Source organism: Lupinus angustifolius, chromosome LG03 (genome assembly GCF_001865875.1).
Source record: "Lupinus angustifolius cultivar Tanjil chromosome LG03, LupAngTanjil_v1.0, whole genome shotgun sequence".
NCBI lineage: Eukaryota > Viridiplantae > Streptophyta > Magnoliopsida > Fabales > Fabaceae > Lupinus > Lupinus angustifolius.
Window position 1 is genome coordinate 15,158,314 of NC_032011.1, and position 72,089 is coordinate 15,230,402.

A 72,089-nucleotide genomic window follows, 5' to 3' on the forward strand; every position below is an offset into this window, starting at 1 on the left:
TCATTTCTCTATATTGTGTGTGTAACTAGTTTGGCATTAGAAACAGCCAAACACAACAAGACATATGCCTACGATAATGACTAATTGAACGGAAAAAGCATGGTTTTCACCATAACGTCATCAGACCTTCCTTCAGTCTTTCATTTTAAATTAAGCACATCATATTCTATATAAATATGAATAGAGGAGCTCATTTACATAGGAAATATCATCTTCTATCTACTTTACACTATCACTAACATATATTTGTCTTTTATAAATACTTATTTGAGTATTGAAGTTTCTTTTCAAGTACTCACAAAAATCAGTCAAGGCTAGTTCTCAACTTAATTCAACATGACTTAGACACGTGAAGGGCAACTCCAGCTTAGTTCAGCCCAAAATCCTTACTTTCACGTCCTCATATCTACTTATTGTTATATACAAAGGATAATAAAATATTGGCTATTACTTATTAGTTAATGGCATAATCTTAACAAAAAATAATTAAACTTCTGAGTTATATGAGTGCAATTATAATTCTTATTATTGATAGAGAAGGGACAAATATTGTTTTACTTGAAAGTATCTCTACCATGAAATAGAATATTTAAATGAAAATGTTATACATTTCTTTTAAAAAAAACTGAAAATTTCTTACATTTTCTACCCCTATGATTTGACATATCTTACTTGGGGGTGACAATAAGTCTAGATAGGTCTGAATAGTGGATTATCTGGATTCATCTTATTCTGTCATTATGGGACTTGGACGTACGCAAGTACTTAATGGATCAACTACTCACGGGTCCTTGGATACCTAGTGGATTGCAGATACCCATAAATTATATAAAAAGTTACATACAATTCATACATTTGTGATGTGTTTTCTATGATCTTATGTGTTATTTAGAAAATCAAAAGAAGAAGAAAAATGACAATTATAAAACATAATCAAAGTACAAATGCATAAATTTAAATTGTCACTTAAATAATACGAAATTTACTAAAAAATATAATTAAAATTAAGACAATAAATCATATCAAACGTCTAAGATCTCTTCATCAATATAATATTATATCACAGTTATGCATTAACAACCATGACATTACTGCTTAACAATATAACAATATCACAATTGTACGAAAAATGTGTTTAGTTACGTTACTGAATATATATAGATTTAAGAATTTTGGGTCTATGTATCTACAAATATGTGAACTTCATTATTCATGTTTGGACTCGTTCTTCAACAGTGTGATTTAAAATCTTCAGTCTTAACTACTAGTGGATTCAAAAAGATGGACACATATCTATTGCGATATTATCTGCGAGTCAAGGTATCTATTGCCATCTCTAATATTACTTTATGTGACACATATTATTTTCTATCATAATAAGAGTTTTTGGGCTTATTTATTGTAAAGATATTATAATATTAATTTAAAACTTATAACTTTTAAATTAATAAACATGTAAGGGTGATATTTGATATAATATATAAATGATTATATTTAAATTAGGATCATAATCTTATTTTGTAGAAATTTAAGGATGCCAATGATTGATGAAATTCAAATATTAATGAGTTCAAATAACTTATTATATAGGAATCGGTAGCAAATGATTCAATTTGAATGAATTTGGATTTTAAGGGATGAATAAAATGTCATTCATTAATTCATATAAATCAAGTTTTGAATTATTTAATTCATCCATATTCAAACTTAATGAATGAATTTAAATTCATCCAATCTATTCAGGAATCCATTTTAGTGAATTGGACAGATATATATTCAATTCATTTGATTTTTTTAATTGAAAATAAAAATAGTTTTGAAGAATATCATTCTTCTAAAAACCACTATTTCAATCAAACATTTTTTAAAAGCAATTTTTTTCTTTCTAAAATCACTTTTAAAAATCATTGTTTTTATGGAACGTTCATTCTTTCAATTTTCTTCTTTGTCACAAATACGAATTATAGGATACCATGTACCTAATGTGATTTTTTAAATGACTTTTACTGAAATTTAAGTAATACATTAACAATTTCTTTCAATAATTTTATCATTTATATTTTAAAATAAAATAACAACTCAAACACTTACTGAAAGACATGTCAGATGGACAATTTTTTTCAAAATGTTAAAATAAATTTGGCATTAAGGAGTCACATACTTAGTACATGATACGGCAGGTGCTGGCCCCCGATCTAGCAAAGTGAAGGAAGCCTCTAAGTCTGCATGATGGGATGAGAAGCGCATCGTGGAGCCATCACACACCATCTCCGGTTCCAAGGTACAAGGGCCTGTGTAGGTGTATCGGTTCCCGTCAATCCTCCATGCCCCCTCTTGGGACATCGAGAATCGGTAGCTCTGAGTCCTTATTGAATGGTCCATCTTAACAAGAACGTGATATATATATATATATATCACGTACACAAATGCAAATGATGAATGATGTTATAACTCAAACCATGAGGATCAATATCCACGAGCTCAATGTATGAATGTTATGTTTATTTCATCCATCCTTACATCAATATCCTCTCAATAAACTATTCGGAAATAACTGAGAGTACAAGTCCCATAACAAGCCGATTTGAACGCACCAAATTATTCCTCGGAATGATATATAATCGATCTGTTCCAAAAGAACTGTCCATTTCAAGAAGGTGTCGTATCAAACACTTTTTGGGCATCCCTCTCATTGTTCCTGATTGCAAAGAGGGATTGTCAGAGATCGTCTAGTTTGCACTATGAGAATTGTGATCTAACGGAATACCTCATCCAGGAATACAAGGGACTCGTCTCACCTAGACTCTCCCTCAAGACTTTGCTGAGGAATCACCACCATCGCTGCCCCTTTCAACATCGTGGGGTTCGTTCGTTTCCCGTGAATTTCCTCTCCACTACTTCATTATCCATAATGAGTATGCACACTAATCCAGGTTAACCGATTAAATCTTTTAATCATTATTTTTCATGATCGGCCTAACCTAAGACATCTCCCAAAGGAATGCTTCTTGTGGGACCCAATCTTACATCATCGCGTAATAGAGGAATAACCTCCTTACCACTACGAACCATCGTTGAATTACCCTTGACGCCCACATGGCCAAGTCCCTTACAGTCAGACGACCTCGCTGTGTGATATTATGTAATCCTTTTTGGGCATCACCCTAATCACGACATCACCGTCGGAAACCTTGCCCTAATAAGGCGCAAGAAACAAGGGTAAATGTACAAGTTTGTTGATTTTGGGCACCAGACTCTTCACTTAAGCCATGGTGTCTCCCAAGTATTAAAGACACTTCTCACCCAAGCAAGGGCTATTGCTTAAGCAATCAATCAATAAAAAACAATCAAAATTATTGTCTATCTCTCGCCCAAGCGAGAGACTATCGCTCAAGCGATAAATTCATCAAAACAGACTCAATTAACTATCTAGTTCTCGCTCAAGCGACAAATCCACAAAAAAACTGGCCGAAATCAGTGTCTCGTCCTCGCTTGGGCGAGGGACTGTCGCCCGGGGGCCAAAACCTCCCAGAACAATAAAAACCCACAACTTAGCCTTCGCCCAAGCGAGAACCACTTTCTCAAGCGAGAGTGGCCTCGCCCAAGCGAGGGTGGTCCAGTGGTCAGGACCACTCCCTCGGCCTTTTGGGCCACGGAATCGAATATCTCCTCTATTTTTGATCCCTACGCGTTTTAGTTTTTTGAGCGATGTTCCTTCCTGGTTAACTACCATATTACTTGATATTTTAATCTATCCTAAGGCATAAAACTTATGAAATTATCCATACTTAATCCAGGCACATAAATATTTGATTAAGTACGGGTTTCTTAATACACAAAAATAACTCCAAACTTTTGAGGTAGTTTAGGAGATCTGGGTGTCATATTCAGACACCATTATGTCATGATGTATTCTCCTTCACCTTAGGTTATTGAGCGATTGATTCCATTAAAGTGTGAATGGGTAGGTTGTCCAACTTCGAAAGCTTCGGAACTAAACACAAAAAGAAATTAGTGATTTGCGAGTTAAAGTTTTTACATGATAACTCTAAGGTAAATACATTGTTAACCTATTTAACTCAATCGCTTTCATTCATCCGGTCCAAGATTCATATTCTTGAACCATCTTTTATCCTCAAAAGTCTTGTTCACGATTTCCATCGTTTTCAAGGTAAAATTTTAATAAAGTTAATACTTTTATCACCGCATAAGTTTATATTTTCATGGAGACATTTGAGGTCATAATCACCATGTTGAGGTAAGTTTCTTAATCAAAGTCCATACTTTTAAATCAAAATCTCCTAAGTTGACCTTACCACTTTAAAGAAAGTCATCTTAAGTAGATTCCATATTTTGTATAATAGTTTTCCATGGTCATTTCAACACATTCATTTCTAATACAACTACAAGTGTTGATAGTGTTGATCTCATACTTAAAACAACATTTTAAATCAAGGTATCATTTGTTAGTCTTACCACTTTAAAGTAAGTTAACTAAAATAGATTCAACAAGTTCCATGATCATTTTAACACCTCCAAATTTTAGGATAAGCTCAAGGGTTAATAGGTGTTGGTTTCATAGTCATGAACACTTAATAAAAGTTAGCATTTTTAAACCAAAATATCATTTGTTAATCTTACCATTTTAAAGCAAGTTAACTAAGGTAGATTTAACAAGTTTCATTATCATTTCAACACATCCAAATATAACCACAAAGTTTAATATGTATTGGTTTCATAGTCATGAATAATACTGAACCATCTATTCAACAAAACTCATCCAACTTATAAACATCTAACTTAAAAACATGGCAAAATAAATACTTTCTATCTTGTCCAAGGCTATGGTTACTAAAGGGAAAAACAAGTGAAAAGATTCAAACTTTACATGGTTCAAAACTCCTTAAAGGTTCCTTTGATTTCATACTCATCCCCTTTCACTAAAATCAACAAAATGTATACTTTTAAACACTAAAAACAGCCTCATGAATAACAAAGAGTTCATGGTTTCAAAAACAACTTTCTAAGTTCAAGAAAGCGCATATTTAGAGTTTTGAGCATAGAAAGAGTTGGGAAGATTATTTGAAAATTTCAAACGGTTGAAAATTATTTTTAAGATACATATAAACATCATACTAAAATTTCATAAACATCTAATGGTTAGATCTTAAAGGATGAAGAATAAAAAATGAAGAACTACCTTGAAGTTCTTAGAAATTCAAAAGTGAAGAAAGAGTGTGAAAATGTAAAGTTTTTTCTCCAAATTAGGAGTTGGCTCTTAAAGAAAAGAAATCAGATTTGGAAATGGGATACCAAAGGATTTTCTAAAAGTGGATTGTGTAAGAGGTAGATGAGTGATTTAGGGATTTTGTGTAAGAGATTTGTATTTTTGCTTGTTTGACAAAAAAGCTTCACTCATGAAAGTGACTTGACCTCTTCGAAAAAACATTCACGATCAAATCATGCCTGAGTATTGTCGGCTAATACTCGGCCGGATATTAATAATCTTTAGATTATGGTTTATAGTTATAACTTCGATACATAGGATTCAGAACGAAACATAATTAAAAATGCGTTATGGACGAAATTGATATCTATCTTGACTCGAAATAATATTTTGAAGCCAATGGTTCAATCGGAATTCGATTTCGAATTACGGAACTCAAAAACACGTTTTTGGGCTGAATTTGAGCGAATTTGGACCCAAGAGCAACTCAAAAACTTTTCGTCATAAAAAATTACGAAAATTGACCACAAATAGGAATTTACAAAACATGACTAACACTCAACTATGGTTTAGTCTAAATCAATACTGATTAATTTCTAAAGTTAATTGTTGGTAAAATAAATAATTAATAAAACATACACCAAAAATTCACGGTATTACAATTGGTCTCAATTTGATATATTCACTTATGAGAATAAAATAATCAATGTGAGAGTGAGAAATACTACACGAAATTGAGAGTTACGATAGTGAATGAAACTGAAAAACAAAGAACATTTTTTATGAATTTAACAGTGACATTTCAAATTAATTTTATTTAAAGTTTTTATTAAATCATCAAACAAATCTAGATCTTATATTTTACGACTAGATTGTCCAATATTATAGAGGATTTTAATACTATAAAAGTATAAGAAAGAAAGATCAAGAACCTAGATCTAGGTATGTATCTTTTTCTTATTTAATTATATGTTGATCATGAAATTTAAGTCGTTAAAGAATTGATAATTCTTTAATCGGCCTTGTGACTGAAAGATCGTGATTTCAGATATTTGAAGCAGCCTCTTCGTATATGAAGATAATGTTGCATATATGAGTAAATCTTAGCACAAAAATAAAGTTACTTGTCTTATAAAAATAATATATTTAGAATAAGATTTACCCTCCTAAAACCATGAGATGAAAGTCTTGAGATCCTCCTTTTTATATAATTTAATAGGATCCCTAATTTACTTCCAATGGCATATAAAATCAAACTAGTATCGTGCTCATGAAATTTATTTAGATGTACTAGCTAGTAACTAGTGAGGAGCAGAAGAGATTCACTTTTAATTTTCACTTTCTAATAGAAAAGTGAAAATTTTGTGGAAAGGGGAATATTATATAAATAAAACGACTTGACACTTGAAACTCAGACATTTTTTAATAATAAAGTAATTCTGGCTTTCCCAGAAAGTTGAAATGTTAAGGTACTTATAACCCCTTGACGTTATGGAACTTTCATGATTTACCTTTTCTCCTCTGGATAAGTTCAAACTATACTTAATAATGAGTGATCATTAATGGGCCAATCTGCAGAGTAGCAAGCAGTCTCGGTAATTAGGGTAACTATGTCAGTCCTACTCTTGTCCATATAATGACTCCTAAATTACAGTGTATAAATTTTAACAATTCAACATAAATTTTATAACAAGAAAAACAGAATGAATCACATATATGACAATTTTTACAATGAATATAGGATGTAATATTATGACATTAATATTTCACCTAGATAAAGATTTAGTTATTGTTGCATGAGAAAAATAAAGTCCCACAAAGATGAGATTTTGTCATCAATTAATAAAAGAGAATAAAATATCTCCTCATAGAGATAATTTATCTCTTCCAAGTAGTAAAAGTATAATATATATTGTTTTGTTTAGTTTTAGAAAATAATTAAATATAATATATGTCATAATTTTAGTACATAGAGATACCAGTAAATACTTTATTCTCTTAATAAAAAACTACTAGATTTTGCTTAAGAACATTGTTGAAGGAGAATAAAATCTTAATGTGATTTTTTTTTTTAGACTTTTCAAGATTTTAACTCTATAATTTAACTCTATAATTTAACATGTTATAAATTTTCCTTCCATATAATTTTATTTAAGATCCTGCTCTCAATTGAATGTGCTAGAACCAAGTAGCAAATCCATTTTTTTTCCACATATCATAACAAGGTGTTAAGGGAGCAACGTTAAAACAATGTGCTATTGAAAGAAATAAAACTAATTAACATAAATTATTAGATCTTATTTAAATGGTCAAGATTAAAATATATAAATACATGACTATTATGTAATTAATAATTAATTTTTAATCTTAATAATTAATGATTAGTTATAAAACCCTCACAATTTTTAAATGAGAAATGTCTCTTCAATCAATCTTATCTACAAAATATCTCCATTAATAAAAGTTTGTTAGCTAGGCATTTTATATATTAACATTTTCCCATTCAGTGAAATCATGATAAAATTAAAAGTTGGATTCCTTTTTACTTATCCAATTATGACAGAAATAAGCTTATCTTCAGGTGTCATCCTACACCCGACAAATAAGACTATTCTCTGATGTACGTTCACCTATCCTTATAAAATTTCTAACTTGAGAAGTGAATGCCTTAATTTGTAGGTTTACTAGCCTCACTTTGCCAATTGATATTTAGATGAAATATTTAGATGAAACATTAACATAATACTAGAATTAGAGCCAACTTATTTTCAGTTGTCAAGAGCCAAAATATACACTTTAATCATAGGTCAAAGGTAATTATTTGATTGAGTCAGCAGACTTTTAAGGAGGGAGCATGTCGAAAATAAGTCTTAAATCATATGCCTAATTCTTCTAAACATAGTTTAAACACCTGTTAGGCGACTTCTCTTATTACCAATTGATTTGAGATGAAATCCTAACAAGGAACACATCTCAATCAATCATAGGTAGTCATATTTAGAACTTGATCCAGTTCAGATCTAATGCTTAATTAAAAAATATATAATGACAGCATCTAAAAAATCATCAAGACAATATAATATGTTAGGCCATTTCATGTTCATGCTACACATGCACATGATTGTACCTATCATAGATTTCTAATTTTCATTTCTTGTCTAAGTTGTGGGTGCATGCATTTGCAATGGTTGAAGAGAAGAAAGAAAGAAAATTATACATTGATATCTATTTTGGGTCGATAAGATAGGGAAACTTAACCCCCTATCATGTGCATTATATTTCATCTAGCTTGGTTCTTACCAGTATTTTCAATTGTGGTTGTAGTTACATTATATTTATTACAACTACATAAAAGAATGTGAAAATGTGGCCGATATGACCACACTTCCCATTGCATATACTCACAAAAATACAATATAAAAATAGTAATTACAATTGTGGAGTATAATTTGAAACAATAGTTCTACCACTTGTAACTTCCTACCAATCTAATGCTCAGGAAATTGAAGACCCATGTACCTTAGAAATATTGATCCTCTCCATTAATGGAGAGGCAAGTGCGTGTTGTTAGAAATTCGTAATTTCTAATTAAGGTGAGCATCATATATTTAATACAATTATATCGGTTATTTATTCTAGGTTACAAAACAAGTGATCTAATTACTAACAATTTATAAGACTTCTGAAACTGATAACAAATATGGGCTTAATGAGTGGATACCCAAACGGTTGGCCTATAGGGAATAATAGGAACCTCATAAGTTAACGCATAACGGTTATGGTCCCCAATACACCAAATCACAAATAGTTTTCACATCTCCCCATCAGAGAGAAAATTAAGGTCCCAAAAGGACTTAAGGATTTCGTTGAGGAAGACCATCATACCAAAATTCTCTCAAAATGTATATCAAAGGAGTAGATCAGAGAACATTGACTCAGGTATGACTTTGTATCCTTGTTTTATATAATGTGTGAGAATCATGAGATTCAAGATCCTAAGATTGATATTTCACTAATCGTGAAGAAATATCTAACAAGTGGTATCAGAACTTTAGGTTCTGAATTTTATGGTTCTCCATTAAAGATGTTTTCCCCCAATTTTTTATGAACCCTAATTTTTTAAACTTGGAGATTTTTATGCTTCCTCTATTGGTTATGAAAATTGGGTATTTATGAATAATGAGGATAACTTTTATCTGATTCTGCTTATTTGAATTATGAGTAATTTGTATTATAAATCATTGCAACATGTGTTGAAGTATATATTCAGACATGTGCATGAATATTGCATTAACTTTTATGACTTTGTTATGCAATATGTATATTATATGTGCACTAAGGTCTTACTGTTGGACATTGACTTTTATTAATTCACAGTTTTTTCAATTTGTTCGAGTATATATATACAATATGTGAGCAATATGTATTTCTTATACATTAGGGTATTATGCAATCTGAATATCTGCATATATGTTATATATATAATTATGGTTTGATCAAATATGTTCCTCTATATTTAGGATTTTTAAATACTATACTTATTGTTTTTAATTCTTTTTTAATATGGTTATTTCATAAAACATATACCTACCATCATCAACAATAAATATGTCATTCACCTTGTTTTAAGACACAATATATATATATATATATGAAATAATTGATCAAATATATATAAAAAATATGTTCTTCATATTTTAAAGTTGGGCATGATCATATTCAATTTGGAAATTTTTTTATAATGATTTGCATATATATTTTTATGCATTTAACTCTTGATCTATTATGTATTTGATTAAGATTGCATCCATTTTTATGTCCTGATATATATGTAATATATTTTTTTTATTTGGAATTATATTGTGGGATTAGATTTGTTAATCATAAAAAAATATCAAATCTGAAGGTTTTAATTCCAAGATTATATTTTTTTTATAATTGACCCATATTGTTTACTTTTTGTCTGGTAATTATTTTGAAATTAATTGATGCAATATGTTGCCAAAATAACCTCTATTGTGGAAATTGATTAAAATTACACATGAGTATGAGATTATTTATGTGAATTACGTTCGGCCCAAATGAAGACACAATTTGGCCAAATAATAACATACTTGTGATGATAAATATATAACAAATATAAATTTATTTTCATGTGAATAATAGTCGGTCCAAAAAAAGGCTATTGTTTGACAGAACTAATTGTTAATATTTGATCATTACATTGAGAGTACCACTTACAAATTAATTTCTCTATCCAAAGACTAGAAATTGATGTTGTACTAGGTATCTTGTGATAAGTCTATTATGTGAACATGTCTTGTTTTATGTATATTACATGACTTGTTTGTTTAAATGGTTGCAACATTTATGGTTTGTTACATTGTTTGGTGATTGATTGCATTATTAAGTGGTTTCTATTGTTGAAATATTGTTTCTGTTTGGATAGCTTGTCCTGCCATGTTTAATCATGTATAAAATGATAATATATTTTTTATGGAAAATTCAAAGGGACCATCAATGGAATTCGAAATGCAGTCCTTGTGATGAGAATGATGCAATGCTATCAATAGGCTATAATGAATATATGTATTTATACGTGGATATAAATAATATATGTTTTAGATTAAGGTTATGTTGAATCAAAGTAAACTAAATGGTTTTTCTTTTGGAAAATAAAATTGCTTGTCATTTTAAGTGAACCTATTAAATATGAAGTCGCGAAAGTGACATCTTTTCTGTGAATTCTTCATAATAAATGTCAAATGCTAGTGCGTTTATGTATCCATGCCAGTATTGATCGGTCCAAAGGAAGGTTATTATTTAGCCGGATTATATACACACATGTGATGGTAAACATGTGATTATTATAAAGTTTAATATGTAAATGACAAATCAGTCCAAAGAAGGATTTATTATTTGACATGCATTATGATCAATGTTTGAGCACAAACAAGAGTATTATTAGTGATGGGCCCAAAGGAAAATTACTATTTGGCACAAATTACAAACATACTTGTAGCAATAAATATGTAATAAGCATATAGTTTTCAATGTGAATAGTAAGTCGGTCCAAAGAAATGTTTATTGTTTGACAAGACTGGTTATCAATATTTGATTATTACATTAAGTGTATCACTTACAAGTGAATATTTTTGTCCAAAGACTGAATATTAATGTTGTGCTAGGTAACTCATGATGTGCCATATTATCATTTGAATTTAAGTATTAAAGTTGAATGTGAGTTTAATTGCAAGAATGATTGCAATTTGTTTTGTTCTTTTACTAGTGTTGCAAATATTTAAGCTCAAATTAAGAATATCCCATTTCTGAATGAGACAAACTTTAAGGTCTGGAAGGAAGTCGTAGAAATTATTATCGGTTGTATGGATTTAGATTTGACACTTCAGGTGGAGAAATTCATTTCTACTCTAGAAATCCTCGATGAGGTTAAAATTGAGAAATTGGAACACTCTAACTGAATGCGTCTAATGATCATGAAACACTCTATTCTAGAAGCGTTTCAGTGCTTTATTTCTAAGGGTCAGAGTGCAAGGAAGTTTCTTAAAGAAATAGAACCATACTTTTCTAAAAGTAAAAAGGCGGAGACGAGTAGCTTTTTGGCTAAACTCATCTCCATGAAGTATAAAGGCAAATGGAACATAAGAGAGTACATTATGGAGATGTCTAATCTCGCATCAAAACTCAAGTCACTTAAGTTAGAGCTTGGTGATAACTTGCTCGTGCACTTGGTTTTGATCTTGCTTCCTGCATACTTTGGGCAATTCAAAGTGAGTTATAACACTCAAAAGGACTATGTGCAAGAAGAAGAGAGATTGCATAGAGATAAGACTGAAAGTGCTCACTTCGCTATGACCTCTCAAAATAAGAAAAGATAGAACAATAAGGATGATGTGAAAGGGTTATTTGTGTTTTTCTCAGAGAATGTGGAATTGTTCCGAAATACACTATGCCAGGCAAACCTAGCATGAAGGGTGTTGTTGAGCGATTAAACTGAACTCTTAAGGATATGGTGAGAAGTATGACTAGTCATTCTTCCTTGCTAGAGTCTCTTTGGGGGAAAGCTTTAAAGACCGCAATTTACATCATTAATAGCATGCCAAGTAAAGCAATTAACAAAACCTCATATAAGCTTTGGAGTAATAAAAGACCAAGCTTAAAATAGTTGCACATTTGGGGTTTTCCAATTACAGCCCAACCTTATAGGCCGCATGAAATGAAAATAGACTCAAGAACTGTTAGCTGCTATTTTTTGGCTGTGTTGAACGCTCTCGGAGCTATAAATTTTATGATCCCACTTCAAGAATTTTTTTGAGACGGGAAATGCCAGATTTCTTGAGGAAGTTGATTTTGGGAGGAAGAGAACATAAATAATGTTGTCTTTGATGAAGAACCTATCACTAATGGTGAACAAGTTCTTGTGGCTATTTCCATTCAAGGGACAACTTCGGTAATAGGAGATAATGTTCAGAATATTGTTCCTGACAATATTCTAGAACAAGACAACAATGAGGTTCTCCCTCAATTACTTATACAACAAATTCAACAACCTCAAGAAGTAGAAGTGTCATTAAAGAGATCCACTAGAAGGAGGAGAAGTGCAATTCCTAATGATTATATTGTCTTTCTTCAAGAATATGAGGATGGCATCAGGTTAATAAAAGATTATCCATTGAACTTCTGTCAAGCCATGAAAAGTTCTAACTCTCAAAAGTGGATCGATGCCATGAAGGATGAGAAGAAGTCTATGCATGATAATGACGTTTGGGATCTTCTCGAATTACCTACAGGTGCGAAACCTATTGGTTGCAAATGGATATTTAAAACCAAGAGGGATTCGAAGGGTAATATTGACATATATAAAGCTCGTCTAGTAGCTAAAGGCTTCACTCAAAAAGAAGGCATTGATTATAAAGAAACCTTCTCTCCAGTATCTTCGAAGGATTCTTTTAGAATAATTTTGGCAGTAGTAGCTCATTTTGATTTAGAGCTACATTAGATGGTTGTTAAGATTGCGTTTCTAAATGGTGACATTAAAGAAACAATCTATATGGTGCAACTAGAAAACTTTGACATTAAAGTCAATGATATGCAAATTAAAGAAAGCCATCTACGGCCTTAAACAAGCTTCTCGTCAATGGAATCACAAGTTTCATCAAATTATTATATTTTATGGTTTTGAGGCAAATAAAGTTGATGATTGTTTGTACCACATATTTAGTGGGAGTAAATTTATATTCCTGGTATTATATGTCATACTGCTTGCAAGCAGTGATATGGGACTATTGCATGAGACCAAGAGATTTCTAACGAAGAATTTCGAAATGAAAGATCTTGGGGAAACTTCTTTTGTATTTGATATTCATATACTAAGAGATCACTCTTAAGGTATCCTAAGGTTGTCACAAGAAAGTTATGTAGATAAAGTCCTAGATATATTTGACATGAAAGACAGTAAACTATGGGATACCCCTATAGGTAAGGGAGACAAGTTTAGTCTCGAACAGTGTCCCAAAAATGACCTTGAAAGATATGAGATGTAAAGATTCCTTATGCATCTGCACTAGGAACTCTAATGTATGCTCAAGTTTGTACACGTCTCGACATAGCATTTGCCATGGGAGTTTTTGAAAAGATATTTGAGCAATCTTGTAATGCATCACTGAAATGTATTCAAACTAGTTATGTGTTACTTAAAGAGAACAAAGGAGTAAATGTTCACTTATTGGATGTCTGAAAATTAGGGATCATTTGGTATTTTGACTCTGATTTTTTGGGTGTCTAGACAACAGACACTATACCTCTGGATATATGTTTTTTTCTTGGCTGAAGGTGCTATCTCTTGGAAGTTAGCTAAACAGACGCTCATAGCTCCTTCAACCATGGTTGCAGAGTTCATGGTTTGTTTTGAAACATCAGACCATGGCATATGGTTGCGGAACTTTTGTCATTGGCTTACGTGTGGTTGATGGTACTAAAAGACCACCGAAAATTTATTGTGACACTAAGTCCATGGTTCTTAACTCCAACAATAATAGGAGTTCTACAAAGTCAAATTTTATTATCATCAAGTTTCTTGTTGTTAAAGAAAATGTTTAAAATAGACAAATTTCTATAGAACATATAAGGACAAATTTTATGCTAGTCGACCCACTGACTAAGGATTTGGTACCTAAAGTCTTTCATGAGCATATTGCTCATATGAGTATTGCTCCTTAGGATACCTTAGTTCAGTGGGAGTCTATATGTTTTATGATATACTTTGGACGTCATATATAATTTTATGCATAATAAAGTTGATGGTTTATTGTTCTATTTTGAACGTGTGTATTGTAACTATTATATTGTGATTAAAGACTTTGGATTGATCTCACTAAAGAATAAAGAAGAACCAGTTAGAAATAGACATGTTTTGAGATCACATTGCATGAAATTTCCATGTCACTCATCCATATTTGATCTATGTTATTAAGTATATTAATATGGTGATCATCGTGGTCGAGTCACGTTTGAATGTGATGAAGGCCGCGGTGGTTCCATTGTTGATATATGAGATGGACCAGATTGTATTAAGGAGAAGTCTAAATATAAATAACATACAAATGCACGCCTAAATAATATGTGATATAATTGTTTTGGGAAAATATGAAGCCCAAGTGGGATATTGTTAAAAATTCGTAATTTCTAATTAAGTGGGCATCATATATTTAATACAATTATATCGGCTATTTATTTTGGGTTACAAAATAAGTGATCTAATTACTAACAACCTATAAGACTTCTGAAACTGATAACGGATATGAGCTTAATGAGTGGATACCCAAACAGTTGGCCTATAGGGGATAATGGGAACCCTATAAGTTAACGCATAAGGAACACTTACAGTCCCCAATACCCCAAATCACAAATAGTTGTCACCTCTCCACATCAGAGAGAAAACGAAGGTCCCAAAAGGAATTAAAGATTTGGTTGAGGAAGATCATCTTACAAAAACTCTCTCAAAAGGTATATCAAAGGAGTAGATTAGAGAACATGGATTCATATATGACTTTGTATCCTTGTTTTATATAATGTGTGAGAATCATGAGATTCAAGATCCTAAGATTGATATTTCACCAATCATCAGGAAATATCTAACACGTGTTTCTTCCTTTACTTTTAATGGCAAAAATATAATTTTATTATAATCAATGAGATAAATATGTTATTGGAAATTGCATTTTCCTTTATTTTTTAACACATTTACATCCTAACTCGTACATTAGAGAGTTGATTTTAGGCTCCAAGCATGTAGATGCACATAAAAATAAAATACTAAAAGGCCATTTAATGGGGTGGGGTGCCATGTTTTTACTTTTAGCCATGCCCCAAAGTTGAAAAGAAACCCAAGGTTAGGCTCAATTGCTGCTTTGCTTCAGCAATCCCCACCACCTGTCTTTATGCATGTGATTTTCAAAATCTTTTGGGCCTCCAAGATTGCAAACCAAAGTTCACTTAGATTGTTTTCTTCTACTTTTAACAAGGATGCGTTTTCAAGGTTTATTTGGCTTACCTAAGGTTTAGAATGAGTAAACATTCTTAAATTGTATAAGCACTCCATTTAATTGCAAATACTGAAAAACATTTAGTTTGACCTACTCAACATAAGAATTTATGTGGCTTATCAAAAAAGAAAACGATATATCATTTTACTAAATTTTCATACCTACAATAAATTGACATATGTCATAAAATGATACTTTATTTATTAATGATTGATTTACAAGTGATATGTGACACTTTCTTGTGAGTAATAGGGTGAATAAGAGGATATGATAAGGGATATAGCATTACTCAATAAAAAACTTAAGAATTCATCTATATTGGACTAATTAAAACTTGAGAATACATTGTTCATTACTTCGGCTTTCTGTAAGTGTTCCTCTCATAAACTATAACCATACAAATGTCTTGTACCTACTTTCTTTATCATAGAATCTCTTTTTCATACTTAAACTAGCCTCAAATTTCTCTTGTGCAATGTCTTTGGATGCATCTTACTATATAGGAGTAGAACTCTTTAAGGATGATTGGTATAACTAAGATTTCAAATAGACTTTATGTGTTCAAGACACTCAAATATCTCAATAGAATCAAGTATCTCATCGTAAATTCTGTGAATGTTTGTGCTAGTTTGTGGCATTATAAATTGGCTCATGTATCACATGTTTGAATGGATGCTATTAAGGCAAAATTTCCTTTTGTTACTTGTAATAAAGACCATATATGTGATATATGTCATTTAGACAAACGAAAGAAACTTAGTTTTCCTCATATTCAAACATATTCTATGTAATGTTTTAACATGATACATGTAAATATTTGGAGTTCATTATCTATAGCCTCTGTTCAAGGACACAAATAATTCTTAGCAATAGTGAATGATCATTTTATATTCACATGTATATTCCTTATAAAAACGGGCAAAAACCTCTAAGGTGTTACAAGAGTTTATTGTTATGGTTGAAACTCATTTCACTATCAAAGTTAAGATAGTTAGATCTAATAATGGACATAGTTAGATCTAATAATGGACTGGAATTCTCTAAGTTATCAATTTATTTTCAAAGGGATTCTGCATCAAACTTCTTACATATATACCTTTCAAAAAAATGAAGTCGTGGAAAAGAAGCATCAACACCTATTGAATGTAATAAGAGCTATGCTCATTCAGAGTTAATTATCTAAATTGTATTGGTTCCATTAAGGCATCCAGTACATATTGTGAATCTATTACGTATACCAGTTCTAAAGCACAAATACCCTATGAAGTCTTACATCAAAAGAAATGTGGCCCACAATACTTGAGAGTTTTTGGTTCCCTATTTTATGCTAGCACTTTGGCTATTAACAAGAACCAAATTTGATTCAAGGGCTAGTAAGTGTCTATTTCTAGGATATAAGGAGGTAACAAAAGGTTATGTAGTTCTTAATCTACTCACTATAGCATCGGAAATTTGTATGTGATATTTTTATGAGCCTATATTGCCCTATAAAGGCTTGCATAGTTCTACTAAATCATATAATGATGTGCCAAATTCATCTGAGAATACCCTTGTTCTATATGACGATGTGTTTCCATCTCTTACTTCCTCTAATTATCCTAACTCACACTAATCCATAGCCTATCACACAGATCAAATGCCTTTATTTCTAGTTGTTATTTTTCTCCTCATATGGCATTCCAATCCAATGATTCAATGTTATCTCCTAGAGAGAATATTGCATCATTCCCATCTAAGCCTCAACCTACTTATGAAGAAGTAATACAGTATCGTCAGTGACGGATGTTGATTATAATTTTAGAGGGGGCATGACTATGATTTATACATAAATATATAGAATCGTTAGAATATATATAAAATTTAAATGTAAAAATGAGTTATTTTCTCATGTTTAAATTCTGAAAAAGATAATAGAAAATTTAACATAACAAATCGATGAAGAAATTCCAAAAATTCTTAAGCACACATAAGTTTATTATCTCTTATACACATTATATGTATTTTAAACTCACAAGAATAAAAATTTGAGCATAAAATTAGTTTTTCTATCCTCTCAAATAGAGATTAAAAAAATGTATGTTTGAGATTGATTACAATATTTTTTCAAAGAAAACTATAAATTATAAAGAGGAAAAAAAATAGAGATAACAAAATTAAGAGTAACACACATAGTGAATGGAATAACCTCACTAAAATTGATCAATCAGAAAATAATTCACTAATAAAGAATGACAAAACCAATGAATAAAATTTGATGCAAGAAATAAACAAATCATAAATAATCATGTCGTGACTTCATAGACATAAGATAATGTTCCTATGAAAAAGCAATTAAAGAAAACTCACTTATAAAGAGTAAATATGATATTTTTAAGGTGAAAAATAAATGGGATTTGAATTGAAGAATTGTCAAAAGCTATATCATATATAGAGGAGGGGAACATGTCATGACTCAAAAGAGTGAAGCTTCATAGAGGATGAGAGTTTTGAAGAGAATAATAAACTTTTTTTGTCTAATAGGTCATGTAGAAGTATCGTTCTTTCAAGAAAAAATTTATGCATGTATGCATGGTTGGTTTTGGTACAAAGTTAAATGGAAGAATTTGATATGTGGCTGAAGTGGAATATTATTAAGGGGAGATGAGCATTGCATGTTAAGAACTGAGGAGTTGAGGGTGATGTTATATTTCTCTGTCTAATGAACAGATTGAATATTTGGTGGCTTTTTCCTCTCAATGTAAAAGAGTTTTCTTCCCTTGTTACTTCTTTTTATATTTTTAAAGAAATAAATAAACTGTGTAGATTAAAAATTTGAAATGTCAGATTTTAACTGTTAAATAATTTAACAAAGACCGAATAAAGTACATATTTTATGAATAAGAGAGTTTTATGCAAAAAGTGTAAAATTAATGAGAAATATCTACATTTTTTCCTTACTTTTTTTAAAGAAATCGATGATAATTGAAAATTAATAATGGTGGAGGATGAATTAAAAGAGTATAAAACTCTTATCTTATCACTACATATATTCTTTTCACAAAAAACAAATGTAGCCCAATATCTAGGGAGTTTTATTTCCCTTGAATTCTAATAAATAATGTAAATGAAGCATTAATAATTGAATAGTTCATTTTAAATGTTAAATTTGTTAAACTACCAACTTATAATTCTTTAGTAATTTCTTTTGGAATATATATTTGTTCCTTCTAACAAATGTTTTTAGTAGGAGTAGGACAATTGATTTTTGGTCTTTGTAGAATTAATTGATTTCTCAAGTGAATTCCAAATTATCAATGGTGAAAAAAAAAGATTGAAATTTGATTAGATAATTACACGTTTCACAAAATCTCTTCCTAAAAATTGTAATTTATGAAACTTGGTTGAAGGTCATGCTAAACCACAATTTCTCATTTTAAAGTAAAAAAAACCAAATAATACGAAGAAATTACTAATTTTATGGAAGCATTACAAACATAATTAATTAACAAATGAATAAATCTATTTATTCAAATTCAACAATGTAATTCAAAAGAAGGTTCCATAGATCTCTAAGCATACAGGTTCCATAGATCTATAAGCATACGATTTTGCTAAACATATAAGGAAAAAAATAAAAAGACGGTGATGCATATTCAATGAAGAATCTCATAGGAGATATACCATGGAAACCACTCTTTACATTAGAATCCCTTCCCTAGAGCTTGTAAATGTATCTTTGTGGATCTCAACACCCTTTACTTGCCATTTTTGCTTCCTCTAGTTGTGTACTTTTAAAATGAAAAAATAACGTCATTTTATGTAGAATATGTGAAAACTGAAAAATGAGTGGTATTCCTTTATGTTAGGAACAAGCGAATAATCAAATAGTAAAGAGTATAGAGACAAGAGAATAACATAAGAAATTTGGTAACGATGTTCAGCTAATTGTGTCTACGTCCCCGGGAGCGTTAAGCGGCTACCACAATATATTATTAGAGAATAAGGATTAGTGTTTGACTATTCTTCTCTCTATTACATTAGGTTTACATAACATAAATATATAGTCCTCTACCCCAACCATTTTACATCAGTCCAAGCTCATAACTTGTATTGATGTTATCTGGAGATATGAGTCATTGCACAACAATCTTCACCTTGACGAATATCATCAATCTCCATCTTTCGCCATTGGGTTGGGGGCGCTCCATAGTCCACCATCAGTGAATGATCAGCAAGCTCAGGCAATGCCTGAACTTGTTCACGGTAACCGGTTTGGTTAGCATATCAGCTGCATTTTCTGAAGTGTCTGCAAAAGTATTTGCCCATAACTTGTATTGCTGTTATCTAGAGATATGAGTCATTGCACAACAATCTCTACCTTGACGAATATCATCAATCTTCATCTTTCGCCATTAGGTTGGGAGCGCTCCATAGTCCAGCATCAGTGAATGATCAGCAAATTCAGGCAATGCCTGAACTTGTTCACGATAACCGGTTTGGTTAGCATATCAGTTGCATTTTTTGAAGTGTGAACCTTCTGCAATAGTATCTGCCCATAAGCTACCAACTCTCTGATATTGTGAAATCTCACATCAATATGTTTGATCCTAGCATGATACACCTGGTTCTTTTCCAAGAAGATAGCACTTTGACTGTCACAATCCACCTTGCTCAATGCCTAACTCATTTACCAGCCCCATAAGCCATAGGGCTTCCTTAGAAGCTTCACCAGCTGCCATGTACTCTGCTTCAGTTGTGGACATAGCAACAACAGATTGAACTGATGATCTCCACATAATTGGTTCACCTGTAAGGGTGAAGACAAACCCTGTTGTGGACCTTCTATCATCCAAGTCTCCTGCATAGTCTGAATCAACATAACTAATAACTGAAGGCTTACTCTATTGGCTATCAAACATGATACCGAGACCTGTAGTCCCCTTCAAATATCTGAAAATCCATTTGACTGCTTCCCAATGTTGCTTCCCTGGTTTCGACATGTACTTGCATACTTGACTAACTGCTTATGCCAAGTCCGGTGTAGTACAAACCATAGCATACATCAAGATACCCACTGCACCACTTGTTGGGAGATCTTCATCCATGAGTTACAACATTCCTCCATGGGCTAAGTGAAAGAAGCATATAAGTGGGATTGACACCACATCTTGACCCAAAACCTTAAGGTATTAGGTCTATAGGTCCATCCACTTATATGTTCTTTAACTCATCCATTTTTGCCCAACGTGGGACTTCTTCATTCACACTTGGAATACCCAACATCTCCCCCTCAAGTGTGAATTCCCCTTCGAGTATTGAATACACCAGAGCTCAGCTCTCTATCTACTTGCACCGATGTTGGCTTATCCATTCATCAACGAACACGCCGCCTTGACCTATCGCCAGGAAGACTTTCGACACAAGGATCTCTCATGGATCTAGCGACCACTTGTCGCTTCAATACTCCGTTAAGCCGTCGAACCATTGGCTCTGATACCAATTGTTGGGAACAAGCGAAAAATCAAATAGTAAAGAGTATAGAGACAAGAGAATAACACAAGAAATTTAGTAACGAGGTTCGGCCAATTGTGCATATGTTTGACTATTCTTCTCTTTGTTACATTAGGTTTACATAACATAAATATATATCCTTATACCCTAATCCCTTTGCATCAGCCCAAGCTCATAATTTTTATTGTTGTTATCTAGAGATATGAGTCATTGCACAACACTTTCATTCATTTCTTTTATTTTTCATATTTAAGTTTATCGATATAGATTAATAAATCAATAAATAATGTAAAACTTTGATATATTTTTAAGTAAAATAACATCATATAATCTGCAATGAAAACTAAATTAGAAGGAAATGGAGAAATATATGATGAAATTATGAGTAATAAATATGAGTATAGTTAGAAAATAGAATATAAATGTGGATTGAGTTTTAAAAAAAAACAAATAGTTTAAAATAACATGGAATAAAAATAAATATATGTGACGAAGTTTGTAAAAAGCAATTTTTTTGTTGTCTGGCCATTATTTTCGACTTCTTGGGCGTCTAAGCTTCAGGTATGCTGCCAACAACTTGTTTTAAGCATTATGAAGGTCTTAGGGCACCTAGGTGTCGCGTTTAAGTGCCCAGGGACCCAGAATGTTAGTTGTGCACTTCAAATTCCTGCAAAAGTGTAAGGCATGATGCACTTGACTCAACTCCTTATTAAAATGAATTAAGACATCCTGAACATTGCCACAACCTTAAATTCAAAGTATATAAAGTAATAAGTAATATATATTAGAATAAAAGATGTATTTTTACTTAGTAAATCTATTTCAAAAGTTTCCTATCCACGATCTTCTTAGGATGTGGATGGATGAGGTAAATTCATATATTTCTTTATAACCTTTAGGCCAATACTTTGAAAGTCATCAATTTCATGAATTTGATACCAATGAGACCTTTATCTAATAGTGAAAGATCATATTGGATGCTCATGTATTATATTAGATTAGAGGTCAAAAGTTTAATTTTTGGGACACTTAGGAGGAGTAGTCCCACAATCTGAAATGAATTAGTACCTTACCCATAGGTAGGACTATAAACGAGTTGAACTAGAGTTCAACTCGGTTCAGCTTGATAATAAGGATTTGTTCGACTCAAATTCTAAATGAGCTATATTTCCACCTCAAATTCGACTCGATTGAAGTTCACAAACTGTTCAATTAAACTCACCAACTAGAATAATGATTATTTATTTAATATATATAATAAAATATTCACTACGGGTATATATACATATACAAAATGAATATATATATATAAGATTATAATTTATGTAGTAGAAAAATATGAAAATGAATTATGATATTATTAAAAACTTTTAATATTTTTGGAATATGAAACTTTCCTTATCATCAATTAATATTTATTTTATTGTGTGAAAAAATATTTTAATAGTAATTAATTAGAATGGCAAAACAGGCAAGAAGAAATTACATCATACAGTTAGTTATAAGATATTTTGGCTTTATATATAGTATATATGTTTAACATTAGGAGATGAGAGAGTTGGTTAATATGTGGGTGATGATTACATAAGATATATAGTTTTTTATATAAAATTAAAAGTGTTGAGAGAAAAATAGAAAAGTGAAATTACATATGGTAGTAGTTACAACATATTTTACATTTATATATAACATTTATAATATAAATATAGATATTATGGGATAAAATGATATATGTTACTTTGGAAGCTTATATTGTGACAACTTTAATTGTCATTAGATAGGCTTTTGAGATATATAGAGGTTCAACAATCAAACCTTAATTTTATTAAGTGAGATTGATTATATGAATTAAATGATGTTATAATGATATTTCATAAATAATTCCTATGAAAAAAATTAATCTTTAAATAATTACTAATTCTTTTAAATTTAATTTTTTGTCTCCATCTGCATGTAGAAATTATATTTACATCTCTTTTGTCTAGTCCCCTATTGATATGTTTTGAGAGATGTAGAAATTATATTTACACCCATTTAGAGATAAAAATACTCATTTTGTGATATTTATAACGAATACCCATAAATATAGTTTATAAATATGAACAAGTATTATAATATTCGTCTCGTGAATGCTCACATATTTATAAATTATTTTTAAAGTAAATATTTTATATATTATATATTATAATTATTATTATATAATTACATATTATCTACTTTATTATTATTTTACATTTATTTTTACTGATTGAAATATAATAATAAATTTAACATACATAAATTTTATTATTCATATAATAATTATTTTATATATATTAATTATTAAAAAATATATAATTATATTCATAAACTTAAGAATATGTATGGTACTCTTATATACCCATTACTTACACAAATATTTATAAGGGATACACTTCTAATGTCTCATAAGTATTGTCATTATATGTGTCATCAGTTATGATTATTTAGAAAATTAATAAATTATTAATTTTTTTAATTTAAAAATATTTTTTTAACCTATTGTAAATAAATGTATACTAAGAATGTAAAAGTAGTACTGCCATCTCCCAGCCATAATGCCATCTCCACACCGGTTTGACCTACTCACCTATTAATAAGTTTAAGATAGATAAAATATTTAAAAAGAAAGTAAAAGTAAGAAAATTTTCAAATTTCAAATGGTTATGTAACTTTACCGCACTAGTTACTATCTCACAAGTTTTTCTTTTACCCCGAGGTAGAACAATGAGCATGAGACATGTGATTGAAAGAGTTATGACTACGACTAATAAAAATTGTTGATAACCCATTGAATTCCCTTGTCACTATTTATGATTTTTGACTACAACGTTGTCAAAATCAAACGCTATTTCTCTTCCTCGTTCTGTTCTTGTCCCCATTTTTCGTAATCCTCTATACACTTTGCATTTCCGTCCAGTCTCAAGGTAAATGAACTCAACATTGATTGTCTCATCGAATTAGTTTTTGGATATGTTTCCTTATTGTTTGATCTATGTGTTTTTATTTTATTTTGATTTTCTAGGTTCATAATTGATTTCAATTTCTCTACTGCTTTATTGGTTGGTTTGAAATATTCACAAATTTTGGTTGGTGATTGGATTTTTGAGTTGATTCAATACTTCAAAATGTATATCCTTCTCTTGTAACAAATTAAAAACCTAAGTTTTATTTTATAATTATGTTAAGCATTATATGTTATATATATTAAGAGGATGAGCCCAAGTCTAACACTAATTGCCTTGTGACCATGAAGAATTCAAATCCCCGAAACAGTCCTTAGGCTTGCTTTGCGTATGTAAACCTTTCTCATACCTCAATTAATAGGAGTCTTGTACACTAGGTTGCCCTTTTTTTATTATATGTAAGGTGTTAAATAACATTTTCAGTAGTGGTTTTGAAATCTACAAAAACCTTGACCTTTTTTAGGCAATTGCTGATATTTGCTGCTGACTCCCTCCCAAAACCTTCATATTGGCTCCTGTAGTCACATACCCATATTTAAAACATTGATTAGATGTTATATTTCAATTTATAATATATTAGAAGATTCATCTTATCAGGCATATTGTAATCCCAGTATGCTATGTTGGCAACACATATAATAGCCTTATATTTGATTGATCTCTCCAACATCTACAATATTTTATACCTGTGCAAGATGTTGCATTTTTATCATTTCAGAGACTAAGATTTAGCTAAACCACAACCACTAGGGAAGACTCTTTAAATTTATAATGCTGTTTTTTAAGTATTTATTACTGATGAAAGTTAGGAGGGAGTGATTTTTTTTGTTTTTGCTTGAATTGATATACAACACTCTATGTTTATTAGATTTTGGTGCATATTCTCTTTGATTAGATACAGTGACAAAGCAATATAGGGTTAATGGAAGGGTCCTGTAGGTTGTAGGTATTTGAAAGAATTGGAGGAATCATTGGTGGATTAGTAACAAGCTGAAAGTATTTTTTTTCTAGTATTTATAAATGTTAAAATAGATACATTATGATGCTTTATTGGCATAACAGTCAGACTCGATTTTAAAGGGTTAAAATTTACCCTCTCCTTTACTAACCATACCAAACAAAGTTAATAGGAAGTTTAATCCACGAATTTCCACTTCATGAAATGTTGGCCCTTTAAATTTTAAGTATGTACCAACCAAACACTACCTCAGTGTTGCAGCTTACCAATGGTTTACACTTAACCCCAGAAAAATTGGTTTATCATGGTTTGGGTTTTCCTTGTAATGTAAATATTGTTCAGTTTGGTTTTTCAAACCATATTATCAGTTTTAGATTAGGTTTGCTTAACCATGCTCATTCCTATTAGGTGAGGCTGGATACATGCCTCATTAACATCATTGATATCTATCAGAAAGGCTAGTTTTCAGTAAAAACTATTTGGAGCATATTCTTTTCCAATAGTTTCTGAATTTTTTCTAATGTTTGTCTTTTGTACTTGTTTTAACCATTTTATTTTTTATTTGATTCACTCTCTAACTATGGTCTTGCTCATTTTCTGACCTAAGTAACCGCCTTAAGAGATTTTCCATGATCTCCTCATCAATAGTATAACTGTCAGATATGTTTGTTCGTAATATTGACCTTTCGTTGTATTCGTTGTTGGGTAAGACAACATACCTCTATCCTCCATGGACCCCATTATGGACCCCATTAGGTGGGAGCCTCAAGCACTGACTGCCTTTTTTTTTTTTATTGTCATTTTGTTGTATGTTCACCTATTTATCTCATCATTGTCATCTTTGAATTAAGATGGCTATATTTTGATTCTGATAAAAGGGGGAAATGTTTCTGCAGCTATGGAAGATATGAATTGGATTCAACGCAAGATCTACCTTTACAATGTGACTTTTGGGCTTTATATGTTGGATTGGTGGGAGCGGTTTACCTTCAGTATCCTTTATTTTACTCTTTTGTATCAACTTTAATTTTAAGTCATTTATATGTCTCGTTGTAATTTTCTTACAGTGCAAATTGTTTATCATTTCTGCATGTTTATGTGCAGATTTTTTACATTGAAACTGAGAATTTTGTGGAGGTTTTTGTCATATAATTCTTATGTCTCTTAGTATGAAAGACAAATGAAACTATCAGATTTTTGACGAAAAAGTTGAGGAATTTCTTGAATTTATATGCTATCATATCTATTATGGTACTGCATATTTGAGTTCCTAAACTATGATAGATACTATGGTGGTTATATTAATTTGGTTCATACTACGACATGTTACTGAGTTCTTCAAGAGGTAGCGCAATTAATTTCCCTCCTTTCATCCATCTTATTAATTAGTGGCATAAATGACACTCAATCATTTCTTAACATGCTTTTAGTTTACTATTATGATAACATATATGGTTTCTAAGTCCTATTGCTACTTTTGATGGCAATTTATTTTGGTTCAATCTGAGTATGTCTTGCTACATAGAATACTTAACATGCATGTAGCAAACATGACACTCTGACTTTCATTATTAACAATTCATTGAGAAACTTAAACTCTTAACAAATATTTTCTTTTTCTCCCTTAGTGTAGTTATACATCTGTCTCATAACTGTTTGTTTTATATTTTATATCTTTACAAACTTATGCAATAATATGATGATTGGTCAGAAACACAAAAAGTTGAGACTTTTGCATCAACTATCCCCTTTACTTTAATGGTTGTAAATTAGAGACCCAGTGCAAAATAAACACAGTAGCATACAAGGCTTCAGAGCCATCATATTCTTGGCATCAATTTAGCAACCATTGTCGATTTGCCGATTATGATTTTCCCTGTAAATGTCAATCCTTCATATACCATTCTGACCTATGAGCCCTCTTTTTATCTTAGCACGTCATTTAGCCCCTATTTCCAGTTCGAATATGCAAGCAAATGTAGATTCTTTGTAAACAAAAAATCCATAGTCGGTTAGTTAATTTATATTTAGAATACAAATGCTCAAGATCTTCAATATATTTCCTGTTGAAGGCACATAGATTGTTGGCAGTAAAATACAATCATAGCAGTAGCACTTAGTAGCCTTTTGCGAGATTCTGTCACGCCATCAGAAAACAAACATCAATTATGGATGTATATTATGTGATTCATGAGAAAGGTCATACAATGACCCTGAGCCTTTTGCTCCTCAGAGAATGTTTGTGTCTCAAAGCAATAGCTAAAACCATACCCTCTGTTCCAGGCACACCCCTTTATGGTACTTGACCCATGACATCCCCAAACTGACACCTACCAAACCTCTCTAACAACCTTCCAGTTCATCAAACTAACTCAGGCTCCACTCTTCTTTCTTTCTTTTCTTAACGCTCCCTGAATATACATGCTTAATCATGGTCATGTGGGACACTTTATCATTTGGGTTTGTGTTGGGGTATACTCAATGTTGTTAAATAGCCGCTATGGCGACGCTATGGCAGTGGCATTTTCTAGCCAATCGTCATTAGCTATTTCAAAAAATCCTCCATATGGCCTTGTCCACCATTTATACGGAAGTGGCGCCATGGTGGTGGAAGCGCCATGCCGGAAAAGGCGGAACTCAGGATAAATGGACTTTTCTAGGTAGGTTTGTTGAAATAAATAGCAGGTTAAACCCTAAATCCTTTCTATTTCTAAACAAACACTTCCCGTTTTTGTCGTCTCTATGATCTAAGACTAGCTTCTGCCTCTGTCGTCATTGTCGTCTGCTGTCATTGTTGTTGTCCTCTACCATCAGCTCCATATTGCGTATGTTGTTTCTTTGTCAATCCATGCTCCCTTTTTTTTTTTTTTCCTAACTGTTATATTATTTTATTTTAAAACTAAAGCTCTACTTTTTTTTATCAATTGCCATGTTGTTTTTTTTCATTAACTTTTAATTTTATTAAACTGTTATTACTCTTCTCTATAATATATTTAGTGAACTGTATAAGTTGTATTCTCTATTATTTTTTTAAGGGAACTTTTTGAAATGCAATGTTTTTCTCCATTGCAGTTATTTTCTCAACTGCAATTTATATTTTTTCTATTATGTTATATTTTTAATTTTTTTCAACTGCCATTATGATGTCCATTATTTGCCCACAATGTCATGATGGTGGAATTTTTGCAAGCGCCATCAGCCATAGACAACACCGGGTATACTAGAATTGTATTATAGTAAAATGGACCAGACCAGCAAGGAATTGGGGACTTATTCCTTTTATAGTTTGTTATGATGCAATTCCAAGAAATATTTGTGCATACTGCAATTCAAATTATGTATGAGTGACCATTTTTTACTTTCTAAACTTAATATACTTTTAAATGTCAGGCATGTATTGTGAGGAGGAGAATCATTCTTGTGTAGATGGTCACTTGGGGGTCTAAATTAGTTGTTGCCAGTTTAATTGGTAGAAGCTGACTAGGAATATCATGTAGAGATTGATATGGACTGACTTGGAATTTCTTCATTGTGCCAAAAAAAGTTGCCATTCTCACACATGTTATACACCATCGCAAATCTTGTTTGAATATCTGTTTGCTTATAAGGTTTTATGAGGAAGCTAATTGACATTTTTTATTTATAATGCACTACAATATTTTGGTTATGGTGACAGTATCACATAGTAATTACAGTGTGACACTAAAATATAATGAGTTGTCTGTATTGGACTGTATTTGGTCTACATCTGATCACATAAAATTCAAATATATTTTTTAGTAACAAAAATATTCACAATGCAACATCTGCAATCTATATCATCTATATCGCAATGACTACACTCACAACTACAATTTAAAATAATGACATCTAATAATTATTATGAGTGTCCCATTGTTGTGTTTTGAACATTTGAAACTCTGAGCTCTTCCAAAAAGGGTGCGTGAAATTTAAGTTTTGGGTAGCGGATAAACTGACTGTAGGGAATTAATGAGGTTAAGGCTCCATTTAGGTGGTTTTTAGATGAGTTTTTACCCAAAAATAGTTTCAAGTTTTCAAGTTATTTTCAAACCTATAATTTCTATGGATGGAGATGATAATGATGGTGGTAACTAAAAGTAAAATTAATTAATTGGTAGATCTTGATTGAAATATTATAGTCTTCATACACTTTTTAAATTAATTATTAAAATGGTGTACTTTTTGGAAAATTTGCACCAAGGTTAGTGTTTTATACTAAACTGGAAACCAAGTTGATGAGTTTCATTTTTTTCCACCACAAGTCAAACTAAACAACAACATTGAAGAGTTATTATTTTAATGTAACTTGGAAATGTCATTATTGAGTTTAATATTCTTTTTCTTGAATGGGATACGATGAGATAGAATGCAATAGAAATAAATACAGGAGAATAGGTTACCTACTCTTAATGGTCAAAGCGAACCCCACTCCAAAATTGGTATCCAAGAAGTAGGTTTTCAATTTTTATAATTTTTAAGCAAATTGGCAACATGACTACTGAGTTTGGTGTATTTCTTTTTCACAACTTTCGATGTATGGCTTAGGACTCAGTGTCAAACTGAGCTCAATCTTATAATATATAGTTCTTGCAATTGATTGTTTTTTCCTATTTTTTAAGACATTCTCTTGTTCCAATAATTGCACAACCACCTTGATTTACTAAATTATCAATTTATCAAGTTTTGGTGAAATTATTCCACTTAGGGGCCTTTTTCTTAGTTTGTCTTTTTGAAAAATTGTAGTTATATTATTAATTAATCACATAATTATTCACATTATTATTTTATCTAACTACTCTTTTTGTAAATACAAGCAAAACATTTGTCATCATTGTCTTTTGAAGTTAAGATTCTTTTACATGATCGTAGAATTTAAATTTGCGTTGTCTTTTGCTAGGAAAAACCAAGTCCTGCTTCAAAAAGCTATGTATACATTGTGTATCTATGACATCATATCATATTCCAAATAATCAATTAGATATGTGTAGATTTAATTTTCATGTATCATGTCGTTTTATACTATTACTCATTTACCATTGAAAAAGTTTGACTTTCACCTCAATTATTCTTAAAATCACAATGTATGATTGAAAAATGAAAAGTGCATTAAAATTAAACTTCACATACTTGTTTTCTTACTTATTTAATCTTAGAGATAATAAATTTGAATAACAATTACCTAATTTCTTACTTCATATATTATTAAGGAAGGGGTCTACTTACTTCAAGAATAAGTTTAAAAACATTACTATACATCTTAGTCATTAATTCTAGAGAAATCTAATGGTTTAAATTAATAAGTAGATCTAAATCATTATATTTCCCTAGAATTGATGGCTAAGATATGACGTAAGTTTTTTAAACTTACTTCAAATCCCTTCTCTATTATCAATTACAAATATTTTTTATTTTATTTATGTTATGCAATCTTATAAAATGTTTGCTCAATTTTCCCAGGTATATATAGCTTTTAAGACAAAATTTCTCTCCTACAAGAATCCAACCTTAATTAAACAAAAATAGTTACGTGAAACAATATATACTACATATAATATTATCAAAGCAATGACAGTTCAAATTGTCATAGATACTCGATGTATATGTAGATTTTTTGTAGTAGGATTTGGTTTTTCCTAGCAAAAGACAACGAAAATTTAAATCTCACGATCATGTAAAAGAACCCTAACTTAAAAAAGGCAATGATGACAAATATTTTGCATGTATTTATAAAAAGAGTAGTTAGATAAAATAATAATGTTCATAATTCTATAGTTGATTAATAATATAATAACAATTTTCCCAAAGGCATACTAATAGAAATGTGTTGGTTGAATAATTTCATCAAAACTTGATAAATAGATAATTGAGTAAATCGAGGTGATTGTGCAATTAATGGAACAGAAGAATGTTTTAAAAATGGGAAAATCAATCAATTGCAAGAACGGCAGAGTACAAAATTGAGTTGAGTTTGACACTAAGTCCTAAGCCATGCATCAAAAAATTGTGAAAACGAAATACACCAAACTTGATAATCATATTTCCAATTTGCTTAAAAAAAACTACGAAAATTGAAAATCTATATCCTACATGACGATTTTAGAGTGAGGAAGAAAAAATATTAAACTTTATAATGATATTAAAGTTACATTAAAATAATAACTCTACAATGTTGTTGTGGAGTTTGACTTATGGAAAAAAATGAAATTTGGCAACTTGGTTGCCAAGTTTAGTATTAAATGCTAACCTTGATGTGAATTTTAAAAAAAAATACACATTTTGGTATTTCATTTAAAAGGTACACAAAAAAAGATTATAATATTTTAATCAATGTACGAGTACGTAAGTTTGCTAGCAACTAAGGTGGTAATTATTGAAGTTAGAGTAATGGTTGAGGTGGTGGTGGTGATAAAGTTGATAGGGTGGTGGTGATTTCAAAGGTTGTGGATGAGGTTGTAATTGTGCTAATCATGGTCATGAAGATTGTATAGGGTGGTGATGATGGAGTGGTTGAAGTAGGAACATTGGTGATACTAGGGTGGTAGTGATAGCCAAGCAAGAGATCATCAATGAGTGATGGTGGTGGTGTTGGAGACACAAGTGGTGCTCATCAGATAGTGGTGGTAATCACAAAGTGATGTTGGTTGAGATGGTAATTATGTTCGTCAAAATATGTTACAATTTGTCATTATGGTCTATTTATTGTTTTTACCTTAGCATTTATGTTTTACTTGGTGCCTATTAGTAAGGCAGTATTACAAATAAGGAAATATACCATTTTACACAATTCCTTATCACCTCTACTAATTCTCTCTTATCTTTTCCTCTTCTGGCTCACTACACCGAGATTCATTCTATCATTGTATATGATGATGTAATGACAAACTTGGAAGGACCTCCAAGCGAGACTCCACAGTTGTCTCTAATGCTATGCATGACAAAACGTTATTGCAGATATTGCTTGATAGTGGGAGTACACACAACTTGTTGGATTTGGAGGTAGCTAAGAAATTGGGCTAAAAATTGGAGAAAATCACCCCATGACAATCACTGCTGGTGGAGGCACAAGGTTGGAGGCTCCTTTTATTTGTAAATGGTTCACTTGGAAATTACACCAAGCAACCTTCACAACTGATGTCATTGTTCTGCCTCTTGGTTTTTGTGATTTAATTCTTGGTATACAATGGTTAAAGTCCTTAGGGCCAATTTTGTGGGACTTCAACAAATTGCAGATGGAGTTCTTGTGAGGGGCAATAAGTTTTTTCTAAGAGGTGCTAAATCCTCAAGTTTCAAGCTTATTAATAACAAGTCATTTTCTCAAGCTGTTCAACAAGGAGCACAATTATGTTTCCTTTACATAGATTCCTCTAATATCCATCCAGAATTACCCTCTTTCTAGATGCATACTGCCATTGATTTATCACAGGATTCCATCGAAGGAGGGAACTAATACATTTAGTCTCAAGCCTTACATATACTCGGTTATACAAAAGGACATAGTGGACAAACTGGTTGGTGACAGGTTACAACAGGGCATTATTCAACACAGTAATAGTTCATTTTCTTCCTTTGCACGCAGTATTAGTGAGGAAAAAGAATGTAAATTGATAAAAGACCTCATAGATGAGCTGAGTAGATCTACATTTTTTTCTAAGTTGGACTTAACTTCGGGTTATCATTAATTGAGAATAGAGGCTGGTGAAGAGTTTAAAACAATTTTTAAAACTCATGCTAGTCACTTTGAATATTTGGTGATGCCATTCGGCCTTACTAACACCCCTTCATCCTTCCAAGCCCTTACGCATCACATATTCCATCTCATTTTACGAAGATTTTGTAAGTATCTTCTTTGATGACATTCTTATTTACAGACCTACTGTAGAAACTCATGTTAATCATCTGGAACTTATCTTTCAAGTCATATGAGATTAACAACTCTTTTTAAAGAAAGATAAATGTTGTTTTGCCCCAAAGATTGAGTACCTAAGTCATTTTATCACTAAGGATGATGTGTCTACAAACCCTGCCAAGATTCAATCAGTTGCAAATTGGCCATGCCTAGCCAACATCAAACAATTGAGGGCTTTCTTGGGGCTAGCTGGATATTATAGAAGATTTGTGCATAAATTTGGCAAAATTGTCAAGCCACTGATAAATATGCTTAAGAAAGATAACTTTCACTGGATTCAAGACTTTGTTGATGCATTTGAGACACTAAAACAGTCCCTCATTACAGCCCCAGTTCTAGCACTCCCAAATTTTGCAAAACCTTTTATTGTGGAAACCGATGACTCGAGTAAAGGGATTGGAGTTGTCCTCATGCAAGACAGTCACCCCATTACTTACATAAGCAAGTCTTTAGGTCCGAAACTGCAGGCTATGTCAATCTATGAAATAGAACTTATGGTTGTGGATTCAAAAGTGGGGAACTTATTTGGCCCATGTTCCTTTTATCATTAAAATTGATCAAAAAATCATCAATTTTTTGTTGGAGCAATGCCTCAACACACCCTTTCAATAAGTTTGGATGTCCAAACTTATGGGATTTGACTTTGAGATATACTGTAAGGATGGGACAACAAATAAAGCTGCAAATGCACTATCACGGAATGCTAGTGCTTAGCTCCTTCCCTTGTTGTTAAATAATGCTCAAGAAGACCTCTTGAATGAAATTAAAGCATCTTGGGTTCACAATTCAGCTCAGAAATTGCTTATATCCAATACCTCCAACAGAATGCTAAATCACATCCTAAGTTTACTTGGCATAGAGACGAGTTGAAAAGGAAGGGAAAATTGGTAGTTGGGATGATCCAGATATTAAAAGAATCATTCTACATTGGTTACAAAATTCTTCTCTTAGTGGTATGCAACAACAGCAGTGGTGAAATCTCTTTTCTTTTGGAGGGGGCATGAACAAAGACATCCAAGTATTTGTGAGGGAATGTGATATGTGCCAAAGGAACAAACTGAACCTAGCAGCATAGCCATGCCTACTACAACCACTCCTAATTCCAAATATAATTTGGGATCAAATAAACATTGACTTTATTGAAGGCTTGACCTCCTCTAATGGCCAACAGGTTATTCTAGTTGTGGTAGACAAACTTAGCAAATATGCTCATGTTCTCTCTTTATCCCACCCTTACACTACCCTTGATGTAGCTCAACTATTTTTGGATCATATCTTCAAATTACATAGAATGCCTAGTACTATTACTAGTGACCGAGATCCAATATTCCTTAGCAAAGTATGGAGTGACTTTTTCCAACTTCATGGAGTTTCTCTGAACAAATCTACTGCTTACCATCCTCAATCGGATGGTCAATTTGAAATTGTCAACAAATATCTTGAGACTTATCTTTGATGCATGTGTTCTGAGAAACCTTCTTCATGGTCTAAATGGCTTTTCTTGGTTGAATGGTGGTACAACACCAATTTCCACTCCTCTATCCAGACCACTCCATATTCGCTAAATGTTAACAATCTTGTTCTTAATATAACGACTTGTTCGTTTACAATTACCAAACTTTAATCGTGACTTATTCTTTTATAACAACTAATTTTTAGTCTTACTAGGTGAAGTCCACAATGACTTATATTTTTAGTGCATAAAAAAGGTAGGGGAATAAAGGATCCCCTTGATAAAGGCCCCTAAAAGGAAAGAAAGGGTCAAGAAGCCCATTGATGAAATCCTAGTATTCTAATGATTCGAAGGTTTCTCTCACAAAAGCCACTTAATCCTAATATATGCCTTCGCCAAGTCTGTTTTAATGGTCATGGAAATTTTCTTACCACTCATATTTCTCATAGTACGAGATTGGAATAACTTCCTGGAGAGTAACAGCATTCTCAGTGCTATGTCTATCTGGGATAAGAACTGCACAGGTAAGAGCAGTGGTTTTTTGAAGAATTGTGTTGAATCTATTCAAGTGTGAAGTCCTACCTTTTATATTATAGGAGAAATGAAAGAACTTATAAATGGAAAAGTGTATAGAATAATTGCATTTAAGGTTTTGGTTCAAGATGTTGTGTCTCAGTTGTGGTTCTCCACTTTTCCCAAGTCCCATAACAATGAGACTCCCTAGTGATTGGAGGCTCCATGATCATGGTTTGGTCTAACAAAAAGGATGAATTATATTTGCATTAATTTTAGTAATAGTTTTGTGTTGCATTTCAAAGGGAAATCCGGCCGAACTAGGAAGGAAAAATGGTTGTTTTGTTGATATACTTGACCATCACAGGGGTCTCATAATATATTTTGCAAGATTACATGTTTGTTTTCTTCAGAGTTTTTTTATAAGGTGGTTAGTTCAAGCTAGTAGGTTTGATTGGACTGGGTGAAGTTTTTTTAAGACCTAAAATTCATTACAATCAAGAATGGGATAGATTGGATAGGATAAATCAGGCTGCTTGCAACTCTTTGCTATTTTAAGTCTCCTTGTAAAAAAGTCATGTTTTTGGTCCAATTTGTAACCTTGTTTGTGCATTATATTAACTATCATAAACTTATACCAACTAACAACACTACCTAGCAATACTCAGCAAAGGGACTTAAACAACCAAGAACTTGAAGTCATCAGTATAAAATGTTAACCAATAGTTCAATGTGCAAGGCATCATGAACAAAATACCAACCAACAACATTATTGAACAATACTCCACTTCAGCAACACTACTAAACATAATAAAACAAAATATCAAATAACAACATTAACAAATGGAAATGCTTAAATACTTCGATAAGAGGTCAGGTTCGATCAGATATGAAAACTTAAATTCAATGCTTGAAGCAAATGTTATTGGATTTTAGTCGGATTAGATCAAATGCAATTTGATAGGCAAAAAATCCAATCCTTGAACCACGGGTTATTAGATTTTGGTCAGATAAGATCGAGTGCAATTTAATAGGCAAAAAATCCAACATAATTAGATCGGATCACCAAGTCGAATTAACCTAATACTTATTGTTAGTAGCTTATGTGTTTTCTACCTCTTGAACATGCTATTTAGTGACATGCAACCAAACATGTTATACATATGGATAGATAAATGGTATCCCGTTACCTTTTGAAAAGCAAAGCATACAAATTATCCTCAAGAGTCAGCTCAAGTGGTTAAGTTGCAAGACATATAAAGTAAGTGCACTAATTCAAACCCCCAAAAGTGCGCTCTCTTCTCTCCTCCCCTGAAAACTAAAAAGGTTATGCTTTTCAAAAATGCACGCAAATTACTGAGTTGATAAATCTAGACCTTGTCCATCTTGGGATCTTGTTTTTCACATTTGAAATAGATTAGGTGAAGAGCTACATATTTTTCATTGAACTTTTGCCCTAGAGCTAAAAAGAATGCAATAGTTGCATCCTAAAGATCAAATTCCACATAGACCTGAGCAAATGGACCCCTAGAATGATCAAATTCCACATAAACCCTGTTTTTCTATAAAAATAATGATCATTTACCAACCATGATACACAAGCAAGAACTCTTCATCTTCACTCAATCCAACACGCTGATATCTCATTTCCTCACCCCACAAGTCAAAGAGCTCTGTCCGTACAAATACCAAACCTCTTTAAGGTTTCATAATAAGAATTTTTTCCACAATTTACATTGGTCCTTCTATTCCTCCCAAATAGATCAGAATCATAAGATTAGCAATGAATAAGATGCATTCACTGACAGTGTATAAGTTTTGTACATTATCATTGCATCATCCACTATTCATATTTAATTATTATTGACTCTTTAAAAAACAGTGATCTAAATGAATTGTGAATGATGCAATAACTATGTATAAATCTTTACACTGACAATACACAGATGTTACACTTTTCTTCCGAATAGATTGGAACAAGAGATTTGGCAATGAACTCCTTAACTGATCTTCTACAATGCCTTCCATATTCAGAAATAAAACATCCATGGCTGCCTTGTTAGACAATAAAATGTGCAGATTGTACAAATAATAATAACATCGATTGAACTAAAGAAATACGTATTAACCATATATTTACAGATAAAGCCTTCTGCCATGTGACATGTCCAGCGGAAAATTGTTGGGAGAAACCTATCCTCTACAAGATAATCTCGTAAAACTATTCACTTATAAAAAGAAACAAGCAAAGACCATAAGAGAAGCAGAACCATTTTGAAAAGCTAAACTAGCATGTCAGTCTTTACAACTAGGTATTATAGTAACCAGCAATGAGAATTACCATAAACCTTTAGACATCACTTGCGGTTATGGCAAGTGTCGAGGCAGATTCTATTTTGTAAAGCTCCAAATTAGTAGTAGCCACATCAGATATGTTGCAAAGGTCCAGAGATCGAAACTCCTCGCAATCTGTTGAGCCATTTTTGCTGAAAAAAGCAATGAGAGTATTCATCATTCTACTCACAGCTGATTGAAATTCTTTTTGGTTGTCGACGTACGGAATGCTATTGTAAGTAGTTTGAGGTAGACTATGTAGAACTGTGCCAACTGGAGCCCCCTCGACGTATGATCTACATGCTATCAGTATGTTATATGCTCGCTCGCGGAAATGCCCAGCAACTAAGTCCTCGAAGTGCTGCAGGTGAAGGAACATTAAAATTATTGTCATTTAGACAGTTCTTAAAGCTCCTACTGCGTCTATATATATACAGAGAGAAATTAGTGTGTGTGACCAGTAAATCATATAAAAAGTCCAACACTTAAGCTCACAATATGAGCATCTAAATATCCAGGAAAAGATAAATGAATATTTGCTACTATAAACAAGTAACAAACTCAAGTGATCAAGCAATTAAATAAGGTGCAAAGTGATCGTTCATAAGTATATTCCGTGTTTTCCGTTTATTTACTATCACATGTGTCAAATAATAATAATAGTACAACAATGCATAAACTAAAAATTAGAAAACCCTTCACATAATGTTATTCTTCTTACACAACAAAACTGAGTTCCCTGTACTGTTAATTGTCTTTTTGTTCTAGATTAAGTGGCAAATTCACTTTTCAAATATTGAAAAGTTTTGAATATGAAGTAAAAAGAATTCATATTTTTTTTAATTTTCAGTACCATAGAAAAAATACTGAAATAATTTTCAAACACAATTGAATCTTCAAAAATTATTGGACTAAATAAATTTCCACTTAGTCAATCATAGTGTAAAAGATGAGTCCAGCCCGAGTTTCTCAAGACATAAGGAATAAAGTTCTAGTAAACATACCTTTGGCGGCTTACGCATTGTATACATCATTGTCTTCAAGGATAAAATAAATGTATTGTCATTGTAATCCTTGGATCTTCTTTGCCCCTCTTGACCAGCATATGTTGATGAATAACCAGGCTCATTAAAGAAGGGCTTCTCATTCAGAATCAGAGCTTGTATAGAGACCAAAACTTGGAGCATGGTTGATTTTTCTGGAATCCAATTTTCATTATTTTTTCCATGCCAAGTGCCCAAAAGACTAAGGCAGACTTTTCCACAAGCATATAAATTTGGATTTAGCCTGAGGCCACCTGCGTGGTAGTGAACTTTCTGCAGAAAATAAGTCAAATTTAAATGATAGATAGCACAAAGAACATTTGAAAACATGTGAAATTTTGACGATGCATACCGGTGGAATTGCAGGGTAGGTTGAAGGGAAATAGCAATCAAAGAAGAAAAGACCATCATGGTATGGAGTGCCTTGAGGTCCAATTATGGCAGCCCTTAGAAGTTCCATCTTGCCTTCACAAGCTCTGACAAAGATTGTTTCTGTAAAAGTAAGTTTGTGAGACACATGCTTCCAAAGATGATTGGAAATGAAACTAAATTACCATAAAGATCGAATTTCACATTTTACACCAAGAATGGTAAAATGATATTAAAGATGGTGATTGTTATCGGAAAAAAGAATGTTGGAGTGGTGGGCACACTAGACAAGATAAGATTGTAAATGCATTAGAAAAAAAGTTGGAGTAGCTCTCTGATAACACCGGTACAGAATCACAGAAAAGAAGAAGAAAGATTACACAATCGATTCGGAATCAATTCGATTCCGAATACTAATACCTCGTTTATTGCTTGAAGAATGGAGAAGATTACAAGATGAACCATAATTGATTCCCCAAATCAATTGCACGTTACAAGATTAATTCCCTGAATTAATCCCTCTCCTCTACTCAATTCTCATAAGCTACCTACAATAACCCCCTATCACCTATTTATACTTTCTGCCCAAACTCCTTACACTGCTTCGGCAGTTACAGAAAACTGCTTCGGCAATTACAGCTGCCACATCACGCTGCCACGTGGCCTCCTTTGATACACCCTAGTGATGGGTGGTCACCCCCGCATCTTATCAATATCCCCTCCAAAAGACTCAACTTGCCCTCAAGGGCAAATTGAGGAAAAGCTTCTTGCATTTGAGCCGCTAACTCCCAGGAATTTTCACACTCCGGCAAACCTTCCCACCGCACCAACACCTCAACATCTTCATTCTGACCAACGCGGTGTTGTAGGATCGTCGCCGACTGTACCTTCAATTCCCACTCCTCTGACAACATCAACGGAATAGGTTGAGACTATTGAGCCGGTTTTAGAGCTTTCTTAAACAAAGAAACATGAAACACGGGGTGGACCCGCGTATGCTCCGGTAATGCCAATCGGTAAGCTACCGGTCCAATGCGCTCCAAGATCCGGTAAGGGCCATAGAACTTAGCTGCTAATTTGGCCGAAGGTCTAGAAGCTAGAATCTTCAACCTGTAAGGTTGCAGTTTCAAGAATACCCAATCTCCAACCTCAAACTGTACCTCACGTCGATGTTTATCGGCTTGAGCCTTCATCAAATCTTGGGCTCGTAACAAGTTCTGCCTCAACTCTTGAAGAATCGCATCTCGGGCAACCAAGAGTTGATTTACTTCCTCCACCTTTGACGTGAAAGGACACCCCTTAATCAAGGTCGGAGGCCTTGAAAGGAGTCATACCTACAGAAACGTTATAAGTAATGTTAAACCAAAATTCTGCCCACGAAAGTCATTCAACCTACTTCTTCGGCTTAGGCCCGGCAAAGCATCGAAGATATGTTTCCAACCCGCGATTCACCATCTCGGTTTGCCCATCCGTTTGAGGATGGTAAGCCGTGATGTACTTCAATCGAGTACCTGCCAATCGGAATAACTCCTGCCAGAACTGGCTCAAAAAGACCTGATCCCGGTCGACGCCGAGTACCCATGTAACTTCACCACCTCTCTAACAAACAAGAAAGCTACATCCTTGGCCAAATAGGGATGGTCAAGAGGATAAAAATGGGCGTATTTCGTGAGTCGATCCACCACTACAAAGATGGTATCCTTACCATTAGACCGCAGCAATCCGGATATGAAATCCATAGAGATGTCCTGCCATACCTGAGTAGGGATGGGTAGTGGTTGCAAGACCCCCCAGGAGCTAAAGTAGAGAAATTCTAGCGTTGACAAACATCACACGCCTCGACATACCGCTTCACATAACCACGCATGTCATCCTAGTAGAAAAAACTCGAAACCCGCTTGTAAGTGCGGAAAAACCCGGAGTGACCCCCGGCTACACTGTCGTGACACTCAGCTAAGATCAGAGATAACTTGTCAGATGTCTTGGGCAGAACCAACCTCCCCTTATACAATAATCGCACTGTCTGAAACTGGAACCCCGGGTGAGATTCGGGATTCTCTACCAAATCCTGGATTACCCTCCTCCACTTAGGTTCCTGTTGAATCTCTTGGAACCAACCCTCAGCATCTCCAACCTTAATCACTGAGAGTGCCGAATAATAGGCCTTCCTCGATAAGGCATCGACCACTATATTCTCCCGCCCTGGTTTGAACTGAATCTCAAAATCCAACCCAATGAGCTATACCGCCCATTTAAACTATTCCTCACTGAAAAGCTTCTGCTCTGTAAGGAATTTCAAACTTCGTTGGTCCGTTCTGATAACAAAGTGGCGAACCAACAAGTAGTGTTTCCACTTCTGCACGGCCTGTACCAACGCCATCGGCTCTCGTTCATAAACCGATTTCTGCTGGGGTCTAGCTGATAACCCCTTACTCCACAAAGCTAGAGGGCGACCTTCTTGCATCAACACGGCCCCAATTCCCTTACTAGAAGCATCGGTTTCCAACACAAAGGTCTTCGAGAAGTCGGGCACGGCCAAAATAGGCAAATTGATCATGGCCCCCTTGAGGGTCTGAAAGGCCTGAGTGGTTTCTTCGGTCGACACAAAGTTATCTTTCTTCAACAAATCTGTGAGAGGTTTGGCAATCCTCCCATACCCTTGCCCAAACCTTCGGTAATAACCTGTGAGGCCCAGAAATCCCCTTAAACTCTTAACATCACGGGGTATTAGCCACGAACTCATAGTGGCCACTTTGGACTCGTCCGCGGCTACTCCAGAACGACAGATAATATGACCCAAATATTCCAAACTGGGTTTAGCAAAACTGCATTTCTTCCGGTTGACCTTCAAGGCATGGTCTCGCAACGCGGTCAATACCTCCCTCAACTCCCTTTCGTGAGATTCCTCATCAGGACTGTAAACCATAATATCGTCGAAGAAAACCAAAGCAAATCTCCGCAAGTAGGGCCGTAATACTTCGTTCATGAGAGCCTGAAAGGTCGAAGGTGCATTCGTGAGACCGAAAGGCATCACAACAAACTCATAATGACCTTCACGAATTCGAAAAACAGTCTTCTCCACATCCTCACTCCACATACGAATCTCATGATACCTGGATTTCAAATCTAATTTGGTGAAAACTGTGGCTCCTCCAATCTCATCCAACAACTCTTCAATAATCGGGATAGAGACTTTATTGGGAATCGTCACTCTGTTCAGGGCCCGATAGTTGACACAGAACCTCCAACCCCCATCCTTCTTTTTCACCAAAATTACCGGACTGGAATAAGGACAGATGTTATGCTGAATCACCCCTGATCCCAACATCTCCCTAACCAATCCTTCAATCTCCGTCTTCTGATAGTGAGGATATTTGTACGGTCTAATATTGGGGATAGTTGCCCCCTCGATCAGATGTATGGCATGATCTTGCCTTCAAACCGGTAATAAACCTGTAGGATCTGTGAATAATTCTTCAAAATCCTCAAGCACTTGCAACATACGGATCGAAGTGCTCTCAACCTCTTCCTTTCTCAGCTCTGAGGGTTCACAACGCATAATCAACCCCTCTCCCTCTGCTCAAATGACCTGCAACAAAGCGCCATATGAGACCTCGGTTTTGGCCAAGGCTGGGTTTCCTGTAATACGGATCGATTTCTGGCCTTGCTTGATCATGAGTTCCAATTTACCAAAATCAGCTTGGACCTCTCCCAAACTAGATAACCATTCCAAACCTAACACCAGGTCAACCCCCTTGAGACTGAAGAGGTAAAAGTCTTGGATCACTTCCAGATTCTGTATTTGAAAAGACAACTGCGCGCATTTCCCCCTACATTTCACCTTACGCCCATCTCCTACCTCCACCATATATGAGGGAGTATTCTGAACCAATAGTCTCAACTCCTGTACAACCTCATGAGCTATGAAGTTGTGAGAAACCCCACAGTCAATGAGAACAACCACCTTCCTCCCCTTTAACATCCCTTCTACCTTCCATGAACAGGTCGTAGTGAACCCCGACATAGAGCACAAGGACAACCTCAGATCATGTACCTTCAATATATCTATACTGTCTTCCTCCCTACGTTCCTCGTCTTCCTCCTCTTCTTCCAAAATAAGCATTCGAAATTGCCTATTTTTACACTGATGGTCTCTAGTAAAAGGCTCATCACAACGAAAACATAGCCCTTTTTCCCGTCTTTCCCTCACCTCAGCGTTGGTCAAATGTTTGAACTCTCCCCCTCTCGGTCGAACCACTCCACTGACGGGTTTCGGTGCCAACTGCACAACTGTGTTACTCGCCCCGAAACTGTTATGCCTTCCATCCCCATCGGCTTCGATTCCACGGTTACCGTTCTAGAATAGGGGTTTGCCCTCTGATTTCCTCTGGTCCGGCTTACATACCCAAACGAGCCCCTCCTACTCAAAATGGCATTCTTCTGCTCAATCAGTAGCACCTTCTGGATCACATCGGATAAGGATTGTAACTCATACAACTTCACCTCGACTCGAAGCTCTTCTTTCAATCCATTCATAAATATCCCCCTGGTGAACTCTGGATCGATGCTTCTCAAGGCCCCAACTTCTCGAAATCCTCAACAAATTCCTCAACGAACCCGGTTTGTTTGAGGGCTAATAACTACTCAAACAGATTCTGAATCATCAACGGTTGGAATCTTCGAACCACTGCAATCTTGAATCCTTCCCAATTCGGCCTCGGGTTGCATTTTTCCCACCAATGGTACCAACTCAATGCCTTCCCTTCGAGTGCCATAACTGTGGCCTGCATTTTCTCCCCCTCTGTAAGTTCCTTCAACTTGAAGTACCTTTCTAGTCGGTGAGTCCATCCATACGCGTCATTACCGGAGAAGATTGGAATTTCCAATTTCCTCCATGTATCCCGCCTAAATTCTCCCCCACCGTGAATGCCTTCTCGGAAGTCATTTCTGCCTTGGTTACCTCCTCGGAACTCATTCTCTTCGTGCATCTCAGGCCGGAACTTGAATTCATCGTGCGCACCCCCTCGAAACCCATTGCCAATCTGTTCCTCGGTTCTGTTGTCATTTCCGGCACGTTCTCGGTGTCGGAAATCATTTCTGCTCCCAAATTCCTCACGTGGACCTCTGCGAAATTCAGTTCCGATTGGTTCTCCTAAGTGGTTGTCATGTCCGGCACCAACTCCTCGTCGGAATTCATTCCCACCGGTATCGCCTTCCATGAATTCGTCTTCCCGAGGAACTTCTCTTCTCCGACGAACTCCATCACCACAGGAGTCATCCCTACCACCGTAAATGTCCCCTCGTGATTCTTCTCTTCCTCGGAACTCCCTTCCTCGACGAACTTCACTGTCACGAGATTCTCCTCTGTTTCACGCATCTCGCCTTAATCCTTCATGGTTTTTTCTCTCGTTGCTATCGCGACGGATTCCGCCATTCGCGGAGCTCACGGCGTCGCCGCCGTGTTCTGCTTCTGCACTAAAAACATATCGGTCCATTTTCGCGGTCATTTCTGCCATTTGTTCCTCATGCTTCTTCACCAATGATTCTGCCAATTCCAATCTCATTCTCATCTCTTCCCTATCTTGTTCCCAATCCTCTCCGGAACGCGACATACTTCGAGTCTTCATGAATTTTCGGTGAAACAGCAGCGGTTTTCAGGGCACCGGAATCGGTGCTCTGATACCAATGATAACACCGGTACAGAATCACAGAAAAGAAGAAATAAGATTACACAATCGATTCGGAATCAATTCGATTCCAAATACTAATACCTCGTTTATTGCTTGAAGAATGGAGAAGATTATAAGATGAGCCCTAATTGATTCCCCGAATCAATAGCACGTTACAAGATTAATTCCCTGAATTAATCACTCTCCACTACTCAATTCTCAAAAGCTACCTACAATAACCCTCTATCACCTATTTATACTTTCTTCCCAAACTCCTTACACTGCTTCGGCAGTTATAGCTGCCACATCACGCTGCCATGTGGCCTCCTCTGATACACCCTAGTGATGGGTGATCTCCCCCGCATCCTATCACTCTCATTGTAGCAAAGATGGTAGAATTGTGCCTTAGATGGTTTGGACATGTATGGAGGGGACCGTTAGAAGCCCCCGTAAGGATAGTGAATCAAATGGAGGTTAGTCCAATTCCTAGAGGAAGGATTCCAAAAAAAGCCACAGGCAAAACGATTAGAAAAAATTTAGAGATCAATGTTTTGTCCAAGAACATGATTTATGATAGAGCATTATGATATCGTTCGATTCATGTAACCAACCTCATCCAACGGGATTATGGCTTAGTTGTTGTTGATTGTTATTAAGAAAAAAGTTCAAAAAGATTACTTAAGAGGGGTACTTGATTAGATACATCAGGAGATAAGGGCATAACAACAATATGATAAGAAATTACCGTATTTTAAAAAGAGAGGGATAAATTTTACCAGGCAAATTTTCTTCCAAGATTTTCCATTCTTCTTGGATTTTCTTGGCCCAATTCTTAGGACTCTGTAAGGAACATTTAAAAAAGAGCAAGATGATAATCAAATGTTTGAGAATATAAGTTAGCTTACCATAATGCAGATTGAGAAAAGTTTACCCATATTTATTACCTGAGCCTCTTTAGCACTCTCCTTATCATAGAAATGATCAGGATAAGCATCAATAGTATCAAATTGCTTAAATTGTCGAAAGTTTTGCATGACCTCATCTTCAGTTTCATCTGCTTTTCCCTTAGAACTAGATTCTGCACAGGCAGGAGCAACACCCTGCTTTGATTCGCTTGATGCAATGTCCTTCAGCCAAGGTAGTGGTGCCTCTACCCCAGGAGGCAAATCCACATTGTCAAATTGATCCATTAAACTTAAATAATCATTTTCATAGGCATCGCCATCATCATCATTGTAATAAAAATCAAAGCCATAATCAGGAGCATCGTCAAATCCTTCATCATCAATCATACCCTCGTCATCCGGACATGAAATATCAGAATTAGAACCACTGGGATTGTTTGAATTCATTGATGCTGAGGTAGAACTCTTGCACAGAACCCCACTACCAGATGATTCTCCCACACTCATTGAATTTCCGTTATCAATATCCTGGCAAAAAAGAAAGACAAACAAATTTTCCATTAAGCATGTGGGATAATGCAATAAAGTTGGGATAACAAAAGTTTCACAGTGCCACTTATTAAACATCTCCATTATACAATGGCCCCTCTTTCCGAATGAAATTGTTCTCTATCTCAACCTACACTACATCAAAAGTAACTTATCCGTTGTAATAATATAGTAGATCCCGGATAATAGAGCGAAGTGGCCGAAGCATCAATAAAGCACTCTCCCTCTCCTTTCGGTATCACACATATCCAATACCAATATGCTTCGACTCGTCTTGGATATGTATCGAAAGAGTATCCACGGAACTAAAAAATAAAATAAAAATATTTGGATACATATTTGATACGCTATACTACGAGAAAATCACATTGTGGGTTCGTTTTCAACAAGTTACATGGTGACAATCGAGTCAGTAAGCGTTGAAATGCAGAAGCATTACACAATTTTGCAATTTGGGGAAGACGACTGAGAAGTTCGGGTTTGAGATCCGATTCACGGACGAACTCATGCAGCCCAAATTTCTAACCTTGATTATATTTACTTTCACTTGTGCTGTTCACCCTACTTCTCTCCACAATAGTAAGCACTAAGCAGTAATAGCCAAACCCTTGCGACCTCACTTCTCTCACAGCACTACAGAGCGAGGAAGACCTCACTACCCTGCATGGTGCTCATTTCTATTCTACTTTCTAGATTGGATATTTGGATTTGCATTATAATTTTATTATTTTTATGCATGTATCCCCAAAGTATTGTATCCTATATTTTTAAAAATATGTGCAGAGGTATCGGATACGCATTGTAACCGGTACCCGTATGCTGTATCAATATCAGTGCCTCAATGCTTTAGAGGCAACAGTCGCAATGAAGCTTAGAGGCAACAGTCGCAATAAAGCTTAGAGGCACCAGAAATTATACCATAGGTAATATGGTTCAGTTCCAGGTAACAAATGATAAGGGATAAAGTCTATTCACACAAAACAGCGTGCGATAAAACATGATTCCTAATCCACAAATTTCATTTCTAACAACTTGGGATTCAGCATTGAATCATAGACCTAGCCAGTAATTGGACCTCCAAGAAATGTTCAGTATCCACACCACAGTTTTGATAGCAAAAACAAGGTAATACCAAAATTACCTGGTACACAGTATGCTTCAATATGGATATGCTACACAATATGTTACTTTGTCAAACATATGGTTTGTGGGAGGTATGCTATTTGGATTCATCTTTCATGTAAAGTTTTAATTGGTACGCACGCTCTATCTTTAATTTTTATTATATTATGATATTATATTATTTATCCACCGGTTAAATGGACAATATTAAGACACCAGTCCATAATTAAAAGATTAAGACAAAGTTATTAAATAAGCTCATTTGCTTTCTGTTAAGAAACCATTAACCAAAGCAACCATAGTCAGAACAGAAAACTTATGTTCTAAACCACATGGTACATTTTAGGATGTTTAGTTCTAGGGTTTTTATTTTCTCCTTCATCTCTGATCTGTTCCTGCGGCGTGACATTTCTTCCTTTGCTCTTATCCCATCGTCCATGGAATCGAATTGATACATCAGCAGTTCTAAAATGCAAAAGAACCAAATCGGTACCCAAGATGGGAACGAATCATGTTTCAATGGGTAATACAATAAAACCACAGATAAATATTTCCAATTCCGCACCCGAAAATCAAATGTGGTAATAAGAAAGAAAAAATGAAAAGTTTAATGCCATTCTTAAGCATGTTAACTTCAATGGCCAGGGATTATATTAGCAACAAAACATTGTTCCTACCACACATTAGCTACGATCACTATCCATAACAATGTTTTTATTGTTCTTTGCTTGTAAACTAAGTAAAATCAATAAACAACATAGTCTAAAAATCAAACCTAAGTGTTTAAAAAAAATAACTTTGCACAAAAGGTATTAAAAATAACCCAAAAAAACATTCATTCAATTCTTAAGACAAGAAAACAGATACGTTTACATAATTAAAACTGAAACGATCATGGATAAAGGTCAAAACCCAAAATGGGTAATACAAAAACAACACAGAAATCACTTAAAGTAACAATCTTTGTCCATAGTTTAACAAAAAAAAATGAGACAAACCCCAATACAGAAATAGAAACTTAGAGGAAAAATGATTTTTAAGAGTGAATTTGTGAAAAAGGTAGCATACCACTTCTTCTTCTTGCTTGCGTTTCTTCAGTCCAGAATTCTGTGGGTCAACATGGAGATCCATTGGAAACAGAGTCTCAGAGAGAAGAGTGGAGAAAAAGCACAGAAAGTAGATACAAGGGACACAAAACAAATATTGTTACTAATTAATGATTACTAATTAGTAATTACTAATGTTGTGCGATGCTTATTGACCAAGTTTGTTGATTATGTATTAAGAAAAATAGAAAATTAATATATTCTCCTAATACAGTGTGATGCTTATTGGTTTACAGTGTGATACTTATAAAAGTAATATTGATATTTGAATTTAAATTGATAATGGATGATATTTTTAAATTTTAAAACGCTCTCATTTTTTATATTTATTTTAAAATATATAAATAAGCATTGAAAATTTGAAATGCAATTATAACTTGCTCTAATATTATTTTATATTTCAAATGATAATTAATAATAATAATTTAATGTATATAAATTATTTGTGTAAAAAAATATATTTTTTAGGAGCAATCAATTTTTTAGGAGAAATATATTTTTTAGGAACAATCAATTCATTTACTTTGATAGATTTATCTAAAAAATATTTTTTTTTTAGGAGCAATCAATTTTTGATTGATTACCAATAAGTTTATGATTTTGTTTTATTTTAAAAAGTTATCTTTTATTTTAAAAAGTTATTCCATGGTTACCTTGCACTTAAGTTAATTTTATCATATAAGAGTTCGATTTATTTCAAAAATATATTTTAAGATAGATATTGTACTTTATTATATTACTAAAATAGTCACATATTTTTGTAATACATAGTAAATTTGCATTAAATATATGAGTATTTATCTTTTAGTAAATAATTTACTAAATAATATAGTTAATATTATTTATTTAGATAATATTATCATATTTTAATTTGAATAGTTATTTTTATTATAACATATATCTTAAACTATTTTAATAGTATATCATATTATAATCATTAATTATTTGGGTTAATCTTTAACAAAGTTATCTCTCTAAGATTTTCTGAATATGCTATTTGGTTATAATTTTGTGACAATCTTATCTCTTTTATTTACTTCCAAGATAAAGTTTTTATTTTATATTTTGATAAGTATAACCTTATATATTATCTTAAATAAAATTTTCACCTAATTTATAACTTTAAATAAGCACCCCTTTAAGCATTGGGAGAGAAAACAATTAGTCTTCACACCAAATCATATTAGGTGCAAAAGTGTAGAGAAGGAACCTAACACGATTCTAAAGTTAAAGGAGAGATGAAAAATCTAGTTTATTTGCTAGATGATGAGCTTATATGGTTGATTTGTTGGAAATATGTGTATGAATTTGTTTTTATTTACTATAATGTTGGGTATTCACTTATGATATTACATCCTCATAAAAGGTTGTTAAATAATTATATCATGTGACTATTTGTGATAAATTAATATTTTTTTATGGGAGGGATCCACTCTCTTCATCCTAACAATCAATTCTATGGATGGCTAGGATGAGAAGTAAGTTTAAAAAACTTACTCTTTGAGTAAATAGATCCCTCCTTTTTTTTATATGCCTATATGGTATATGTCTCTTTGTGTATTTATTTAATTTATGTAGTTTGTTGTTATTATATATTTTGTATTGTGTGTGGTTAAGGTTGTATTTTGGAAGTATTAAGATTGAAATTATGTTTTGATTGCAATTGTTATGTTTTGAACATATAGAAGTTTGAAATTGAGTTTTCTAGAAATTCATAAATTAGTTATGAGGGGTATGAAAAATTTTATATCGGGATTAAAAAATAAATATTAAGTGTGACAATGGAAAATAAATTAATTTGTAGGATTAGGAAAATTAGTGACTAATATATGAGGAGTAAAAACAAGAGTGGAGTAAGAGTTAGTATTTTGAAAAAAGAAAAAAATGCGTTCTTGGGTTTGTGTGTAATTGGAGATAATAGTTCTAAGCTATTTTGTTTGATAACACATAGATGTCCTTAAGCTCCCTATGGCTAATCACATACTTTAAAGTATGGTGATATTTCAGATTTTGCCTATTGATATTGGATCACTAAGTTAGCATATTGAACTCATACTGAGGACATGGTACAATAAAAGTGCATTTGAACTGAGATTACTAACTTATGTGATATTTTTGGGATGATTTGATTTGTTGAGAACATATGATTGTTCATACACTTGAAAGTGTAATGAAACTTGAGACTTTTCTCAATGATATTTAATCACTAAGTTAACATCTTGAGTTCGTCCATTAGACTTAGCATGATAACAATACATTGAGGCTGAGACGACTAACTCATATGTTATTTGTTGAGATAAAAATTGAGAAAAAATTGACTAAAATACTTAATGAGCTAACTTCGATTAATGTGCATGCATTGCATTCTTGTAGTTAGAGAAAATGGAAAGCAACAGTGATAGAAATATCATTACGGATTTGGATAGGGGCGACAATGATGATGATTCGTCAAGAAGTCTTGAGAGATTGCTTAGGTGGGGCAGTCTAATGAGAGACCGAGTTCATTACCTATATAACCAAGATAGTCCTACATACAAATTAAGCAGTCTCTCACACACCTTACATATTTCATGATCAGTAGAGATGATTCATGAAATATTGATGGATCTTTTGCACTAAGGCTAGTATTTCATCCCATCTTTCATCTTATTGCTTTGAGCTATCTTTGGGAAAGTGTAAAAGTCTAACATGATGCTCCTTTCTTTCACATAAAGAACTTAGTGCTTTTTTCTCTTATCTTTCGATCTTGCAAGGGTGAGCGAACTCCAAAAACTCATCCTCAATTCAGATTGTAGGCTGCAACTCGCTTACATGAAGCCAGAATCGCTAGTAATTGCTGATCAACCATACGGCGGTGAATTCGCTCTTACTACATAAGCACCTCTGAAAGAGGTAATTGAAAACAATTGATATTGTTATTTTTCGTTGTTAAGGATATATGTACTTTTGATTGCTTTCCCACGAGGATCTTGGCCTTTGGGCATTTTGATGGAGATCGATTGGTTGACATACATAAACATTGCATAAAAGATACATTACTTGGGATTTGAATACCCTATTGTATAAGACACTAACTTCATACATCATTTGCATATATTTGACATTGTTTGATTATATTTGTGTTATAGGTTATTTCGCTTTAATGTTATTCTCTATCTAATTCCACGTTGATGTCACTGTAGGTAGTTCTTACTCTCTTCTGTGTCTTTTCTTTCATCTATATTATGTGTATGAACATGTTTGTTGCAGTAGCACTTTGGATATCCATTAATGAAAATGTAGTCAATAAGAACTTAGTTGGTGTATAGTTAAGTATCTTATCTATGTTAGAATTATTGGCTCTAGGAAAAACTCTTACGTCTTTTTTTAACTAATTTTTGTATTAGTCCAAAAGATAATTATAATGGATTCCTTTTCTACAAATAATGTTTTTATAATTATTATGTTGATAGTTTTAAATAAAAGATGTTGTAAAGTTTGCATAATTAAAAAGGGTGATAGATTGTGGTTGAGTTTTGAGGTTGATTGCAATGTCTCATTTTTAGTAGAGACTAGCAAGATACCCGTGCATCAGCGATGCACGGGGCAATACTTCTTTGCTGCAAGATTAATAACACATATTATATGTACATGTATATCGTTAAGAAACATATGTTACTTGTGCATTCGTATTGTTAAGAACACACATGTGACCCGTGCATTCGCATGACTAAAAACACACATGTTACTTGTACATTCGCATTACTAAGAAAACACATGTTACTCATGCATTCGCATAGTTAAAACACACATGTTACTTATACATTCACATTATTAAGAATACACGTCTTACATGTGTATTTGCATATTCAATCACATAAGAAAAAAGAAATGACAATTTTTAATTTGAATTTTCTAATGGAAATAACAAAGTGAAAGTCTGAAACATGATACCATATTACATGATATACATAGATTAATGTAAAGAAATAGTTTGAATGTGAAAAATGATTTCAATCTCATCTAATGCTCAATGTCTATTACATTTTAACATAATAAAACATAGGTATGGTAAACACTCAATTTTGGTGGGGTAACAACATAGATCAATCCCTAATTAGTATTAAATTATTAACATATAAAATATATAAAAAGTAAGGATAGTGTGAGAATGTACATAGTAATAACATGTGACATGAATGAGTTTTTTTTTTTAATTTTTTAATAACTTAGAACATTTTAAGATAGGAAAATGTGAGGAGAATGTAACATGTGGTATATTTTAAGATGGGAAAATGTGAGGAGAATGTGACATGTGGCATGAAGGGAAAACATGTGAGGAGGATGTGACATGTGACATGAAGGAGTTTTTTTTATTATATTGTTAATAGATAGTATGAAATATTTCCACATTTGAATTTGACAATGAAAAGTATTTTTGAATTTACTTTGATTTTTTAACCTATTAAATTTAACTTTCTTTACATTATCACCATATTTTCAATAATAAAACATTAAGTATTTAGTTGCACAATTATTCAATATTAAATTAGTATGTAGCAGATCAATGGATGACGAGTCAATTGGAGAGAAATCAATAATAAAAGCTATCACAACTCACTAATCTTACTTTTATTAAATAAGAAGGATTGAGAAAAATTATCTTACTCACAAAAGTCTTTTGTATATAAGTGTATCAAATGAAGAATAGAAAGAGATTACACATGAGCAATGTAATTTTTCTTTCTCGAGTAAGCACACTGCATGTGTAGAGGTATATATGTTTGAGGCACACTTACCTTTATTTCTATTTCTCTCAAGAAGCATAGTGGCAGAGAGAGAATTAGAAAAAAGAAAAGCATACTCACAGAGAAAAACCATCTTCCTATATGTTTTTTTTCTTTGCACATATATCCATATATGAAACACAAGTCACACTTCATTGTGTGTATATTGTTTTCCCTTAAGTGGTATCTATTCCTTGAAATGTTACAAACTAATTCTCGCATATTATTCCATTAAATACCAATACAATGATCGTTCTTTTACTATTCAGCTACATATTAATAATTTTAGAATTTATTTTTTTATATTTAATTCTTAGTGTTAGTTTATACTTAAAATAATATTCCATAAAATTATTTATTTGATCAAATTAAATTCTCCAATTTAATTATCAAATAATATAATTATATAACAAAGACTCGTTAGTGTGTGATCTCATAGGTTAAATACTAAATTGATAGTAAATAATCTAAATTAGTTTACTAATCATGGTTGTCATATAGCAACATTCATTAACGACCAAATAGCATGAAGTAATATATATTACTTTCAATAACCACTAGAAGATTAATTAAAATATTTTCTTCCATCTTTACAGCTCTGGGCTAACTTTAAAATATGGTATAATTGTCAAACTTTAATGAGTTGTCATGATGACTAAAAGAAACTCATTTCTTTATTCATTGTAATACATTGACCAATGTCTTATTTTATTATAGAGCTCAGACTCATTGCCAAGAGTTGATAGATTCGTTCTTGATTAATCATTAATTTTATGTTAATCTCAGGTCAAAGGAAACTGTTTCATTTTTTCTTGAAAATTTTCTATTGACAATTTAATATAATCTTAACAATTAGGATTTATCAGTTGAGTCAATTTAGTGATCATATACTCATATGTATCACATATATGTGCAACTTAATAAAATAGATATATTAATATTTATTCAATAAATATTATCACACATATACTGATCTATCCGGGTCTTTGATGTCCTATTATCAATAATTCTATGATCAAGACAATTTATACTAAAAGTTATAAGAGACATGTTTCTCATTACATAATCTCTATTATAATAACAAGTCTCTAATTTTTAATCAATGACCTTATCATATAATCTATTTAATTAAATAGCAAAAATGATAAAATAAATAAATGCAATTACTTTAATTGCATTTAATGATAGATTGGATCTTGAGCATAAATATAGAAATATACAAATATATTGATTAATCAATTCTTACTAAATTAATTTTGCATCATAATGTTGAAGTAATGACTTTATTTTTTATGTTTGTTTGAATAAAATGAGTTGTGTTTGTTACTCAATTTAAATTGTGTTTAAAATTTTAAATTATATTTTATAATTTTTTTGTTGATTACTTAACTAACATATAAGATTGTAGGAAACAAACACACAACACAATTATTTTTAATGTTTTCTGAAATTGCAGGTGCCCACAGATCCGTCATGTACCCAAGCACTTGCAGTTAGCAAATTCAGCAAGTATAGCACAAATCTAAGGTGCATACAGGTTTAAACCAATGTTGTAAAAACCATTTCGTACCGGCCAATTCAACCGGAAAACCGGTGAACCGGACTCCTAACCGGTACGGTACAGGTGTTGAATCGGTCAAGTTCAAAACCGGTCAAAACTGGTCAAAACCAGTGAACCGGCTGGTATTTTACTAAACCGGCCGGTTTATACACATATATTTTTTTTGAAAAAAAAACTTAAAAACTCATTACAAGGTACTCATCTTTCCAACCCTTCTTCAACACTTCAAGGCACATGCTTCCAATGTATACATAGATTACACTTTTTGGTTCCTAACATGCATGTTTAATCTCAGTGGCATTTGTGTAATCTTGGAGTAGTGTCTGAAAATAGGATTTGGTGGAAAAATATAATATCGATATGAGACAACTTTGACTCCTTGGTGTTAAATATTAAAACTCCAATTTTGTTTTTGTTTTGTAGAGTTAGTTATGAACTTGTGTCATTTATTTATATTTTGCGGTTATTAAGTGATACTTTTGGATTATTTTTTGTAATTTAGATTTTGAATTTGTTAAAGACTTAAAGTTGTTTGTTTATGTGAATTTTGAGTAGATTATAAATATGGATTATAAAGTTAAGTATCTACCTATTTGGAATTTTTTTGTTATAGGTTTTTATATATAAAAATATAAGTAGGTATGTCCGTTTTAACCGACATACGGTTTAATTACTGAACTATTGGTTGAACCACTGTACCAATACCCTGACCGGTTTAATAATCAGTATCGTTTTAATAACACTAGTTTAAACTACCCAAATCTATTCAGACTGGTCATCCCATATTGCTTCTAATAATAAGAAAAGAGATTAATGACTCGTTATTTATAAATTTGTTTTATTGTCTATTATTTATTTGATAATTATGATAAACTCTTAAATAAAATGGATGATATATAATATAAACTATGTACTAAAGATGAGGGAACGATATTAATCTCGATAAAGTAAAATTTACTTATGATTATTACACAAATATACTCAAATACATTAATTTCGTGAAAGTTGAATTAATTTCATAAAAATAACAAATGACACGAATTTACTCAAATACACTGACATTTATTATTTAAACTAGTTATCACAATTAATTTCATTAAAATAACATTTTCTAAATTAACTATCATATAAAAATACATTACATTGAGAATATGCTACTAATATATTGGATATATAATCATTAGTTAAATGGTAATAGTATTTATATAAAGAAAAATGATATATTTTCATGTATATCCTTCTACACTATAAAAAATAACATGTGTTATAAAATTATATTTTCTTATTAATAATTGGTTTATAAGTGGTCGCTAACAATTTCTTACAGTGTAAGAAGATTTTGTAAAAAAATATATCATTACTCTTATATAAATAATATAATTAAATTAAAAAAAATCCTTCCGTGTCATATAGAAAAAAACTACTAACTCATATATGGTATATGTACCAGAAACTCCATTAAAGTTCCCATTGTTTATAAAGTGTTTATATTAAGGTGTATACACTATCCAATAATAAAGCATGGTCCTAATTCACAAAACCTATGAATATCATACAACATAGCATTTTAAAACTAGTTTTAACCTTTCATAAAGTTATTTTAAATATTCTTACGAAAATTATAAAAATAATAATTTGGTAGTCATTTTTATCTTTGAAATTTAAAAAATTACATTAATTACCATAATACTAAAATAGCTGATAATCATGCATTTCCCTTCCCGTTAACGCAAGATTACATTAATCTTGCATAGGATTAATTTTTTTAGTATAAAGATAGAGTAGACAACATAATATAATGATTTTGTGGTCATGCTACATAAAAAAAAATACGTACTTGGAGTTTATGAAAATTAAATACTAAAATACATTTTTAGAGAAATTTATTTTTAATTATATAAGCATTTAATTACTCCAATTATTAATTAATTAATAAATAATGTAAATATTATATGTCATTTTAGCTATTTAACAAACTTCAGCAAGTTCCACAACAAGTTTATCGGACAATTGTAGTTCAATTAGTTAGCCACATAACTATAACATTCTAATTACCTTGATAATTACAAGTTCACAGTTATACACTATAAATTCACAGTTACACACAACTATGATATAAGCTCACATCTACATGCTAAAAGTTATGCATTACAAATTTACAACCTGATAACTACAAGCTAATTTTGCCAATACTATATTCTAAATATATTTATTTACTCCACCAAAAATGAAGTTAAATCCATGTATACTCTTCAATTATGAATGCGATTTTATTTTCTTTATCAATCATTTAATATAATTATTAAGCATATATTTCTAGCAATAAGATTAATTCTAAGGATATAATTATTAAAAAATAGATAAAGAAAGTAGGGAGAAATATAGTAGATTTTTGTAATATTAAGTATAAGAGAAGAATCAAAGAAAAAGAAGAAGAAAATATATTTTTTTCTCTTTTACTCTTTTATTTGGTTGGATAAAAATTGACAAGAGAAAAATAATGTTCCAAAGACAGGAATATCCCTAAACTTCCTCCTCATCAATAATGATTTTAAAACAGTGACTAAATATTTTTAATATCAGTATTACTTTGAATTCAATATTAATACGTAAGTAAGTCAATTTAGGGATGACAAAAAAACCCGTACTCGTGGGTACCCGCGAGTAAAATTCGTACGAGCACGGGTACAGGTTACAAACGAGTATCCGTGGATATTATAAATGAGTTTTTAAAAATACATGTAGTACATTGATCGAGGCCGTACCCGATACAAATAATATAACAATTAAAACTGCACTACTAGGGAGTGACTCCTAGGTCATTTTCCAAGGATTATCTTTCAAGCAAAGCTTCAAACACCTTATACTCACACACACAAAAGAGTTTTTGTTGTTGGATAGTATGAACATAAATCAAATTCAGAAACAGTAGTTAAACAATGTAATAAAACGGCTAAATCCCTTTGGTTCGTTTGTTCACAACTCAATCCTCGGTTTAAAAAGATTATTTTCAGATTCCAACCATTAACTTCCGAATTTGTTGAGAATCAATTAACTAAGCGATAATCAATTCAAAGTTCCAGAACCTAAACATCAAACTAAGCGAAATCAGTAAAAGCATGAAACGATTAACAAATTCACACGAACTAAGCATTCATGCACTAGAGAGAGTAAATCAACTAAGTGAAGATAAACTCAACCAACTAGTTTCTAAGCAATGGCATTAAGCAAACCATATTCAGAAAAGATAGAAGAAATCAACAATAAAGAAACCGAAAATGCATTAATAACTAAACCTCAAGAGTTGTGATACATTACTAAAGGAACTTAGTCCAGAAATTTAGCCTTCCATGGCAATGGAAGAGCAAACCGAAAATGAGAAAATGAAGAGCAAACCCTAGCAGAGCACAAAGAGGGAAAAACGGAAAAATGTGTTTCAAAAAATGAGGCAAAAAGTCAAGTGTGTGTGTTTGGAGTGGGGAATCCGAATTTAACTCATCCAACACACATAAACCGAATTTGGCCTAAACAATGGGCCAAAAGCCAAATTACAATAAAAACAACTCCTAAATTAAAAATACAATCTTCACTTCAACACAAATCCTCGACTTCCATAATGCCCAAAATCCCATTGGTGCCAAATGTGATCTGAAAATGATAATAGATTTAATCAGGCTAAGTAATCCCAAATTAACTCATTTTAGGAATATTAGTCCAATAAAGTCTAAAACACTAAACCATGTGAAACAGGGTCAATTAGACACCAAGAATCATCAATCATGCTAAATTAAGGTTATGAATAGTGTGTAATATATTGCTCATCATACATACGGGCGGGTTCGGGTATTATGGTACCCGTGCATGCAGGTACCCGTACCCGCAGGTACCTGTTATTTATATGGTTAATTTATTATATTTAATTAAAATAAAAAGTACATTATTCTAACGTTTATTACACTATGTACATTTTTTCTAACATTCTTTACACTATGTAAATTTTTTCCTGTTACTTTGTTTATATATTTTATTGAGTTTGGTGGTGAAACACCCTACAAATATTATTACATGTGTAGAAATACACATGTTTTATAAAGAAAATAGATATTTTTTGTTAAGGAAATGAGAACAAAAAATCACACAAATAGATAACACTAATAAATTTAGCATTTTTGTCTAATATTCAATCAAAAAGTACAAAAATAATTAAGTTTTATCTCATTGGAAACATAATAGAAGTAAAAAATTAAAAATTCATTTATAATATAGAAAACATGTGGGTACCCAAAAATACCCGCACACGAGTACCCAAAAATACCCGTAAATACCTGCACACGGGTACCCATACGGATACGGGTGGGTATAGATAATGCTCTCCTATTCTGAAACAGGTAGCGGGTAGCTACTACCCGTGCCCGTTGCCATCCCGAAGGCAATTTGATTTATTATAAAACAATTTATATAAATGAGTATAAATGGTCTTTTAATTTGGTTTCATGTATCTCTTCATTTTAATATATGTAGTTATAATTGGATAAGGTTTTAATTGATGACATTAAATATATTTAAAAAAAATATTGAATGGCAAAATTGTCAAACAAATTATTGAAATTTACTTTAACTTTTTAAAACGTTATTTAAAGTAGTTTTTAAAAAAATAAATTTTAAATATTGTGACGCATTTTTAAAAAATTATAAACTATCTTTAATTTTTGTTTATGGATTGGTACTAATAAATTTTTGACTGAATAAAGAAATTTGAATACTAGCTGAAAAGCTAAAAGTTTGCTTTTGGGAACAAATACTTACATTTTAATAGGAACACATTTGATGTCCTACACTTTATGTTATTCCATGTATCATAAATTTGTGATTGAATAGAAAAATATTTAATGTATCTAGCTCGCTATCATTCGATATGTCCAGGCTTTAAAAAACATTTCACCACAATTCTCACTCATAATAATTTAATTGCATCATTAACAAATAATGATCACTCTACACTAAAATATGGAAATAGAATAATTCTGGCTTGTATTCATAATCCATCAGTAATCTAAATGTTTGAATTTTTATTAAAATAATATGATTTTCTCGAGAAAAAGTTCAAAGAAATTATGTAAATCAATGAACCAAAGTCCGTCATATAAACCAAACAAACTTTTTTGTAAGGTTTAATTTGGTTCTTTATCTCTCCTAAAACTGAACTAACTAGAGCCTACACCCATATAGTTGAGACTATTATTCTCTCTTTTATACAATTTGACAGCCAGAAACCCATAAATAGGGCTTCATAATTAAGCCACAAATTTCAAGTTCACCTGTTCTGAATTTGAACAAAAAAGAGAAAGAGTAGGTATCCTCAGAATTAATGAAGATAAAAATACTATAAGAACAAAAGAAAAAATAACATGGTAAAAGATTTTTATCATTTCATATGTAATAAAATAATGATTTTGTCATTAAAAACATAAAAATAAATAAATATTTGTTTCTTTATTATAAAATAGAATTATTGTTCAAGAAAAAGTAAATTAGACTCCGCTTCAATAATAGAAATGTAAGTATTATACTAAATAAGTCAAAAAGTAAAATAAAATAAAAATTATATTCTTCTATTTACACTTCTAATAATATTTTTATTCTTAAAACTATAAAAATAGTAGTTTTCTATCAGATGGAGAGAATCCATGCTACAAAATAGTTTCTTCCTATGTTGTTGTGCTGGCAGTGAAGGGCATGTGACCTGGAACACTTCATCACTGAATTACTAATATTTTTTTTGGGTGTATTTCTCAAATTTGTGAAGCAGTAGATAAACATAATTCAAACTGCAAACTTAAGAATTACATTTCCCATATAATAAATCTATTTTCATAAGTACAATTCTAAAAATTTCTCTAAGCCTTACTTAAAATCTTATAACTTTCACAATTTATAAATTACCACAAAGCAAGGGAGAATAGCTCTAGGGTTTAAAATATGGAGCTCTTCAATATCTGATTCAGCACTTATTTTCTTCACCAAAGAATCAAACCCTGAATCAGTGATCATTTCTTGATTCTCTTGTAGAGGATTATGGATCCTCCCAGCTATTACCCTACACACTATAACACACTTTCTCAGAGGCATTTTCTCATAAGAGCCAACGGAATAAAAAGCTTTCTCACTAGTAGAAGTGGTTAAAATCCCAACAACACCATCAAAGTCTTGGTTTTTGGTGGAGAAACCATGCCTTAAAATATGACACAAACCACATTGGTCAAAAGTGCAAAGCTTATTAGAAGAGCCATTATTCATGCCAAGAGAGCATGCAATAGTAGTGCCATGAAACCTCAATAGTTCATTTCCATTAGCCAAGAATCTTGAGAGCTTATTATCTTGCAGCTTTTCAGCATATGTCATTGCCACTTCCCTACATTCCTCAAAGCTAGCAAATGTTTTTTGATGGTTCAGCACTTTCAAGACACACTGAATCTCTGTTACTTTGCTTTCAGAATTGGTATAGCTTGGTTGGCATATTTTTTCAATAATCTGCCAAGATGAATCTTCTTTATGAAGTTGGATGGCTGCAACAATGCACATATTAAGGTTTTATGTTGAAACACATTGTCAGAAATATTGAATACAGTTAGGCTTTGTTTGGGAATATTTTTTATTTTTCATTAAAAATTTAATTAATAATGAGAAATAGACAATAATGTATAATTATATAATATTACTAAAAGTCTTTAGCTAGTTTGATATTTTATCTCCAAAAAAACCTAAAATTGTGGGAACTTTAAAGATAAACATATGAAAATCCTTCAAAACCTTCTCATATCCTTCATCCAACTCCCAAATAAGGGGAAGGTTTTCTAAAGTCATCCATTCCATTCTTTTCCCCTCCAAAACCTGCTCACTAAGCCTTAGGGTATCAAGCTAATGAATCACTGGTTAAATCATTGGATTAATAGTTGGACCACTTGTCTAGGTTAACTCATTTAAGTAATTAAGATACTAAAATACCAACTAATAATTATAAATACATAGTTAATTATTAATAATTTCACTAAAATAGCTAGGTAGGTAATTAAATAAATAACTCTAAATTTACTAATAATTTTACTAAATTCCTAATATTTATATAATTATAAAATTAATATTATTTATTTATTTTAATTATCAATATATTTAATTACTTAAATTAATAATTATAATTTAATTAGTAAAACTAAACAAATATTAAATAGAATATGTTATTTTAGTTATTTAAAATTTTTCATCCAACTACAAAGCTATAAGCTCAAAGTTGACATTACAAGTTGTAAGCTCACAACTAAAAGATCGGACACAAAGTTATTTCAAATCTGTTTTTTTAAGAAGTTTGTTTGATTATACATAATCTAACTTATTTGAACATTTATTTCTAAAAACTTTAATGTTCTTAAGGTAAGTTATTAGTTGTCAAAAATAAATGTTCCATTTTTTTTTCTAATAAAAGAGAGAACACCCGATATCAAGAAATAGTTCTTTTTCATTTCCTCTAAGTATAGCTTCAAAAGTCACAAGAAAGCTACCAGATCATTGAGCCAATACCTCCACCTTTGAATCTCTAAGACAAATAAAACAAAAAGTTGCGTTGGCTTTTTTTACGGATAAAAAAGTTTTTTTGAAGGAAAAGAAATCAAAAACCTTCAATTAATTTATTGTATAGTATTATAGTTTGGTAAGTGGTGAAAATTATTTTCATAAGTTGTTTCTTTATTTTGTTAATTACTTACCTGAACACCGACAGACAAAATACAAAAAGGAGAATTATATTTTCAACTCTTCCAAGAGAATAAAACTGTAACCAATAAAAAGTTGAGATAAGACTTCACTGAATCCATAACTATAACACATAGACAAATGTCAATATTTGATAACTAAGAATGACACTTATAAGGGTAAACATATATTTTTAAAGAAATTATTTCTTACCTACCTTTAATCAAAATGAAGAATAAAACTTTAATTTGGTTTTAAAATATTCATGGTTAAAAAATAATTCCAGCATTTTTCATTCTGAAAAAATAAAATTATTTTTAAAAACAAATCATAACATATATTCACCTCATTTACGTTTATAAGTTGGTGGATTGCACCTGGCTACCAGATATTTGAAAATAACACAAACAAAAATTAAAAGAGGCATGAGATGATGATCAATGCTCTTTCCAGGACCTTGATATAAGAAAAATCTCAGACATAAATTGTTATGGGTCTCATCACTAATAATCTTAATCAAATCTCCACCTTAGAATAAATTTATTTAATTTTTAAATCATTAATGCAAGATCAATAATGAAGATTTGATTGGAGTCATTGACGCTAGAAATGTAATAATTTCTCGTGATAAATACTATTTTATAGATAGAAATTGAGGCATCTTATGATGTAAAGAAATTAAGCATTGGTACAATTGTCTTAGAAAACCATGCAAATTCAACTATAAAAATCAAGTAGTGATGCTTACCTGAATGCTCAGTAGAGGTATCATATTTATCATCAAAATCAACATAATGTGTTGTGTCTGAAATGATAGTTTTCCTTGTTGACCCATAGGAACTTTCCACGCCTTTACTTGCATCTTCATTGTTTTGAGGAAAAGGACAAGAACAAAATTTGTTTTCACCAGTTAAGGTATCAAGGACAATTTCATGTGTTACAAGATTAAGGACATCACTGCTTCCTTGGGATAATGGGATACCTTGTTTTGAGTGACTCTCTTTGCTATGTTTTTTTCTCTGGTCACTTCTATTATGGTGCCTAGTCCTACTTGGATCATGAACCTCTGTGGAGTGTGGTTTGCAATGAAGTGATTTCTTTAGAGAATGCCAAACCTTTGACATTCTTTTGAAATATTTTCTTTGTGGTGATGGATTCATGTTTCTTAACAAGTATTTGTAGGAGAAAAAATATATTTCTTTTTCTATAGTATTCTTTTCCTTAGTCAAAGATTAATGTTTTAGCACTCTTCACAATTCAATATTCAATTATATTTTTCCCAAAATTATATTCACCTTCAATTTATTCTTCAAATCTCTTTTCGGGACGGGACTCTCATTGGAGAGTCCAGTACTGGACGAGGATTGCAGCAAGTGGCAGTAAAAAGTATTTAACAATAATGATTTGAAGTTATTTTAAAAAAAATTCAAATTAAAAAGTTCTCCTCATATTCTAGTATTGAAAAATACATCATCTCATTTTTATAGGCAAATGTTAGTATATTAGTATTTTCAGTGTACGAAATTTGAATCATTAATATTGTTATCACTTTACTCTTAAAATCATTCACCTGCTCATCTAATCACCTTATAACTCCCTATTACAATGATTTTTTATTATTTCCATATGGAAAGAAATGATGTGAATAATTATAGGAAGCAATATATTAATATTTTAGTAAAAACATATCAAAATTTAAATCATTTATTATTTTGACAAAAAGAATTAGAGGATTTATATTAATAATGCAAAACAATTAAATGCAAAAGAATTAAATCCGAATTTATTATTTTCTTAAATATAAGATATTTGTAGTTATTCCTAATCCAATCAATGAGTACCAACAATATATTGATCTAACATTTATTGAGAAGGATAATCATACATTTTGAATGAGATTAATTCCTTACCCAAAATGTAAAGAATATATTTGACAGTACGAAAAAATTCACAAGCTCATAGGGAAACCTTAGAATAACATTTTATGTCTCAAAAGAAGATTCTGGATGGCTGCCTGATTTTCTAGAATAGTGTGAAAGTATGAGACAATTCTAAACTCCTACATATATCACACATGTTTTTTTGTGTAGTTTTAGAAAGGTGTGAGTGTAGATATTTCATAATAGTAAAGAGTTAGGAAGGTTTTAAAAGGATAGAAATGATTTTTTTAGTAATCAAATTCATGCTATCGTATATGTCTAATGATTCTGTTCATTTTTGGGTAGTTAAGGAATTGAATCTAATAAAAGAAATATTTTGGTTTAATTTAATTTAATTTATGTTGTTTTTGATTTTTGGAATTGAATTGATCATTAACAGTTAAGATCATTTCGCTTTTTAAAAAGAAATATATTAAATTTTGTCATGTGTCTAAAAATTTATGCAGATGTACTCATCACAAAATTCTCCCACCGAAGATCTACTATGAAAACATGTCATCATTTCTTTTGTTTAGTTTCTCTATTGTGTAGGTTTGAAACTGTATCGTCCCTTCTATAAAATTTTGTTACTTTACTCTGAATTGAAATTTTTTATCTAGATTTTTGTTTTTTAATTACAAAACCATTGAATTCTTGTCTTTACTCAATTGTTATAAAAACATGTTTAGTTATGTTTTGCTTATATGATTATACCAGAGAGAGGGGGAATCACTTTGTTTTATATCAAGTACTACCTAATTATTAAATTTTCATTGATTTCATGGTTTGGTTTGGTTCTCATGACCGGACCTTATAAAAATATGAACTAAACTAAACCACATTTTTTTAGCTTGGACCAGTTGAATTCCAAAAGTTTCTTATTTAAACCTAGAATCACTTATACTCCTATTATCACAATGAATACGATAACATAATTGATAGACATAACAAAACTTGATTGCATTTCACTGTTGAGAAAGTAATCCAATTTATGCCTTATAGTTCATAGCCTCCTTCGTCTAATAACAATAATTAGTAAATCACTAATACATTTCGTTGCAACATTCTTTTTCCATCATGGCAACACTAATGATAGGTCAGACACAACTAGGTGTTGGAGTCTTAATTACTCAGAATATTATCATGATTTTTTTGTTTTGATTGATAACAACTTTTATAATTTCATCGACATATTTTAATATTCTAATAAATCTATTCAATTGTGCAGTCAAATAAATCTCGCAATAGAAAGGTGAATTTGAGTATGATCTGGAATCAATGGACGAGTGAAAGACCAAGTGAAGATAACTCAATCAAGGAAAAACAAAAAAATAAAGTTGGAAACTATCTGTCAGTTCGCAAGGGCCTGTTTGCAAGTTTATGCAAGACTTCAAAGTGTTAATTCTGGTTGCTTACATCTCAAGCAAACATGATTTTATTCTCATCTTCCTTGGTTCTGACTCATATGGAGAAGATGATGTTTTTGGGCCTATCTTTGTTTTTTTCCTTCTTTTCTTTTTCATGTAACTGGGCCTTTTCACAAAGCCCATTTTTCTTCTTTTCTGTATTGTTAGTTTTGACTTTCCTTTTTAGTTTGTTATTTTAGTTAGGATTAGTTAAGCCTTTCCTTTTGTGTATAAAGTTTCCTTCTTCTTTTACATAGAAGCTCTCTTACTTCTTTTTTAGATTAATCTCATGAATAAAGTTTTTCATATATTTTTTCTTTCTCTCACAGTGAAATTCAACATGGTATTAGGAGAAAAAAACTTGTGATTACCACCCTCCAACGTTTTCAAGCTCTTCGATTCCTTCTACTTCTCTGCCTAAATCTCCATTTCCTTTCTCTTTTCTCCAACAATGGCTTCCTTTACCCTTGACCACCATACAGATCCCTCAAACCCATTCTTCCTCCATTCCAATGAAAACCTTACACTAATTCTTGTTAACCCTCTCTTAAATGGCAAGAACTATCATGAATGTGCAAGAACCTTCAAATTGGCCCTTAAATCCAAGAATAAGACAAACTTCATTGATGGCTCTCTCAAGATCCCAATACCAGATGATCCTCTATACCATCGATGGTAATGATGCAATACAATGGTGTTGTCTTGGATCCATCACTCCATAGAAAATTACATTGTCAAATCAATCATTTGGATTGATTCTGCTGCTTATGTATTGAAGGATCTCAAAGACATATATTCACAAGGAGATATATTCAGAATCTGTGATTTTCTAGAGGAATTTTATCACTGAAAACAAGGTACTCTATATGTTTCTGAATTCTTCACAAAATTGAAGACCTTACGGGACAAAATTAAAAACTATAGATCCATCCAAGATTGCACTTGTGGTGTATTCCATTCATTGAGACAGTATCAAGAACAATACTATGTAATAAGATTTATAAAGGGATTAAGTGAACAATACTCCTATGTTCGTTCTCAAATAATGATGACTAAACCACTTCCCCCAATTACAAAGGTACTCTTTATGTTAATGCAACAAGAAAGGAAATATGACAATCATATCCCCTTAAGCATTGACCATGACAACAAATTCCGTCAATTGACTCAAGATCAGAACACCAAAATAAAAACATGAGTTCTACCAATGTGTCTACCTTTAGGAATAAAGGAGGTTATACTTATAGAGGAAGAGGAGGTAGATCTGGTGGAAGAAACCAAGTCACAAAATTCTGTACCTAATGTAAGAAAACAAATCACACAATAGATACATGCTTTCTTAAGCATGGGTATCCACCTGGATACCAGGCCAATAAACCTACTAGGACGGTAAACCACGCCACCATTTTCCCTCTGGATAGAGAACCTGACTCAACTGCTGAACAACCACATAACAACAAGGAAAGGTTATTCATAGATGAGCAAGTTCAAGGAATTTTAGAACTTCTCAACCATTCCAAAAGTGAACACTGCCACGCTACAAATTCAACACTGGATACAATTATTTAAAACCCAGGTAATATACATCCTTAGTGGCTCCTAGACATTGGATCCACATATCACATTTCCTCTAAGATAAGTAACTTTACCACCTTCAATTCTATAGCACATATTTTAATTGCCTTACCTAATGCTGAAAAAGTTTTTACTTGCACTGTTGGAACAATCCATCTCACAAAAACTATCACCTTAACAAATGTGCTTTTTGTTCCACAATTTGACATTAACTTGATATCTTTTACAAAACTCAGTCAACACATAGATTTTCATATAATACCATCTCTAAGAAAATGTCTCATTTTGCATAATAATATAAGGAAGATGATTGGTTCAGCTAGGCTCCATAAAGGCCTCTTTGTGATGAATCTTCCTTCATTCAAATCTATTTTGTCAAGTTCTTCTGTTTTTCATACTTCTTCCTTTGATTTTGATACTAAGACCTTATGACATATACGTTTTGGACATGCCTATAATTTTGTTATGACCTTTCTGAATAAAAAATTTCAATTTAGAAATAGCAAATACAATTCTTATATGCCTTGTGACATCTTCCATTTAGCAAAACAAAGAAAACTCTCCCTTTTAAACATCAATACTAAAAGCCTCAAACCTTTCCAATTGCTACATGTTGATATATGGGGACCCTATTTTGTTCCATCCTTATTTGGTCATAAATATTTTCTTTGACTCTAGTAGATGATTATAACAGATTTACTTGGGTACTCATGATGTTTACCAAAGCCGCCACTAGGTAAAAAATTATCCATTTTGCATCCTGCATTGAGACGCAATTTCACACTGAACTTGAATGCTTGAAAAAGTGATAATGTAATAGAATTATTGATGAATTATTTCCTTGCTTCAAAGGGAATCATTCACCAAAGGACTTTTGTTGAAATTCCACAACAAAATAGAGTTGTGGAGAGAAAACATCAACACATCCTTAATGTGGCAATAACTTTTTTCTTCAATGCTCACTTACCTTCCACATTCTGAAACTTTACCATTCAACATGTTGTCCACCTTATTAATAGACTCCCAACCCCTTTTCTTAAAAAGAAAAGCCCTTACCAAACCTTATTCACCACTCTGCCTTCCACATATAATCTTAAGACCTTTGGTTATCTAGTATATGCAATAACTATCCAATCTCACAAAAACAAGTTCAATCATAGAGCTAGAAAAATTGTCTTCTAGCGGAGAAATTATGCAGAAAATTAACAAGTAAAAAATCAAGAGATAGAGGAGAAAAGAGTACACCGAAATTTTATACTGGTTCACCTTCTTGTCCACTGAAGGCTACGTCCAGTACTCTTGCAGCACAAGAGATTTTTTCACTAAATATTATGAGTTTAATTACAATATCTCACCCCGATACCTCTATGTACCTAACACACTCACTAATACTTATATCACTCTTGAAAAACACCTTCTCAACTATCTTTTATCTTATCACACCATTGTGAAAGAAAGATTTCTGAAATGTCAATGAAGAATTTACAACAATGGCAGGATTGCCTTTATAAGTATTGAATGTAATATCACTTGCAATCCGATAACTTTTTGTATACTAAGTAATAATGCTCTTATAGGTTTTTAAAACTTTGAAACACTTTACTTCAAGCAACTCATAAAATTCACTATGAAAGTTTAAGAACAAGTTGCAAAAAGTGCAGAAAATATTTCAAAGAATTTTCATAATTATGTTTGAAACTTTGTGTAAGAGTTATATGTTTGATTCTGAGTTTCAATATATTTAAATATGCTTTCCAACCAGTCATAACACCTCTTTAAAAGGGTAGGAATTGATTGGAATGAAATCATTTTGTTTAGGATGGAAACCATTTATTTTGAAATCTGAAAACTAGTGCAACAACTCTGTGTAATCAATTACTCAAACACGCTATCCAACTGGGAAATTAAATTTTAATTAGAGTAATCGATTACAACATTTGATTAATCGATTACCTTGCCCAGTTTTTGTTGGGTAATTGGTTTTCTCACTTATGTAACCTGTTAGTTAGATATAGTAACATGTTACACACTATTTTTGAAAATTGTTTTGTTTATACTTGAAGTGTTTTAATTTTCTTAAAAAATAGTTTGAACATTACTACTATTGAATATTCGAGAGTGTAGTATAGAAGTACCTATTAAGACTTAGATTAATTTGTCTTAAAGCTTTGTCTTCTTTGTCTTCATAAGTATTCTTCATTTTCTTCTTTTTGGTGATGTTGGTGTCTTCATCAAAACCGTGTCAAGGTCAGGAGCAAAGGTCTTCTTCACAATCTCCCCCTTTTTGATGATGACAAACCAATATCTTCTTGAACAATATAGTTTTCTGAGAGCAACATACTTTAAGATATGTTAAGATGACTTGAATATGCTCCTCTTATTTTGTATGCTCCCCCTTTCATTTGGAGTTATGTGCCTGAATAAAATTTGACAGAAAATACATTTCTCCTAAGTTTTCTCTCCCTTTTGACTTTATCAAAATGTAGAAAAGCCAATAGTTTCCAGTACAATATATATATATATATATATATATACTACAAAAGGTATCACTCATGTAAGAAACTAATCTCTTTCAATGTATGACTATTCTTTATATATATATATATATATATATACAATATGTATATGACAAACATAAAAGTAATCATAAAAGTGATATCGCATGGAAGTAATCATAAAAGTTAAAAGATGTTCAAACGATAACAACAAAATAACAAATTTTCCAAAGTCATGAAAACATTACAACCAGAAAATCCTAACAATAAAGATAGTCTAAGATTCAGGCTCATAACTGACTTCATCAATGTCCATGCTACTCATCTTAGAAGAGAGACAATGAAGTTCAAATTGGATTTGTTGATTATGAGCATCAAGAGCATCCATTCGGTTACTGATGTAGCCTCGAAGAGAAAACAACTCATCCATAATCATCTGATTTGAAGGCATGACATCAGATGAGGAAGATTGAGCTTGAAACTCAGAAGGTTGAGGTCAAGGAGGGTTAGGAGGGGCAGGTTCTGATTGATCAGTAGGAGCAGTCGGTCTATCTGTTCTATGCTTATAGGTGCGGTCATTAGGATTAAAAGAGAAGCCCATTTTGTGGATCACGTCTATATTAATATGGCTTTCACGCAAATTAAGAGAGACCTTGGTTTCACTAGTAGTAGAAACACCAAAATGTTCAAGAATTTTGGTTATGAAGATTTCATAGGGAAAGGGGCTTTGAGTTCCTCGAACAGTCCACATTTGTCTCATTATCATCTGAGCCCATTGATTTTGATGTTATACTTCATAGCATACATCAATTGAAGTTCTATGTCACTTATTTGAGAATGATTTGAAAATTTAGGCAAAATGACATAGCTTAGAAAGTAATGAATCAAACAGCCCTCAAGTTTGAGATGTCTAGAAGATAGGATATCTTTATTCATAACAGTCTCACCAAAACTGTAACACCGTGTTTTTCCGAGCACGTTTAATTAAGTAATTAGTTATTAATGAATTAATTATAGAAATTAATTAGTTAAATTTTAGGCTAAACCTAAGTTGAGTTTTAGTATTGTATTATAATATTCTTGCTTTCCCTATTTTTTCAAGATTTTTGGAGAATAAAAGTTTCCGAGACGTTTTCGGGTCATTTTATCGAGTTTTCGTCCAGGTTTTGAGTTCTATAACTCGAAATCGAATTCGGATTTCGCCGTTGGCTTAAAATTTTTATTTCTAGTCAAAATAGCCATCAAGTTTGTCCATAACTATTCTCTAGATACTTTTCACCTCAAAATTCAAGTTTCGACATTTCGGGCAAAAAACCTAACGGTAGATCGTATATTTTAGGATGAAGTTACCCGGTAATACTCAGACATGACTTCAATTTTTGAAGGTAGTATCCTTATCTTTAAGGGATGACACACTTATCTTCGAAGGGCAACAACCTTATCTTTTAGGGACAACAACCTTAATTTTTAGGGGTACCAACCTTATCGTTTTGGGACAACAACGTTATCTTCTAGCAGCATCAACCTTATATTTTAGCGGCAACATCCTAATCTTTTAGGAGCAACATCCTATCCTTTTAGCGGCGACAACCTAATTATTTGGGGGGCAAAAACCATTATTTTTCAGGACAACAATCATTTCTTTTAGTAGAAACAAAGTTTTCTTTGAGTCACCTTAGCCATATTATTTTTGAATGGCAATAGTCATATTTTTTAGTAGCACTAGCCATATTGTTGACTGATAATAGTCACATTATTGACTAGCAATAGCGATATTGTTGATTGCCAATAGCCATAATGGTAGTCTTCCATGTAGGTTTGGCATTAACTATGTTATTGAGTGGTGAAAGTCATGTTGCATGTATAACGCTAGAAAGATTTCCACAAAAAAGTGATTATTCGATATAGTGAGATGCATTGTTTTATCTTCGAATAGTCATGGTTGGTAGTCTGTATGCACAAATTTTGGGAGTACACAAAATTTCTTAAAGAAAGTGACCTAGTTTGTTACTCAGTTGCTGATATCTTTGACGGCATAATAAAGAGAGAACTACTCATTTTGGTTCCTCATTTTTTTCGTGGCGTACCGATTTAGTCCCTACAAAATTTTAAGTGACATTTTCATCCCCAACAAATTCAATGTCGAGTCACGTTAGTCATTCCGTCATCTTGGTTCTGTTAATTGTAACAACTTTGCTCACGTGGCACGTTAAGTGCTTACATGACCTCTGTTAGATGGTCCTACGTGTACAAGTTGCCATGTCAGCAATCGAAATTATTATTTTTTCCCCTCACAAAATGACATCATTTTTTAAAAGTTTTTATTATACAAAACGACGTCGTTTCACATATTATTATTTTAATAGATTAAGCGAAACAAAATAATTTTGCACAGAAAATTTAAGAA

General features: G+C 32.2%; 2 protein-coding genes and 1 long non-coding RNA gene across 3 annotated transcripts; 1 reads left to right on the forward strand and 2 right to left on the reverse strand.

The window, feature by feature from the left end:
- On the forward strand, nucleotides 24,011-28,788 carry LOC109343500. The gene is made up of 4 exons (XR_002107221.1): nucleotides 24,011-24,227; nucleotides 26,121-26,216; nucleotides 26,509-26,569; nucleotides 28,615-28,788. It is a non-coding gene; the product is annotated as an uncharacterized LOC109343500 (long non-coding RNA).
- LOC109343501 (putative ubiquitin-conjugating enzyme E2 38) lies at nucleotides 37,198-48,337 on the reverse strand. Its single transcript, XM_019581826.1, has 6 exons — nucleotides 48,177-48,337; nucleotides 45,477-45,965; nucleotides 45,309-45,372; nucleotides 38,847-38,986; nucleotides 38,456-38,767; nucleotides 37,198-37,812 (listed from the first exon to the last, which is right to left on the reverse strand). The coding sequence occupies exons 1-6, from the start codon at nucleotides 48,237-48,239 to the stop codon at nucleotides 37,468-37,470; spliced, it is 1,413 nt and encodes a 470-aa protein (XP_019437371.1). The 5' UTR covers nucleotides 48,240-48,337; the 3' UTR covers nucleotides 37,198-37,467.
- On the reverse strand, nucleotides 60,348-61,155 carry LOC109342586. The gene has a single exon (XM_019580542.1). It carries the CDS (start codon nucleotides 61,121-61,123, stop codon nucleotides 60,467-60,469), a length of 657 nt encoding a protein of 218 aa, XP_019436087.1. The 5' UTR covers nucleotides 61,124-61,155; the 3' UTR covers nucleotides 60,348-60,466.

Excerpts from the sequence above, each read along its gene's own strand:
- LOC109342586 (XM_019580542.1), bottom strand. The coding sequence starts at position 61,123 with ATGTGCATTGTTGCAGCCATCCAACTTCATAAAGAAGATTCATCTTGG.
- LOC109343501 (XM_019581826.1), bottom strand. The coding sequence starts at position 48,239 with ATGGATCTCCATGTTGACCCACAGAATTCTGGACTGAAGAAACGCAAG. Across the intron at positions 45,373-45,476 it reads AGAGTGCTAAAGAGGCTCAG|AGTCCTAAGAATTGGGCCAA; the intron begins GTAATAAATATG and ends TGTTCCTTACAG. Across the intron at positions 38,987-45,308 it reads CTTGGAAGAAAATTTGCCTG|AAACAATCTTTGTCAGAGCT; the intron begins GTAAAATTTATC and ends TTACTTTTACAG.